Here is a 58,887-nt window from a genome sequence, read left to right as displayed (position 1 = left end):
GATGTGCTGACCTGGCTGCAGGAGAAGGCGGCGGCCTGCCTAGAGGCTGTCTGCAGTGCGATGAAGGCCGTCTGGGGACTGCTGACGGATTTCTGCTCCTCTGTGGGGCAGCTCTTCAGAAACCTCATCCAGGTCTAGGAGCCCCAGGTGGTTCTGGAGGAACTCCACCTCATCCAGAAGGCCCAGTGACATGTGGGGGCTCCCGTAGCCCTGACTTCCTCCCAACACCTAAACCACTGAACCCAGGCTCAGAACTTTCCCTTCCTGCTATGCCCAAGAAACACCTCCACTTTCCAAATCCAGTTTCCCTTTAAGGATATCAGAAGTCACACTGTGTCCCCAAATTCCCATGCTGAAGTCCTCTGAATGCCACTTCATCTGCAGGTGGTCTTTACAAGGAATCAAGGTAAACGAGGTCCTTGGGGTGGGCCCTAATCCATTATAACTGGTGACCTTATGAAAATGGGGATAGGAGACACATACATACTGGAGAGGGTGCCGTGTGGATGTGGAGATGGCTGCCTATAAGCCTAGGAGAGACCTGGAACACAGGCTTCCCTCAGGGCTCTCAGAGGAACCACAGCTCCTGACACCTTGACCTCAACTTCTGGGCTCCACTGGGAGAGAATAGGTGTGTGCTGTTGATACACGGGCCTGCGGTTCTTTGTTATGGTGGCCTGGAAGACATACGAGAAGGCCGTGGAGGTGCTGGGCTGAGAGAAGCTGTTGCCTCAGCAAGGAGGCTGGCCAGGCTGGGAGCGACAAGCCCTGTGGGCCAGCCCAGGGTAGGGAGACACCTGCCCCTTCGCTTTGGATTGAGGGGTCCCCAGAGGGCTTAGCGCCCAGACGGCCTTCATTCCCTGCTGAAGGCCCCAGTCTGTGTGTCAGGCAGCCCAGGCCCCTCCTATCAGCAACTGCGCCAAGCTGTTTGGGTCTTTAGGGACGGGCCCCACCGTCCACCCCGGGACGCTGAACCCCAGCCTGCCTCTCCAGGCCCACTGGGATGTTTGTCACCCTGTCCTGCTTCTGTGAAATCCCAAGCAACCCACATTGCTGGGGACCCCAAATCAGCCCTGAGACCACCCATGATCACTGTGCCCCAAGTCCTGGGTGACATCCCTGGTCACACATAGATGATGCTACACAGTCGGCCGGCATGCACCTTCTTTCCGGTCAGCACACCGGAACCAGAACTGCCCACTTTCAGGGGGAAACCCTCGTGCATCTGAAACACCTCTGTGCTCCTCCATACCTGAGCCTCTGCCGTCCTCCCAGGAACTGCTTGGCTGGTGGGAGACTGCGGACTGGCCCCTCTCAGTCTGGGCTCACTGCTTCCTCAGCGTTCTGGGTGATGAGTGGGTGGGACCTGGGCCACCTATTGACCGCCCCTCACCGCAGCTCATCACAGAATTCAGGATCTGAATCAGTGCCGGATTCTCTTCTTTTGCGGAGAAGGCGATGGCACCCCTCTCCAGTACTCTTGCCTGGAAAATCCCATGGACCGAGGACTCTGGTAGGCTGCAGTCCATGGGGTCCCAAAAAGTCGGACACGACTGAGCCACTTCACTTTCATTTTCCACTTTCATGCATTGGAGAAGGAAATGGCAACCACTCCAGTGGTCTTGCCTGGAGAATCCAAGGGACAGGGTAGCCTGGTGGGCTGCCGTGTATGGGTCGCGCAGAGTCGGACACGACTGAAGCGACTTAGCAGCAGTAGCAGGGGTGGCTAGCGCGGGGCATGCGCAGTTCGGATTACCCGCCCCGGCCCCGCCCGCAGGCCCGCAGTTCTGGTCGTTCCAGGACCGGCTGCTAGAGGGCGCCGCGTGCCCGCTCACCGAGCTGGCGCCGCCCCCCGGGGAGGACGTGGACGCGGTGTCTCCTGGCGGCTCAACCGGAAGACCTACTTGGTACGGGGGCGGCTGTACTGGCGGTAGGACCAGGCTGCGGCGCGCCAGGACCCCGGGTACCCGCGCGACCTGAGCCTCTGGGAGGGCGCGCCGCCGGCCCCCGACGATGTCACCGTCAGCACCACGGGTGGGAGAGCTCGCGCTCCTGGGGGTCCGGGCGATGGGGGCCCAGGGGCCGTGGGGTGGCGGGACCTGCAGAGCCCGGGGTTGGGGGGAGAAGCGGTGCGGAGAGAGGGGTTTGGAGGATGGGCAGGCGTGGACCAGCCCCTCAAACCTCTCCCTCCCCGCAGGTGACACCTAGTTCTTCAAGGACGTCCACTACTGGCGCTTCCACAAAGGCAGCATCAAAGCCGAGCCGGACTCCTCCCAACCCATGGGGCCCAAGTTCCTGGACTGCCCCGCCCCCAGTGTGGGCCCTCGGGCCCCCAGACCCCCCAGAGCGACCCTTAAGCCCGGAGACTGCGACTGTCAGTGCGGGATCAGTCAGGCTGCAGAGCGGCCTTCGGTGCGCCTCCTGCCTCTTCTGTCCCTGCTGGTGGGGGGCCTGTCCTCCCCCTGAGGGGGACCTGCGGCTGCGTGGAAGGAAACGGATCGCCCATCAGGCCCCCGCGGGTTGTGGCTGTGGGAAGTCTGTCCCAGGGGCGAGGCTCAGCCAGGATGCAGCAGGGATGCCCGAGGAGCTAAGTCCAGGAGGGCGGAGACACAGGGCTGGCCTTGGAACTGAATGCCCTGAGTGCGGCCTCCTGGGCCTTCCTCCCCTGCCCCTGGCCATGACCCCGCAGGACCCTCCTTTTCCCAGAACACTTGGCCTTTCCCAGAGCTCAGGGGGCTGAATTTCTGCAGCCGCACCCCACCTGCCAACAGCAGCTGTCTCAAGTGCTTGGCTCTTTACAGGACAGTCCCATCCCGCCTTACTGAGCCAGCTCTCCAGCTCTACTCTAATGTTTCTCTTCCTGTCCTGACTCCATGAAATGCCAATCGAAGCACATTGGTGGGGTCCCAAACCCAGCTCTGAGACCACCCCTGAGCATGTGTCCCAAGTCCAGGGAGACATCCGTGGTTCACAGGTGGGTGATGCTCCTGAGACGGCCCCTGTGGCCCATTCTTGGTTCTGGTCAGCACACTGGTACCAGAGTCGCTTACATTCAGTAGGACAGCCTCCTGCTCCTAAAACACCTCTCCCACCTCCACACCTGAGCCTCTGCCACCCCCTCCAGAACCCCTTGGCTCCCATCAGCTCGATGCTGGTGGGAAGACAGTGGACTGGTCCCCTCTCAGCCTGGGGTCACTGCCTCCTCAGTGCTCCTGGGTGACAAGTGGGTGGAACCTGGGCCACCTCAATGAGCCCCCTCCCCACTGAATTCAGGATCCAAATAAGTGCCTCTGTAACTCTGCTTCTGGAATAGTCCACACAGGATGACCCAGGAAAGGAGTTCCCTGGTGGTCCAGTGGTTAGAATCTGGTGCTCTCACGTCATGGCCTGAGTTAAATTTCGAGTCCCATAACTAGGATCCTTCAAGCCATTCGGTATGGTGCAAGAAAAGAGAGAATGACCTAGGGAACTTTAAAAATGCAGATTCCATGTCTTCACTGTGAATCCTCACTCTGGGTCTGGGGCCAGGAATCTGCCTTTATACAAACTGGGTGGTTGTTGTGGGGACGGCTGCGGGTGGCCCCGACCTGCAAGGGACCAGGGCCAGCAGCTGCTCTCTCTGGTCTCTGTCTTCTGACTCGTGTGTCCCCTCCATGTTCTCCACCCAGGGGCCAACCTCTTCCTGTGTTTACAGAGCCCACTCATGGCCTGGGTGAGAGAGGTTCACCCCCATGGCTGGAGTCACATACCCACCCTTTCTTAATGTGCCACCAGCCTCAGCGGGCCCACAGTGCTGCAAGAGCTGACCCAGGGGCACCGAGCCCAGCGAGATCACGACCAGAGGAGGACAGCCAGGTGTCTTTAACCAGCCAGGGACCTGGGAATTCAAAGGCACCAGAAGCCATGTGGGCCTCTGTCAGGACCCTTTCTAAGTATGAAGAGGAGGAAACTTGTCTTCAAAAAGCTTATCAGCCCTGAAGCAGGACAATAAAAATAACAGGAAAGAAAAGCCTTCATTTCCTCGGAGCAGTGATGGAGCCCCAAGGTGAAGTTTGGTGGCAGGAACGTGACAGACCGGAATCACTGTTTTACAGAAGAGGCTGCAGTCGAGTATTGAAGGGGGCCAGGGTGGCTGAGAATGAGCTGGGGGGCAACCAAAGATTGGTTGGAGGGTCCCAGAGAGGGACGTCCAATGTGACATCTGAGGCTCCTTTCACTGCGACAATGGACACTTCTCCGGCCTCTCAGACTTCATGACGTGCTTCACAAAATGCCATACTGCATTGAGTTATGTTATTTAAAGAATGGAAAATAAATGATACAAAATATTAAAATAGAAACACTTACAACTTTAGTATTTCTAAGGGCAACACCAGAAAAGTAAAAAGACAACCCACCCAATGGGGACAGAAAATTGCAAATGATACACGTGGTAAGAGCATAGAGCCAGAAAACTTACACCACCATTCTGCGTGTGCGTGCACACTCATGCTGCCTCCGTGGCCCCATAGACTGTACCCACCCAGGCTCCTCTGTCCATGGGGTTCTCCAGGCAAGAATATTGGAGTGGGTTGCCATGTCGTCCTTCCGGGGATCTTCCCTGACCCATGGATTGAACCTGGATCTCTCGCTTTGCAGGCAGATTGTCTACCCCTGAGCTACCGGGGAAGCCTCGGGAAATAGTCTAGTGCTACCTCAAAAAGTTAAAAACAGACTTAGCAATTACGTGGTGGTGGGCCCTGGAGGATGATGGCTCAGGGGTTCAGGATGGTTTCTTGGGATGATAAAAAGTATTCTGAAATTGTTGGAGGTGATGGTTGAGTAGTACTTTGCATTAAATCAGGCACTTTTCTGGGTGAATTGTATGATATGTGAATTACATCTCACCAAAACTCTATAAAGAGTTCAGCCCACAGTGAGACACGAAATGCCTTTCAGGAGGTGGCCTTCCTGAGACAGATGTGGAGGTCCCCAGTGTCACATCTCCGGAGATAAGACCTGGAAATGAGGCGTCGAGTGAAACAAGCAAGCCTCTCAGCCATGTCTGACTCTGTAACCCATGGCCGATGCAGTCTGTGGAATTCTCCGGACCATGATAGTGGAGTGGGTTCCTTTCTCCAGGGGGATCTTCCCGACCCAGGGATCGAACCCAGATCTCCTGCATTGCAGGCAGATTCTCTACCCTCTGAGCCACCAGGGAAGCCCGCACCTGAAGCAAGAGAGCCTCTGTTGTCTCCCTCCCGCCCTGGAGTTCTGAGCTGGCTCAGGGAAGGATCTGGACCTCCTGGGTGTGGGAAGGGAGTTTCAGACAACTGAAGGGCTCGTAAGGGGAAGGGGATGCAGCTGGGGTCTGGTGGACCCAAGAGAGACTTTCCCTGAGGAGCGGGATTCGTATGTGGTCCCCATGGGGTGCACAGCGGTGGCCCATCAGGAGGCCGGTTACCCTCAAGGATATTAGACACTGAATCGTGTTGCCCTAAATGCACCCAGTGAAGTCCTAACCACCAGCACCTGGAGGTGGGTCTTTCCAGGGAATCAAGTTAGCATGAGATCCTTAGGGTGGGCTCTAATCCTTTATGACTGGTGACCTCCAGGACCCCTTGGCTGCCATCAGCATGATGCTGGTGGGAAGACAGTGGACTGGTCCCCTCTCAGCCTGGGGTCACTGCCTCCTCAGTACTCCTGGGTGACAAGTGGGTGGAAACTGGCCCACCTCAATGACCCCCCTCCCCACTGAATTCAGGATCTAAATGAGTGCCTCTGCAAATCTGCTTCTGGAATAGTCCAACAGGATGACCCAGGTAGGGAGTTCCTTGGTGGTCCAGTGGTTAGAATCTGGTGCTCTCACTGTCATGGCCTGAGTGAAATTTCGAGTCCCAGAACTAAAATCCTTCAAGGCGATCGGTGTGGTCCAAGAAAAAGAGAGAATGACCTAGGGAACTTTAAAAATGCAGATTCCATGTCTTCACTGTGAATCCTCACTCTGGGTCTGGGGCCAGGATTCTGCATTTGAAGAAACCGGGTGGTTGATGTGGGGATGGCTGGGGGTGGCCGTGATCTGCAAGGGACCAGGGCCAGCACCTGCCATCTCTGGTCTTTGTCTTCTGACTTGTGTGTCCCCTCCATGTTCTCCACCCAGGGGCCAACCTCCTCCTCTGTTTACAGAGCCCAGCTGCTGGCCTGGGTGAGAGAGGTTCACCCCCCATGGCTGGTGTCACATACCCCCCCCTTTCTTAATGAGCCACCAGCCTCAGCGGGCCCACAGTGCTGCAAGAGCTGACCCAGGGGCATGGAGCCCAGCGTGGTCACGACCAGACCAGAAGATGATAGCCAGGTGTCTTCAACCAGCCAGGGACCTGGGAATTCAAAGGCACCCAAAGCCATGTGGGCCTCTGTCAGGACCCTTTCTAAGTATGAAGAGGAGGAAACTTGTATTCAAAAAGCTTATCAGCCCTGAAGCAGGACAATAAAATAACAGGAGAGAAAACCCTTTAATTTCTCAGAGCAGTGATGGAGCCAGGCTGAAGTTTGGTGGCAGGAACGTGACAGACCAGAATCACTGTTTTACAGAAGAGGCTGGAATCCAGCATTGTGGGTGCCAGGCTGGCTGAGAATGAGCTGGGGGAGCAACCAAAAGTTGGTTGGAGGGGCCCAGAAAGGGATGTCCCGTGTGACATCTGAGGCCCCTTTCGCTGCAACAATGGACACTTCTCCAGCCTCTCAGACTTCATGAAGTCTGCTTCACAAAAATGCCACATCACATTGAATTATATCAGTTAAAGAATTATAATCTTTCTGAATTATATCATTAAAGAATAGTACAGTTCCAGGAGTTGGTGATGGACAGGAAAGCCTGGCATGCTGAAGCCCTTGGGGTTGCAAAGAGTCGGAAATGACTGAGTGACTGAAATGAACAAAACAGTCCCAAGAAACAATGTAAACGCTTTTGTGTTTCAAAGTAATCCATCAGAAAAATGAAAAGACAACCACAGATGGGAACAAATATTTTGCAAACAATGTATCTGATAAGGGATTGGTATACAGAACATAAAACTCTTCTGACAACTTAAAAAGACAAATAACCCAGTTTTAAAAAGTGCTGAGGATCAGTGTATACATTTCTCCAAGAAATCTATAGATGTGGTCCACACACATATGAAGGGATGCTCAACATCATTTGTCTCTGGGGAAATGCAAATAAAAATCAGAGTGAGATACCTCTTCATGCCCACTAGGATGCCCAGAATCAAAAAGTTGTGATCATAAGGCTGATGAGGATCAGAGAAATTAGAACTGTGATATACTGGTGCTGGCAATGTGAAATGGTTTTATGACCTTGGGAAATAGTCCAGTGGTACCTCAAAATGCTGAAAGCAGACTTAGGGGTGGCCTGGTAGTGGGCCCTGGAGGATGATGGCTTAGGGGTGGAGAATGGCTGCTTGTGGTTGTTAGGCAGTTAGAATAGGAAAGAGGAGTCCAGAATGGCAGTGGCTAAAAGACAAGGAAGGGAGAAGCCAGCGAAAACAGCAAAGGAAGGTGGGAGGAGCGGAGTGAGGACCTCAGGTGGAGCAAACAGCACTCCTGGCTGCCCGCTTACACGGGGCAGGCCCGGGGGAGGAAAAGACATGTGAGGAGAGGGGCCAAAGGGCGGGGTCTCTCCCCTGCGCGCTGCTGCGCTCCCCCACTCTCTTCTCTTCGCGTCTTCGGGTCGGCATGCCCTCACGCCTCGGGGATGGATTTCCCTGCTATTTTCTAAATAAAAGAGAGCTGTCACGCTGATCTGTCTAAGAGCTATTACACGGTCTGTCCAAGAGCCGAGAGCTGTGCCGCGCCGAGGGCTTTAATGTCCGTCACTCCAAATCTCTGTTGTGACGAGACAGAACCGGGGAACATACATTCGCCTGACAAGGTGATCGAAAGTATTCTGAAATTAATTGTGGTGATGGTTGCATAGGTTTCTGCATTGAACTGGGCACTTTCCTGGGTGAATTGTCTGGTATGAGAATTATATGTCAACAAAAATTGTGAAGAAAAGGGCTGAGTCCGCAATGAAACATAAAATGCCTTCAGATGATTGTACTCTGGAGAAAGGCATGGAGGGACTGAGCATCCCGTCTTAGGGGCCAGGTTTCTGGAAAGGAGACCCGGAAATGTGACTTGCCGCTGAAACAGGATCAGCTCCCTGTCTCCCTCCTGGCCTGGAATTCATAGGAGGCTCAGGGAAGGATCTGGTTTTCCTGGGTGTGGAAAGGCAGTCTCAGACAATTGAATGGGCTCCGAAGGGGCAGAGGATGCCGGCTGGGGTCTGGTGAACCCAAGAGAGACTTTCCCCGAGGAGTGGGTTTTGTAGGTCTCTCCCTCTGGGGCCCACACTGATAGCCCCTTACAGAGCCTGGTTCCTGCACAAGGATATTAGAGGTTGACTTGTCTTTCCCCAAATTCCTATGCTGAAGTCCAAATCACCAGCACCTTGGAATGTCACCTTACCTGGAGGTGGGTCTTTATGGGGAATCAAGTTAAAATGAGGTCTTTAGGGTGGGCCCTAATCCATTATGACTGGTGACCTTATGAAAATGGGGCATTAGGAGACAGATACTTGTCTAAGGTTGGCGCCATGTAGACATAGAGACAGCTGTCTACACACCTAGGAGACAAGCCTGGAAATCATGCTTCCCTCAGGGCTCTCAGCGGAGCTGAACTTGCTGACACCTTGATTTCAACATCTAGGCTCCACTGCGCTGTGTGTACTTCGTCGCTCAGTCATGTCTGATTCTTCCTGACCCCAGGATTGTAGCCCACCAGCCTTCTCTATTCATGCGGATTCTCCAGGTAAAACTCCTGCAGTGGGTTGTCATCGCCTTCTCCAGAGGATCTGCCCAACCCAGGAATTGAACCCAAGTCTCCTGTATAGGCGGGAGCCACTGACTGCACCACCAGGGAAGCCCAAGAATACTGGAGCGGGTAGCTTATCCCTTCTCCAGGGGGTTTTCCCGACCCAGGAATCCAATCCAGGTCTCCTGCATTGCAGGCAGATTCTTTACCAGCTGAGCTACCAGGGACGCTCCTATGGGTTGTTAGGAATCCTCAATGGTCAACCCAACTTACCTGCAGGCAGGTTTAGTTTTTCAGTTTGAATTAATCAGCTGCTAGCATTTTCAATGTGAATTAGTTACCAATGTTCCACAAGAACAGGTTTCCTGTTTTACTCTAACATCTGGGATTTTAAGTTTTATTCAATTATAATTAAACAGGTGAATACGCTGGAGGATATTGTACTGATCACCGGGGTAGACTCGGGTAGACTCGAGAGGAGAAATCACTCCAGGGTGAGACTGGTTGGCCTTGCCCACAGTTGGCTCTAACAGCTGTCTTTCCCCCACAACACACACACACACACACACACACACACACAGTGAGCCTTGGCTGCACTGGGAGAGAACAAACGTGTTTGCTGAGACCCAGGTCTGTGGCTCTTTGTTATGGTGACCCCGAGTCTCTAAGACAGACACAAGGCCATAGCTGTGTTGGGCTGTGAGGGGCTGTGGTCTCAGGGGGAGGTGGGCCAGGCTGCGAGAGTCAAGCCCTGTGGGGATGGCCAGGGCCAGGGAGACTCCTGCCACTGTAGCTTGGGACTGAAGGGCCCCGCATGGGGCTCAGGAGATCCTGGTCATTGGGGTCAGTTGGTCAGCAAGGGTCCCTTAGACCGTCCTGGGCCCCATCCTGTGTGTCAGGCAATCAGGCCTGGCCCCTGCTCTGGATGCCGGGGCCCCGGGGAGAGTCTCCAGCCCAGGGCCCCTGCAGGTCCTGTGACTTCCTGAGGGCAGGGCGGCAGCAGAAGCTTCTCTGGATGTGGATGGGGTGCAGTCTGTTCGAGGGCCCTGGTCGGCTCCCCCCGAAGCTTCCTCAAACTATTGTCCCAAGTCTGGACTTTCCCTGGTCCCTCCCTGTGCTCGAACCAATGGTGGGGGCGTATGGCCCAAGCTGGGCTCAGAGACCCCAACCCAGCTCAGGGAGGAGAGACCCTGACCCCTGGACCCTGAGTGTAAGGGACACACCCTCTCCGCCCCAGGCCTTCGGACCTCTGGCTCCATGTCATCCCGTCCTTCTGACTCCCTCTAACCCCCTCGGTTTCTGCTTCTATTTCTGTCTCAGTTTCTGTCTCAAACACACACAACCGACCCTGCCCCCTCCCCCAGCAGGGCTCCACCCTTTCCGCCCCTCCCCGGAAGGCTCTTAAGTGGCTGGGGCTCAGCGGGCAGCCAGGCAGTGCTCAGCTGGAGCTCTGGCTACAGGATCTCAGGTGAGGGGCTCTGGGGAGCCCGGTGTGGGGGTGGGGGAGATCACAGGCAGAAGACCCTCCAGGGTGGTGGGCGAGCCCGCTTCACTGAAGCACGTTTCCTCCCACTCTTCCTGCACCAGGTCCCAGCGGGAGGACCCTAATCCACCATGGGCTTCGCTAAGGTGAGTGACAACGAGAGACCAGGGAGACTGGGCCTGTGGTCTCAGTTGCCGCCGGTCCCGGCTCCTACCGGCTCAGCCCCGGCCCTGCTGACTGCTCTGCACACAGCAGCCTAGTCCCACCTTCCCTGGGCGCAGGGGTGGCCACAGGGAAAGTGAAAGTTGAGTAGCTCAGTGGTGTCCGACTCTTTGTGAACCCGGGAACTGTAGCCCACCAGGCTCCCCTGTCCATGGGCTTCTCCAGGCAGGGATACTGGAGCAGGTTGCCATTTCCTTCCCAGTGGGGAAGCAGAGGGTCAAAACAAGGGACCCGTGCCATCAAAGTGCCCAGTCTCACAATGAAGCTGGTCGACCGCTCCGCTGCAGGGTCAGAGGCCGGGAAGGCTGGCCGCTGTCACCGTTAGTGCCTCAACAGGAGAGGACAGTGCCAGTTCCTCCCTGGTCAGCTTTCAGTGGGACCACAGAGGGCTAGGCATCTGGGAACCAGGTGGACCGCCTATTCCAGGGCAAGGGTCCTCCTTGGTCGGGGGGTGGTTCTGTAAAACAGGTCTCGGTGGTTACAAGACCAGAAACTGAGGTTCACTGTTACCTCCACAGGGAGTCCCATATGACCAGGCTTCTCTGAGGAGCAACCTGGTAAGAAGCTCATCCCTATGAATAGCTGGGGCTCGGGAGGCCTGGGTTCTGCTGGGTGACGCCGAGAATGATCTGGCCCACTTGGGGCCCCGCAGGGAGAAGAACCGAGCTTCTTTTACTCAAGTCCATCTCTGTTCACAGCACAGCTGTGTGGATGATTTCTGTGATAAGATGGGAAATGAACCAGAAGAAGCACAGGTGGGTCAGTGTGCCCCACCCCCGACCCTCCCCAGTGTGAGGGAGGTGGGGTGGGTTCACAGTCACGGTGATGATGAGGGTCACAGCTCAGCACCCAGTCCTTACACTGGACAAACGCACACCTGTGTGGCAGGTGAGTGTACAGGGAGGAGATACGGAGGCCCAGGGATGCTGAGGGCGGCGTGCAGACCACAGGGCAACAGGGCAGGGCAGGGATGCCAGAGCATGGTCCCCAGGTTGAGGGTTAGTTATTGGGGTGACTGAGCAGAGATGAGAAGTAGCTGGGGCTTGGGATTCAGGGTAAAAGTGAGAGAGGGTGGGGGTGTTTGAAACAGTGTTTTTTTCCCACCAGATGGAGACAGCCCTAGCAGAGACGGAGGTGAGTTTGGACCTTGCCCCCTGCTAAGGGTAGTCCTCAGAGTTGGATCAGCCAGCGTATGGGGTCTGGGGCCCTGGCTCCCTTCAGACTCACCTGGATGCATGGGAGGCCACAGTGGGGACCACTGACCTCAGCAGCGAGGCAGGAGTGCAGACTGCACACTTCCTCTCCCCAGGAGGAACTCAGCAAGGATGTCTGTGAATTCATAGAAGATCACATTCAAGAGAACCTTCCCGTGAGTTGGAGCCACTGTCTCGGCACCTTCCTTCCCCTCCCCACTGGTCTCTCTTGTCCTTGGGGCTGCTGCGTGTGCACAGAGCTCCCTGGAGTGGGGGATGAAGAGGGCGGTTCCTGAAATCTCAGGTGGTGCAGCCTTGAGGGCATCAGTCTCCTCACTCAGCCGACAGTGGCCAGAGCCCTGGACTCAGCTTCCTACTCTGAGCCCCGTGGGCCTGGTGCTGGGTTCAGAGGCCGACCACCTACAGGCAGGTACATCCAAGCACCAGGGTTCGTTCTTTGAGGGGGCCAAGGGGCCAGGCCCAGTGTCTGGGAGAAGTCCTCTTGTCTGTGGAGCTGTTGGGCTGAAGGCAGGCAGTTCGGGTTGGGCTGGGCTGGGCTTCTGAGTCCCAGCTTTTCCCAAGGTCTGGGAGGCCTCGGTCAGGTCAGGAAGGAATGGGGTCTTCCTCGCCCTGGGCGGGTCCCTGAAAGGCCCCCATCCCTGCGGGAATCCCTTCAGGAGTCCAGTCCCTTGCTTCAGGAAGCCCGGCAAGAATTACGCCACAGAATCCAGAGACGCTCAGTAACTGCCTGTCTGGAGGTCCAGAATCCAGAAGAGAGCATCTGGGCCAGAGCCCTGCGGCGGTTCCAAGGCATGCGGCGGAGTCTCCAGCAGCGGTGTTGGGATGTGCTGACCTGGCTGCAGGAGAAGGCGGCAGCCTGCCTAGAGGCCGTCTGCAGTGCGGTGAAGGCCGTCTGGGGAGTGCTGATGGATTTCTGCTCCTCTGTGGGGCAGCTCTTCAGAAACCTCATTCAGGTCTAGGAGCCCCAGGTGGTTCTGGAGGAACTCCACCTCATCCAGAAGGCACTGCACAATCCCCTTTCCAAAAACCATCTTCTGGAGCGACCTTTACCCTCCTGCTCAGCCTTGACCCATCCTTTAACTGCCCTCACCTCCTGTCCTGCAGGGACGACACCACAGCATCAGGCCGGGTTTCCCTTCTCCAGGTCTGACCTGTCTGTCAGGGACGGGATGTTCTGCTGACCCAGGGATGTGGGAGAGGCCTAGAAGCCCGGGGCCCCAAGGACCAAGGTGCCTTCCGTGGCTCAGCATGCCTCGGTGTCTCTGCCTGTCTCTCGGGACCCTGTCAGATGGGGCGCTGAGCTGATTCTCAGCGAGGGAGTCACCTGAGGGCCGGCTGTGGGTCTCACAGGAGGAGGCAGTGGTGAACCCTGACCCTGACGTCAGCATCTTAGTGCCCTCATCATCCTAGGGGACCCAGCTTGATGTCAGCTCAGGCCCCAGCGGGGCAGGAGACCTGGAGGAAGGCTCTCCCTGTCTCCTGGGCCTGAGCCTTCCTGTGTGAGGAGGACAGCAGCCTGTCTGGGAGTTCCTTGTGGCAGAGCCCCATTCCGGCCACACCCTCCCCCTCACTTCCAGGAGGTCCCTCTGACAGGCCTGACACTGGAAGGCCTACCTCTGGCCTGAGTTCCCTGCTGCCAGGAGCCGCCCACTGCCTGACCGTGAGCAGCCTTGGCTTCCTGGCCCTGTCCCTGCCTCACCTCCCCATCAGTATTCAGGTCTCTCAGAGTTGCCCCTTCATTCTCCGGTGACCCTGTGCTAAACCTCTGCTTGACTATTTCCTTTTTATCTTTTTACATAATGACCTTACATCTGATATACTACTTCCCTCAATGGTGAGGTTACTCAGTTGATAAAAGTAGTAAGGTTTTTTTTCTTTAAGGTTAAATTTCTTTCCCATTTCAATGTCAATATGCGTTTGTATTTTATTGTTCTTGTTGTTGGTTTTAGATTCAATCTTTTCTCCATTTCAATGTAAGTTACATGAAATACATTTTCTAATCATTTCCCTCCAAAGAAATGTTTCAGTTTTTGAGCAATGATATTTGATATGTGCATGTACAGTATAAACTCGGGAGGTAACAGAAGAAAATCCAATACAAATATGGAGGAAAGAGTCCTCCATGGTGCAGGAGGGAGTGATCTGAATGGAATAGGTGTAATTTCCAAGGATTCTAGGCGCAAGTTTCTTTCTTCCTATGGAGAATTCTGAAATAAGGAAATATTACTTATGTAAATATCAGTCATCTCACGTCTTTGAGCTTTTAACTAGTATACAAATTATAGACAGCAGTTTTTAGTGGGTTATTTGCTGTAAGGAAGATGTTTTGTACTCCTTTTTTTTAAAATATATTTTTATTTTTATTCTTTTTTAATTTTATTTTTACTTTATTTTACTTTACAATACTGTATTGGTTTGCCATATATTGACATGAATCCACCACGGGTGTATACAAGCTCCCAATCCTGATTCCCCCTCCAACCTCCCACACCATATCATCTCTCTGGATCATCCCCATGCACCAGCCCCAAGCATCCTGTATCCTGTATCGAACATAGACTGGCACTTCGTTTCTTACATGATAGTATACATGTTTCAATGCCATTCTCCCAATGTACTCCATTTAGCATAGGATTTCCATTTGAAACCGTTAGGTGATATTTCATGGGATCCGAGCAACTCTGGTCCTTTATGTCTAAGCTCAGAAAGAATTAAGTGAGAGGCTAAAGGAGCCTGGCAGCCTACACTCCATGGGGTGGCACAGAGTCGGACACAATTGAGTACCTAAGGCTCTCACTGACCTGTCAGACTCGGCTAATCCGCAGGACACTGCTCAGCATCTCCCCGCCTGCCCAATAGTGCCTGGGTGCTGGCCAAGTTCCTCTGTCTCCCGCCGGGCTCTCTGCACATGCTGCTCCTTCTGCCTGGGATGCCCTCCTTTTTCTTTGGGGCAGCCCTGGCCCTCTGTTTCACACCAGGTGCCCTCAAGGCCCCACCACATGGGTGGGGCTCAGGAAATGATCGCGCCTTGCTGTGCTGTGCTCTGTCGCTCTGTCGTGTTCGCCTCTGCAGCCCCGTGGACTGTGGCCCACCAGGCCCCTCTGTCCATGGGATTTCCCAGGCAAGGATACCTGAGTGGGGTGGCATTTCCTTCTGCAACGGATCTTATGAGCCCAGGCACTGAACCCAGGTCGCTCACATCTCCCTCATTAGCAGTCAGATCCCTTACTGCTAGCGCCCCCCACGCTGTGGGTTCTTCTAGTTCCTCAGTGTCTTAGCTGCCCTGTCCTCTCTCCTGGAAACGTTCTTCCCAGGAGTCTTGCAGGAGTCTTAAACCTAAACCTGTGACATGTGGGGGCTCCCTTAGCCCTGTCTTCCTCCCAACACCTAAACGACTGAACCTCCCATCCCCAGGCTCAGAGCTTTCCTTCCAGCTGTGCCCAAGAAACACCTCTACTTTCCAAATCCAGTTGGATTTCAGAAGTCGCACTGTGTCCCCAAATTCCTATGCTGAAGTCCTCTGAATGCCATGTCATCTGGAGGTGGTCTTTACAAGGAATCAAGGTAAACGAGGTCCTTGGGGTGGGCCCTAATCCATTATAACTGGTGATCTTATGAAAATGGGGGATTAGGAGACACATACGTTACTGGAGAGGGTGCCGTGTAGATGTGGAGATGGCTGTCTACAAGCCTAGGAGAGACCTGGAACACAGGCTTCCCTCAGCGCTCTCAGAAGAACCATACCTGCTGACACCTTGACTTCAACTTCTGGGCTCCACTGTGAGAGAATAGGTGTGTGCTGTTGATACACGGGCCTGTGGTTCTTTGTTATGGTGGCCCTGGGCCTGGAAGACATACGAGAAGGCCATGGAGGTGCTGGGCTGAGAGAGGCTGTTGCCTCAGCAAGGAGGCTGGCCAGGCTGGGAATGACAAGCCCTGTGGGGCAGGCCAGGGCAGGGAGATAGCCTCCACTTCGCTTTGGATCGAGGGGCCCCCAGAGGGCTCAGGGTCCAGACGGCCTTTATTCCGTCCTGAAGGCCCCAGTCTTTGTGCCAGGCAGCCCAGGCCCCTCCTGTCAGCAACTGTTCCAAGCTGTTTGGTTCTTTAAGGACGGGCCCCACCGTCCACCCCCGGGACACTGAACCCCAGCCTGCCTCTCCAGGCCCACTGGGATGTTTGTCACCCTGTCCTGCTTCTGTGAAATCCAATCAACCCACATTGCTAAGGACCCCACATCAGCCCTGAGAACACCCCTGATCACCGTGCCCCAAGTCCTGGGTGACATCACTGGTCACACATAGATGATGCTCCACAGTCAGCCCCCGTGCACCCTCTCTCTGGTCAGCACACTGGAGCCAGAACTGCCCACTTTCAGGGGGATACCCTCGTGCATCTGAAACACCTCTCCGTTCCTCCATACCTGAGCCTCTGCCGTCCTCTCAGGAACTGTTTGACTCCCATCAGTTCATGCTGCAGGAAGATTGTGGACTGGTCCCCGGACTTGTTCCGGCTCAATCTGGGGAACTGCTTCCTCAACGTTCCTGGGTGATGAGTGGGTGGGATGTGGGCCACCTACTGACTGCCCCCTACCCCAGCTCATCACAGAATTCAGGATCTAAATCAGTGCCGGAGTTTCTTCCTTGCGAAGAAGGCGATGGCACCGCACGCCAGTACTCTTGCCTGGAAAACCCCATGGACGGAGGACCCTAGTAGGTTGCAGTCCATGGGGTCGCAAAGAGTCGGACACGACTGAGCGACTTTACTTTCATTTTCCACTTTCAGTCATTGGAGAAGGAAATGGCAACCACTCCAGTGGTCTTGTCTGGAGAATCCCAGGGACAGGGGAGCCTGGTGGGCTGCCGTCTATGGGTCGCACAGAGTTGGACACGACTGAAGTGACTTAGCAGCAGTAGCAGGACCCAGTGGTGGGGGGCTATCGCCGGGCATGCGCAGCGCGGCCTACCCGCCTCCGCCCCGCCCGCAGGCGCGCAGTTCTGGTCGTTCCACGACCGGCTGCTAGAGGGCGCCAGCGCTGGATCACCGACCTGGGGTGCCCCCCGGGGCGGAGGTGGACGCTGTGTCTCCTGGCGGCTCAACCGGAAGACCTACCTGATCCGGGAAGGCAGTACTGGCGGTAGGACCAGGCTGCTGCGCGCCCAGACCCCGGCTACCCGCGCGATCTGAGCCTCTGGGAGGGCGCGCTGCCGCTCCCCAACGATGTCACCGTCAGCAACACGGGTGGGAGAGCTCGCGCACCCGGGGGGCCGGGCGATGCGGGGCCAGGGGCCGTGGGGTCGTGGGGCCTGCAGACCCTGGGATGGGGGGAGAAGCGGTGCAGAGAGAGGGGTTTGGAGCGTGGGCAGGCGTGGACCAGACCCCAAACCTCTCCCTCCGCGAAGGTCACACACAGGTACTTCTTCAAGCGCGTCCACTACAGGCGCTTCCCCAAGGGCAGCATCAAAGCAGAGCCAGACTCCCCCATCCCGTGGGTCCGAAGTTCCTGGACTTCCCCGCCCCCAATGTGGGCCCCTTGGCCCCCAGGCCCCCCAGAGCCACAGTTAAGCCCAGAGGCTGCACGGTCATTGCTGGATAAGTCAGGTTGCAGGGCTGCCTTCGGTGCCCCTCCTGCCTCTTCTGTCCCTGCTGGTGGGGGTCCTGGCTTCCCCCTGAGGGGGACCTGTGGCTGCGTGGAAGGGAGCGGATCGCCCAGGGGCGGGGCTCAACCAGGATGCAGCTGGGATGCCGGTGGAGCTAAGTCCAGGAGGGCGGAGACACAGGGCTGGCCTTGGCACTGAGTGCCCTGAGTGCGGCCTCCTGGGCCTTCCTCCCCTGCCCCTGGCCCTGACCCCGCAGGACTCTCCTTTTCCCGGAACACCTGGCCTTTCTCAGAGCTCAGGCAGCTAAGTCATGCAGCCCTGCGTCTCCTGCCAACAGCAGCTGTCCCAAGTGCTTGGCTCTTTACAGGAAAGCCCCACTGCCCACTGCCAGCTGAGCCGGCTCTCCAGCCTCTGCTCTAACGTTTCTCATCCTGTCCTGCCTCCATGAAGTGCCAATCGAAGCACATTGGTGGGGTCCCAAACCCAGCTCTGAGACCACCCCTGAGCATGTGTCTCAAGTCCAGGGTGACATCCGTGGTTCACACGTGAGTGATGCTCCTGAGATGGCCCCTGTGGCCCATCCTTGATTCTGGTCAGCACGCTGGTACCAGAGCCGCCCACATTCAGTAAGACACCCTCCTGCTCCTAAAACACCTCTCCCACCTCCATACCTGAGCCTCTGCCGCCCCCTCCAGGACCCCTTGGCTCCCATCAGCTCGATGCTGGTGGGAAGACAGTGGACTGGTCCTCTCTCGGCCTGGGGTCACTGCCTCCTCAGTGCTCCTGGGTGACAAGTGAGTGGAACCTGGGCCACCTCAATGACCCCCTCCCCACTGAATTCAGGATCTAAATGAGTGCCTCTGCAACTCTGCTTCTGGAATAGTCCACACAGGATGACCCAGGAAGGGAGTTGCCTGGTGGTCCCCTGGTTAGAATCTGGTGCTCTCACTGTCATGGCCTGAGTGAAATTTCGAGTCCCGGAACTAAGATCCTTCAAGGCAATCGGTGTGGTCCAAGACAAAGAGAGAATGACCTAGGGAACTTTAAAAATGCAGATTCCATGTCTTCACTGTGAATCCTCACTCTGGGTCTGGGGCCAGGAATCTGCCTTTATACAAACTGGGTGGTTGTTGTGGGGATGGCTGCGGGTGGCCCCGACCTGCAAGGGACCAGGGCCAGCAGCTGCTCTCTCTGGTCTCTGTCTTCTGACTCATGTGTCCCCTCCATGTTCTCCACCCAGGGGCCAACCTCTTCCTGTGTTTACAGAGCCCACTCATGGCCTGGGTGAGAGAGGTTCACCCCCATGGCTGGAGTCACATACCCACCCTTTCTTAATGTGCCACCAGCCTCAGCGGGCCCACAGTGCTTCAAGAGCTGACCCAGGGGCACCGAGCCCAGTGAGATCACGACCAGAGGAGGATGACAGCCAGGTGTCTTCAACCAGCCAGGGACCTGGGAATTCAAAGGCACCAGAAGCCATGTGGGCCTCTGTCAGGACCCTTTCTAAGTATGAAGAGGAGGAAACTTGTCTTCAAAAAGCTTATCAGCCCTGAAGCAGGACAATAAAAATAACAGGAAAGAAAAGCCTTCATTTCCTCGGAGCAGTGATGGAGCCCCAAGGTGAAGTTTGGTGGCAGGAACGTGACAGACCGGAATCACTGTTTTACAGAAGAGGCTGCAGTCGAGTATTGAAGGGGGACAGGGTGGCTGAGAATGAGCTGGGGGAGCAACCAAAGATTGGTTGGAGGGTCCCAGAGAGGGATGTCCAATGTGACATCTGAGGCTCCTTTCACTGCGACAATGGACACTTCTCCGGCCTCTCAGACTTCATGACGTCTGCTTCACAAAATGCCATACTGCATTGAGTTATGTTATTTAAAGAATGGAAAATAAATGATACAAAATATTAAAATAGAAACACTTACAACTTTAGTATTTCTAAGGGCAACACCAGAAAAGTAAAAAGACAACCCACCCAATGGGGACAGAAAATTGCAAATGATACACGTGGTAAGAGCATAGAGCCAGAAAACTTACACCACCATTCTGCGTGTGCGTGCACACTCATGCTGCCTCCGTGGCCCCATAGACTGTACCCACCCAGGCTCCTCTGTCCATGGGGTTCTCCAGGCAAGAATATTGGAGTGGGTTGCCATGTCGTCCTTCCGGGGATCTTCCCTGACCCATGGATTGAACCTGGATCTCTCGCTTTGCAGGCAGATTGTCTACCCCTGAGCTACCGGGGAAGCCTCGGGAAATAGTCTAGTGCTACCTCAAAAAGTTAAAAACAGACTTAGCAATTACGTGGTGGTGGGCCCTGGAGGATGATGGCTCAGGGGTTCAGGATGGTTTCTTGGGATGATAAAAAGTATTCTGAAATTGTTGGAGGTGATGGTTGAGTAGTACTGTGCATTAAATCAGGCACTTTCCTGGGTGAATTGTATGATATGTGAATTACATCTCACTAAAACTCTTTAAAGAAAAGGGTTCAGCCCACAGTGAGACACGAAATGCCTTTCAGGAGGTGGCCTTCCTGAGACAGATGTGGAGGTCCCCAGTGTCCCATCTCCGGAGATAAGACCTGGAAATGAGGCGTGCAGCTGAGCAAGTGAAAGGCGCTCAGCCGTGTCTGACTCTGTGACTCATGAACAAAGCAGTCAGTGGAATTCTCTGAGCCATGATAGTGGAGTGGGTTCCTTTCTCCAGGGGGATCTTCCTGACCCAGGGATCGAACCCAGATCTCCTGCATTGCAGGCAGATTCTCTACCTTCTGAGCCACCAGGGAATCCCGCACCTGAAGCAAGAGCGCCTCTGTTGTCTCCCTCCTGCCCTGGAGTTCTGAGCTGGCTCAGGGAAGGATCTGGACCTCTGGGTGTGGGAAGGGAATTTCAGAAAACTGAAGGGCTCCTAAAGGGCAGGGGATGCAGTTGGGGTCTGGTGGACCCAAGAGAGACTTTCCCTGAGGACCGGGATTCCTAGGTTCTTCCCCATGGGGTGCACATGGGTGGTCAATCAGGAGGCTGGTTCCTCTTCAAGGGTATTAGACACTGAATCCTGTTCCCCTAAATACACCCAGTGAAGTCCTAACCACCAGCACCTGGAGGTGGGTCTTTCCAGGGAATCAAGTTAGCATGAGGTCCTTAGGATGGGCTCTAATCCATTATGGCTGATGACCTCTGAAAATGGGGAATAAGGAGATAAATACTTGTCTAGGGAGGGCACCATGTAGACCTGGAGACAGCCGTCTACACGCCTAGGAGAGAAACCTGGAATACATGCTTCCGTCAGGGCTGGCAGAGCAACCGCTGTGTGCTGAGCCTGGATTTCAATTTCTAGGCTCCACTGTGAGTAAATGTGTGTTGCTGAGACCCGGGTGTGTGGCTCTTTGTTATGGCGGCCCTGGGTCTCTAAGACAGATGCCTGCCCATGGCTGTGAGGGGCTGTGGTCTCAGGGGAGGTGGGCCAGGCTGTGAGAGTCAAGCCCTGTGGGGATGGCCAGGGCCATGGAGGCCCCTGGCTTGGTGACTAGCAGGGCTCAGGAGACCCTGGTCAACGGGGCCCAGACGGTCAGTCAGGCTCCCTTCAGCCCCTTCTGAGGGACACATCCTGTGTGTAGGCACACAGGCCCGGCCCCTGCCGTGGATGCTGGCCCCGAGGGAGAATCTCCACCTCAGGGCCCCTGCAGGTCCTGTGACTTCCTGAGGGCAGGGCGGCTGCAGAAACTTCTCTGGATGTGAGGTGGGGTGCAGTCTGTTCGAGGGCCCTGGTCGGCTCCCCCCGAAGCTTCCTCAAACTATCGTCCCAAGTCTGGACTTTCCCCAGTCCCTCCCCGTTCTCCACCGATAGTGGCGGGGTACTGCCCAAGTTGGGCTCAGAGATCCCAACCCAGCTCAGGGAGGAGGGGCCCTGACCTTTGGGCCCTGAGTGTAAGGGACATGCCCTCCCCGCCCCGGCCCCTCAGACCTCTGGCTCCATGTCTTCCCCTCCTTCTGACCCCCCTCTCCTGGCTCTGTGTATGCCTCTATTTCTGTCTCAGTTTCTGTCTCTAATTTAACCAACCCGACCCTGCCCCCCTCCACCAGCAGGGCCCCACCCTCTCTGCCCCTCCCTGGCCAGCTCTTAAGTAGCTGGGGCTCAGTGGGCAGCCAGGCAGTGCTCAGCTGGAGCTCTGGGGAGCCCGGTGTGGGGGTGGGGAGACCTGCAGGCAGAGGACCCTCCAGGGTGGTGGGCGACCCTGCGTCACTGAAGCACTTCTCCTCCCACTCTTCCTGCACCAGATTCCAGCGGGAGGACCCTAATCCACCATGTGCTTCGCTAAGGTGAGTGACAACGAGGGACCAGGGGAGAGTGGGCCTGTGGTCTCAGTTGCCGCCTGTCCCGGCTCCCACCGGCTCAGCCCCAGCCCTGCTGACTGCTCCGCGCACAGCAGGCTCTGTCCCACCCTCCCTGGGTGCTGGGGTGGCCGCAGGGGAAAGTGAAGTGTGAGTCGCTCAGTGGTGACTCTTTGTGAACCCGGGAACTGTAGCCCACCAGGCTCCCCTGTCCATGGGCTTCTCCAGGCAGAGACACTGGAGTGGGTTGCCATTTCCTTCCCAGTGGGGAAGCAGAGGGTCAAAACATGGGACCCGTGCCATCAAAGTGCCCAGTCTCACAATGACCCTGGTCGAACACTCTGCTGTCACCAGCCTGAAATTCTGCATAATTGTTGACAAACACACTCCAGTTTCCTGGTGCTCTGAGCCCTTTCCTTAGGTAGCAGGTCCTGGCTGTGGGGCTGGGGCTTCTGCTGGGAGGTCGGTTGTGGGGGGCAGCTCAGTTTGGGGGCCTGTGTTGGGATGGAGGAAGGAGCAATGGCCCTTGGAGTCAGTGTAGGAATAAGAGTCGTCATGCTCGTGGGGGAGCCGACGTGGAGCGTCTGCAGAATCCCAGGAATCAGCCACCCTCGGGCTCCTTCTCGTGCTTCTTCCTATTTATTGAATTTCTTCTGTCTCTGAGGGATCTTGGTTGCAGCATGTGGGGTCTAGTTGGCTGGCCAGGATTTTCAGAGAAAAGCTGAAAGCATTTCTCTCAGGGCCTGGATCAACAGCTGAAGCCACCCTGAGCTCACAATCATTTCTTATTTTTGGGGGAGCCCTCTGCCCTCTGTCCCACTCAACTACCTAGTTCTGAGGGTGACCAGATGCTCAGGGGCTCTGGGCCATGGCACACCGGTGTCTGGGCGTGGTCATCGTGGGGTGAGCCAGGCTGAGCGGCCAGGCCCAGTGAGAGGAGGATGCGGGCAGCAGAGTGTCCCCATGGCCCCGCGAGGAGTATCCTTGCCCAGATATGTGTGATGCTGGGCTGACAGGATGGGCCCCCGGACACAGGGTGTGCAGACGGGAGCCCTGCACGTGCTGTGAGCTGCACTGACCTCCCAGAGCCAGGAGGGCAGTGGGGACAGCGCCAGATTCCTGCCCTTAGGTGGAGTCTCCCGAGGGGTCGCTGGGGTGCCTCCAACCTCTGAGATGGAGTCAAGTGCCTGGAGGGAAAGGGGCTGGGGGCCGGGGGTCTGCAGGGTCAGAGGTCGGGAAGAATGGCCACTGTCACCGTTAGTGCCTCAGACAGGAGAGGACAGCGCCAGTTCCTCCCTGGTCAGCTTTTAGCAGGACCACGGAGGGCTAGGTTCTGGGAACCAGGTGGACCGCCTATTCCAAGGCAAGGGTCCTCCTTGTGGGGAGTGGGGGCGGGCTGTAAAACAGGTCTCGGTGGTTACAAGACCAGAACCTGATTTTTACTGTTACCTCCACAGGGAGTCCCACTTAACCTGGCTTCTCTGAGGATCATACTGGTAAGAAGCTCATCGCCACGAATAGCTGGGGGCTCCGGAGGTCTGGGTTCTGCTGGGTGATGCCGAGAACGATCTGGCCCACCTGGGACCCAGCAGGGAGAAGAACCGAGCTTCTTTTACTCAAGTCCATCTCTGTTCACAGCACACCCGGGTGGAAAATTTCTGTGATAAGATGGGAAATGAACCAGAAGAAGCACAGGTGAGTCAGTGTGCCCCAACCCCGACCCTCCCCAGTGTGAGGGAGGTGGGGTGGGTTCATTTCACGGTGATGATGAGGGTCACAGCTCAGCACCCAGTCCTTACACTGGACAAACGCACACCTGTGTGGCAGGTGAGTGTACAGGGAGGAGATACGGAGGCCCAGGGATGCTGAGGGCGGCGTGCAGACCACAGGGCAACAGGGCAGGGCAGAGCATGGTCCCCAGGTTGAGGGTTAGTTATTGGGGTGACTGGGCAGAGATGAGAACTAGCTGGGGCTTGGGATTCAGGGTGAAAGTGAGAGAGGGTGGGGGTGTTTGAAACAGTGTTTTTTTCCCACCAGATGGAGGCAGCCCTAGCAGAGACGGAGGTGAGTTTGGACCTTGCCCCCTGCTAAGGGTAGTCCTCAGAGTTGGATCAGCCAGGGTATGGGGTCTGAGGCCCTGGCTCCCTTCAGACTCACCTGGATGCACGGGAGGCCACAGTGGGGACCACTGACCTCAGCAGCGAGGCAGGAGTGCAGACTGCACACTTCCTCTCCCCAGGAGGAACTCAGCAAGGATGTCTGTGAATTCATAGAAGATCGCATTCAAGAGAACCTTCCCGTGAGTTGGAGCCACTGTCTCGGCACCTTCTTTCCCCTCCCCACTGGTCTCTCTTGTCCTTGGGGCTGCTGCGTGTGCACAGAGCTACCTGGAGTCAGGGATGAAGAGGGGGTCCCTGAAATCTCAGGTGGTGCAGCCTTGAGGGCATCAGCCTCCCCACTCAGCGCACGGTGGCCAGAGCCCTGGACTCAGCTTCCTGCCTGATGAGCCCCATGGGCCTGGTGCTGGGTTCAGAGGCCGACCACCTGCAGGCAGGTACAACCAAGCACCGGGGTTCCTTCTTCGAGGGGAACCGAGGGGCCAGGCCCAGTCCCTGGGAGAAGTCCTCATGTCTGTGGAGCTGTTGGGCTCTTGGCAGGCAGTTTGGGTTGGGCTGGGCTGGGCTGGGCTTCTGAGTCCCAGCTTTTCCCAAGGTCTGGGAGGCCTTGGTCAGGTCAGGAAGGAATGGGGTCTGCCTCGTCCAGGGCGGGTCCCTGAAAGGCCCCCATCCCTGCAGGCATCCCTGCAGGCATCCCTGCAGGAATCCCTGCAGGAGTCCAGTCCCTTGCTTCAGCAAGCACGGCAAGAAGTACGCCGCAGAATCCAGAGACCCTCAGTAACTGCCTCTCTGGAGGTCCAGAACCCAGAAGAGAGCATCTGGGCCAGAGCCCTGCGGCGGTTCCAAGGCATGTTGCGGAGTCTCCAGCAGAGGTGTTGGGATGTGCTGACCTGGCTGTGGGAGAAGGCGGCGGCCTGCCTGGAGGCCGTCTGCAGTGCGGTGAAGGCCCTTTGGGGAGTCCTGACGGATTTCTGCTCCTCTGTGGGGCAGCTCTTCAGAAACCTCATCCAGTTCTAGGTGATCCAGGTGGTTCTGGAGGAACTCCACCTCATCCAGAAGGCCCTGCATGATCCCCTTCCCGGAAACCATCTTCTGAAGCGACCTTTACTCTCCTGCTTGCCCTTAACCAATCCTTTAACTGACCTCACCTCCTGTCTGCAGGGACGACACTGCAGCATCAGGCCAGGTTTCCCTTCTCCAGGTCTGACCTGTCTGTCAGGGACGGGATGTTCTGCTGACCCAGGGATATGGGAGTGGCTTGGAAGCCCGGAGGCCCCAAGGACCAAGGGGCCTTCTGTGGCTCAGCACGCCTCGGTGTCTCTGCCTGTCGCTCGGGACCCTGTCAGATGGGGCACTGAGCTGATTCTCAGCGAGGTGGTCCCGTGAGGGCCGGCTGTGGGTCTCACAGGAGGAGGCAGTTGTGGACCCTAACCCTGACATCACCACCTTAGTGCCCTGATCATCCTAGGGCACCCAGCTTGCTATCAGCTCAGGCCCCAGCAGGGCAGGAGACCTGGAGGAAGGCTCTCCCTGTCTCCTGGGCCTGCGCCTTCCTGTGTGAGGAGGACAGCAGCCTGTCTGGGAGTTCCTTGTGGCAGAGCCCCATTCCGGCCACACCCTTCCTCCTTCCCTTCCAGGGGGTCCCTCTGACAGGCCTGACACTGGAAGGCCTACCTCTGGCCTGAGTTCCCTGCTGCCAGGAGCCTCTCACTGCCAGGCCCTGAGCAGCCTTGGCTTCCTGGCCCTGTCCCTGCCTCACCTCCCCATCGGTATTCAAGTCTCTCACAGTTTCCCTTATGTTCTCTGGTGACCCTGTGCTAAACCTCCGCTTGACTATTTTCTTTTTTTCTTTTTAGGTAATGACCTTACAACTGATATATTACTTTTCACGATGGTGACCTTACTCAGTTGATATAAGTAAGGTTTTTTTGTTTAACATTAAATTTCTTCCCCATTTCAACATCCATGTGAGTTTGGTTTTTATTGTTGTTGTTGGTTTTAGATTAAATCTTTTCTCCATTTCAATGTAAGTTACATGAAATACATTTTCTGAACATTTCCCCTCCCAAAGAAATGTTTCAGTTTTTGACCAATGATATTTGATATGTGCTTGTACAGTATAAACTCGGGAGGTAACAGAACAAAATCCAATACAAATATGGAGGAGAGAGTCCTCCATGGTGCAGGAGGGAGTGATGGGAATGGAACAGGTCTAATTTCCAGGGATTCTAGGCACAGGTTTCTTTCTTCCTATGGAGAATTCTGAAAAAAGGAAATATTACTTTGTAAATATCAGTCATCTCACGTCTTTGACCTTTTAACTAGCACATGGAAATTATAGACAGCAGTTCTGGGTGGGTTATTTGCTGTAAGGAAGACGTTTTGTACTCCGTTTAGCATAGGATATCCATTTGAAACCATTAGGTGGTATTTCATGGGATCCGAAGAACTCTGGTCCTTTATGTCTCAACTGAGAAAGAATTCAGTGAGAGGTGAAAGGAGCCTGGCAGCGTATAGTCCATGGGGTGGCACAGAGTGGGACACACCTGAGCACCTAAGGTGCTCACTGACCTGTAGACCCGGTCTCACCCGCAGGACGCTGCTCAGCGTCTCCTCCCCTGGGCAATAGTCCCTGGCTGCTGGCCAAGTGGCCCTCTCTCCCGCCAGGGTCTCTGCACATGCTGCTCCTTCTGCCTGGGATGCCCTCCTTTTTCTTCGGGACAGCCCTGGCCCTCTATTTCACACCACGTGCCCTCAAGGCCCCACCACGTTCCCTGGCACATGGGTGGGGCTCAGGAAATGATCACGCCTTGCTATGCTGCGCTATGTCGCTCTGTCGTGTTCGACTCTGCAGCCCCACGGACTGTGGCCCACCAGGCCCCTCTGTCCATGGGATTTCCCAAGCAAGGATACACGAGTGGGGTGGCATTTCCTTCTCCAAGGGATCTTCCGAGCCCAGGCACTGAACCCAGGTTGCTCGCATCTCCCTCATTAGCAGTCAGATCCCTTACCATTAGCGCCCCCCACGCTGTGGGTTCTCCCAGTTCCTCAGTCTCTAAGCTGCCCTGTCCTCTCTCCTGGAAATGTCCTTCCCAGGAGTCTTGCAGGAGTCTTAAACCTAAACCTGTGACATGTGGGGGCTCCCATAGCCCTGACTTCCTCCCAACACCTAAACGACTGAACCTCCCAGCCCCAGGCTCAGAGCTTTCCCTTCCAGCTGTGCCCAAGAAACACCTCTACTTTCCAAATCCAGTTGCCCCTTCAAGGATATCAGAAGTTGCACTGTGTCCCCAAATTCCTATGCTGAAGTCCTCTGAATGCCACATCATCTGGAGGTGGTCTTTACAAGGAATCAAGGTAAATGAGGTCCTTGGGGTGAGCGCTAATCCATTATGAGTGGTGACCTTATGAAAATGGGGATTAGGAGACACATACACGTCTGAAGAGGATGCTGTGTGGATGTGGAGATGGCTGCCTACAAGCCTAGGAGAGACCTGGAACACAGGCTTCCCTCGGGGCTCTCAGAGGATCCATACCTGCTGACGCCTTGACCTCAAGTTCTGGGCTCCACTGTGAGAGAATAAGTGTGTGTTGTTGATACACGGGCCTGTGGTTCTTTGTTATGGTGGCCCTGGGCCTGGGAGACATACGAGAAGGCCATGGAGGTGCTGGGCTGAGAGAGGCTGTTTCCGCAGGCCAGAGCAGGGAGACAGCTGCCTCTTCACTTTGGATCGAGGGGCCCCCGGAGGGCTCAGCGCCCAGACGGCCTTCATTCCCTGCTGAAGGCCCCAGTCTGTGTCTCAGGCAGCCCAGGCCTCTCCTGTCAACAACTGTGCCATGCTGTTTGGGTCTCTAGGGACGGGCCACACCATCCACCCTGGGACGCTGAACCCCAGCCTGCCTCTCCATGCCCTCTGGGATGTTTGTCACCCTGTCTTGCTTCTGTGAAATCTCAAGCAACCCACATTGCTGGAGACTCCAAATCAGCCCTGAGACCACCCCTGATCACTGTGCCCCAGGTCCTGGTGACATCACTGGTCACACATAGATCATGCTCCACAGTCGGCCCCTGTGCATCTTCTCTCCGGTCAGCACACTGGAGACAGAACTGCCCACTTTTGGGGACACCCTCCTACACCTGAAACACCTCTCCATTCCTCCACACCTGAGCCTCTGCCGTCCTCTCGGGAACTGCTGGCTCCCACCAGCTCCTGCTGCGGGAAGATTGTGGACTGGTCCCCATACTGGTCCCCTCTCATTCTGGAGTCACTGCTTCCTCAAGGTTCCTGGGTGATGAGTGAGTGGGACCTGGGCCACCTTTTGACCGCCCCCCGCCCCAGCTCATCACAGAATTCAGAATCTAATCACTGCCGGATTGTCTTCTTTTGCGGAGAAGGCGATGGCACCCCACTCCAGTACTCTTGCCTGGAAAATCCCATGGACGGAGGACCCTGGTAGGCTGCAGTCCATGGGGTCGCAAAGAGTCGGACATGACTGAGCGACTTCACTTTCACTTTCCACTTTCATGCATTGGAGAAGGAAATGGCAACCCACTGCAGTGTTCTTGCCTGGAGAATCCCAGGGACAGAGGAGCCTGCTGGGCTGCCGTCTATGGGGTCGCATAGAGTCAGACACGACTGAAGCGACTTAGCAGCAGTAGCAGGGTCCTGGTGGTGGGGGTCTAGCACGGGGCATGTGCAGCATGGCTCACCCGGCCCCCGCTCTGCCCACAGGCCCGCAGTTCTGGTCGTTCCAGGACGGGCTGCTTAGGGCGCTGCATGCCCGCTCACCGAGCTGGGGCTGCCCCCCGGGGAGGAGGTGGATGCCCTGTCTCCTGGTGGCTCAATCGGAAGACCTACCTGATCCGGGGGCGGCAGTACTGGAGGTAGGACCAGGCTGCGGCGTGCCAGAAACCCAGGTACCCACACGATATGAGCCTCTGGGAGGGCGCGCTGCCAGCCTGCAAATTGTCACCGTTCACAACACGGGTGGGAGAGCTCACGCACCCGGGGGGCCGGGCTTTGGGGGCACAGTAGCCGTGGCGCGGTGGGGTCTGCAGACCCCGGGGTGGCGGGAGAAGCATTGAGGAGAGAGGGGTTTGTAGTGTGGGCAGGCATGGACCAGCCCCTCAAACCTCTCGTTTCCCGCAGGTGACACCTAGTTCTTCAAGGGCGTCCACTACTGGTGTTTCCCCAAGGTCAGCATCAATGCCGAGCCGGACTCCCCCCAACCGATGGGTCCCAAGTACCTGGACTGCCTCACCCCTAGTGTGGGCCCTCGGGCACCCAGACCCCGCAGAGAGACCCTTAAGCCCGGAGAGTGCGTCTATCAGTGTGCGTCAGTGCGGGATCAGTCAGGCTGCAGGGCAGCCTTCGGTGCCCCTCCTGCCTCTTCTGTCCCTGCTGGTGGGGGGCCTGGCCTCCCGGTGAGGGGATCTGCAGCTGTGTGGAAGGGAGCGGATCGCAACGGGGCCCCCGCTGGATGTGGCTGTGGGAAGTCTGTCCCAGGGGCAGGGCTCAGCCACGATGCAGGTGGGGATGCCCGTGCAGCTAAGTCCAGGAGGGCAGAGACACGGGCCGGCCCTGGCACTGAACGCCCCCTGTGTGCGGCCTCCTGGGCCTTCCTCCCCTGCCCTTGGCCATGACCCCGCAGGACTTTCCTTTTCCCGGAACGCCTGGCCTTTCTCAGAGCTCAGACGGCTAAATCATGCAGCCCTGCGTCGCCTGCCAACAGCAGCTGTCCCAAGTGCTTGGCTCTTTACAGGACAGCCCCACTGCCCACTGCCAGCTGAGCCGGCTCTCCAGCCTCTGCTCTAACGTTTCTCATCCTGTCCTGCCTCCACGAGTGCCAATCAAAGCACATTGGTGGGGCCCCAAACCCAGCTCTGAGACCACCCCTGAGCATGTGTCCCAAGTCCAGGGTGACATCCGTGGTTCACACGTGAGTGATGCTCCTGAGACGGCCCCGGTGGCCCATTCTTGGTTCTGGTCAGCACGCTGGTACCAGAGCCGCCCCACAGTCAGTAGGACACCCTTCTGCTCCTAAAACACCTCTCCCATCTCCACACATGAGCCTCTGCCGCCCCGTCCAGAACCCCTTGGCTCCCATCAGCTCGATGCTGGTGGGAAGACACTGGACTGGTCCCCTGTCAGTTGGGGTCACTGCCCCCGCAGTGCTCTTTGGTGACAAGTGGGTGGAACCTGGGCCACCTCAACGAGCCCCCTCCCCACTGAATTCAGGATCTAAATGAGTGCCTCTGCAACTCTGCTTCTGGAATAGTCCACACAGGATGACCCAGGAAGGGAGTTGCCTGGTGGTCCCCTGGTTAGAACCTGGTGCTCTCACTGTCGTGGCCTGAGTGAAATTTCGAGTCCCAGAACTAAGATCCTTCAAGGCGATCGGTGTGGTCCAAGAAAAAGAGAGAATGACCTAGGGAACTTTAAAAATGCAGATTCCATGTCTTCACTGTGAATCCTCACTCTGGGTCTGGGGCCAGGAATCTGCATTTGAAGAAACCGGGTGGTTGATGTGGGGATGGCTGGGGGTGGCCGTGATCTGCAAAGGACCAGGGCCAGCAGCTGCCGTCCCTGGTCTCTGTCTTCTGACTCGTGTGTCCCCTCCATGTTCTCCACCCAGGGGCCACCCTCTTCCTGTGTTTACAGAGCCCACTCATGGCCTGGGTGAGAGAGGGTCACCCCCATGGCTGGAGGCACATACCCACCCTTTCTTAATGTGCCACCAGCCTCAGCGGGCCCACAGTGCTGCCCAGAGCTGACCCAGGGGCACGGAGCCCAGCGTGGTCATGACCAGAAGGAGGATGACAGCCAGGTGTCTTCAACCAGCCAGGGACCTGGGAATTCGAAGGCACCAGAAGCCATGTGGGCCTCTGTCAGGACCCTTTCTAAGTATGAGGAGGAGGAAACTTGTCTTCAAAAAGCTTGTAAGCCCTGAAGCAGGACAATAAAAATAACAGGAGAGAAAACCTTTCCTTTCCTCGGAGCAGTGATGGAGCCCCAAGGTGAAGTTTGGTGGCAGGAACGTGACAGACCGGAATCACTGTTTTACAGAAGAGGCTGCAATCGAGTATTGAAGGGGGACAGGGTGGGTGAGAATGAGCTGGGGGAGCAACCAAAGGCTGGTTGGAGGGGCCCAGAGAGGGATGTTTCCTGTGACATCTGAGGCTCCTTTCACTGCAACAATGGACACTTCTCCGGCCTCTCAGACTTCATGAAGTCTGCTTCACAAAAATGCCACATCGCATTGAATTATGTTATTTAAAGAATGGGAAATAAGTGAGACAAATTATTAAAATAGAAACACTTAAAACTTTAGTATTTCAAAGGGCAACACCGGAAAAGTAAAAAGACACTCGGAGAATGGGGACAAACAATTGCAAATGATACATCTGGTAAGGGCATGGAGCAGGAAAACTTCTACCACCCTTGTGTGTGGTCGTGCACGCTCAATGCTGTGTCCGTGGCCCCATAGATGTAGCCCGCCAGGCTCCTCTGTCCATGGGGTTTTCCAGGCAAGAATATTGGGGTGGGTTGCCATGTCGTCCTCCCAGGGATTTTCCCTGACCCACGGATTGAACCTGGATCTCTCGCTCTGCAGGCAGATTCTTTACCACTGACCTCCCTGCAAAACCTCGGGAAATAGGCTAGTGGTACCTCGAAAAGTTAAAAACAGGCTTAGCAATGGCCTCATGGTGGCCCTAGAGGATGATGGCTTAGATGTGCTGGATGGTTTCTGGAGATGATAAAAGTGTTCTGAAATTGTTGGTGGTGATGGTTGAGTAGTACTGTGCATTAAATGAGGCACTTTCCTGGGTGAATTGTATGATATGTGAATTACATCTCACTAAAACTCTATAAAGAAAAGGGTTCAGTCCACAGTGAGACACAGAAAGCCTTTCAGGAGGTGGCCCTCCTGAGACAGATGTGGAAGTCCCCAGTGTGGCGTCTCAGGAAGCCAGATCACCCGAGATACTACCTGGATATGAGGCGTGCAGCTGAAGCAAGTGAAAGCTGCTCAGCCTTGTGACTCTTTGCGACCCCATGGACTATGCAGTCCGTGGAATTCTCTGGGCCATGAGAGTGGAGTGGGTTCCTTTCTCCAGGGGGATCTTCCCGACCCAGGGATCGAACCCAGGTCTCCCACACTGCTGGCAGATTCTCTACCCTCTGAGCCACCAGGGAATCCCGCACCTGAAGCAAGAGCGCCTCTGTTGTCTCCCTCCCACCCTGGAGTTCTGAGCTGGCTCAGGGAAGGATCTGGACCTCCTGGGTGTGGGAAGGGAGTTTCAGAAAACTGAAGGGCTCCTAAGGGGCAGGGGATGCAGCTGGGGTCTGGTGGACCCAAGAGAGACTTTCCCTGAGGAGCAGGATTCGTAGGTTGTCCCCATGGCGTGCACACGGGTGGCCCATCAGGAGGCTGGTTACTCTTCAAGGATATTAGACACTGAATCATGTCTCCCTAACTGCACCCAGTGAAGTCCTAACCACCAGCACCTGGAGGTGGGTCTTTCCAGGGAATCAAGTTAGCATGAGGTCCTCAGGGTGGGTTCTAATCCTTTATGACTGGTGACCTCTGAAAATGGGGAATTAGGAGACAGTTACTTGTCTAGGGATGGCGCCATGTAGACCTGGAGACAGCCGTGTACACGCCTAGGAGAGAAGCCTGGAACAAACGCCTTCCTCAGGACTCTCAGAGCAACCGCTGTCTGCGGATGACTTGATTTGAACTTCTAGACTTCACTGTGAGAGTAAATGTGTGTTGCTGAGTCCCGGGTCTGTGGCTCTTTGTTATGGCGGCCCTGGGTCTCTAAGACAGATGCCAGGCCATGGCTGTGAGGGGCTGTGGTCTCAGGGGAGGTGGGCCAGGCTGTGAGAGTCAAGCGCTGTGGGCTGGGCAGGGCATGGAGACCCCTGGCACAGTGACTGAGGACCGGGGGCCCGAGCAGGGCTCAGGGGACCCTGGTCTCGGGGCCCAGACGTTCAGCAAGGCTCCCTTCAGCTCCTTCTGAGGGACACATCCTGTGGGTACGGCACACAGGGGCCCTGGATGCCGGGCCCCGTGGGAGAGTCTCCACCTCAGGGACCCTGCAGGTGTTGTGACTTCCTGAGGGCAGGGCAGCTACAGAAGCTTCTCTGGATGTGGAGTGGAGTGCAGTCTGTTCCAGGGCCCTGGTCCGCTCCCCCGGAAGCTTCCTCAAACTATCGTCCCAAGTCGGGACTTTCCCTGTTCCCTCCCTGTGCTTGAACCAACGGGGGCGTGGGGCGGGGGGGGGGGGGGGGTGGGGTGGGGGGTGGGGTGGGGTGCCAGGGGGAGGGTGTCTGGCCCAAGCTGGGCTCAGAGATCCCAACCCAGCTCAGGGAGGAGGGCCCTGACCCCTGGACTCAGAGCATAAGGGACACGCCCTCCCCGCCCTGGCCCCTCAGACCTCTGGCTCCATGTCATCCCCTCCTTCTGACTCCCCTCCTCCCCTCTCTGTTTCTGCTTCTATTTCTGTCTCAGTTTCTGTCTCAAATTTAACCAACCCGACCCTGCCCCCGCCCCCAGCAGGGCTCCACCCTCTCCGCCCCTCCCTGGCCAGCTCTTAAGTGGCTGGGGCTCAGTGGGCAGCCAGGCAGTGCTCAGCTGGAGCTCTGGCTGCAGGATCTCAGGTGAGGGGCTCTGGGGAGCCCAGTGTGGAGGTGGGGTGACCTGCAGGCAGAGGACCCTTCAGGGTGGTGGGCGAGCCCGCTTCACTGAAGCACTTTTCCTCCCACTCTTCCTCCACCAGGTCCCAGCGGGAAGACCCTAATCCACCATGTGTTTTGCTAAGGTGGTGACAAGGAGAGATGAGGGGAGAGTGGACCTGACTTCTCAGTTGCCGCCTGTGCCGGCCCCCCCTGGCTCAGCCCCAGCCCTGCTGACTGCTCCGCGCACAGCAGCCTCTGTCCCACCCTCCCTGGGCACTGGGGTGACCGCAGGGGAAAGTGAAAGTGTGAGTCCCTCAGTGGTGTCCGACTCTTTGGAACCCGGGAACTGCACCCCAGGCTCCCTTGTCCATGGGCTTCTCCAGGCAAAGACATTGGAGCGGGTTGCCATTTCCTTCCCACTGGGGAAGCAGAGGGTCAAAAGATGGCACCCGTGCCATCAAAGTGCCCAGTCTCACAATGACCCTGGTCGAACACTCTGCTGTCACCATCCTGAAATTCTGCATAATTGTTGACAAACACACTCCAGTTTCCTGGTGCTCTGAGCCCTTTCCTTAGATAGCAGGTCCTGGCTGTGGGGCTGGGGCTTCTGCTGGGAGGTCGGTTGTGGGGGGCAGCTCAGTGTGGGGGCCTGTGTTGGGACCGAGGAAGGAGCAATGGCCCTTGGAGTGAGTGTAGGAATTAGAGTCTTCATGCTCGTGGGGGAGCCGGACCTGGAATCAGCCATCCTCGTGCTCCTTCTAATGCTTCTTCCTATTTATTGAATTTCTTCTGTCTCTGAGGGATCTTGGTTGCAGCGTGTGGGGTCTAGTTGGCTGGCCAGGATTTTCAGAGAAAAGCTGAAAGCATTTCTCTCAGGGCCTGGATCAACAGCTGAAGCCACGCTGAGCTCAGAATCATTTCTTATTTTGGGGGGTGCCCTCCACCCTCTGTCTCACTCAACTACCTAGTTCTGAGGCTGACCAGATGCTCAGGGGCTCTGGGCCATGGCACACCGGTGTCTGGGCGTGGTCATCGCGGGGTGAGCCAGGCTGAGCGGCCTGGCCCAGTGAGAGGAGGATGCGGGCAGCAGAGTGTCCCCATGGCCCTGCGAGGTGTTTCCTTGCCCAGTCATGTGTGATGCTGGGCTGACAGGATGGGCCCCCGGACACAGGGTGTGCAGACGGGAGCCCTGCACGTGCTGTGAGCCCCACTGACCTCGCAGGGCCAGGAGGGCAGCAGGGACAGCGCCAGATTCTCGTCCTTAGGTGGAGTCTCCCGAGGGGTCGGTGGGGTGCCTCCCACCTCCGAGATGGAGTCAAGTGCCTGGAGGGAAAGGGGCTGGGGTCAGGGGCTCTGCAGGGTCAGATGTCGGGAAGACTTGCCGCTGTCACCGTTAGTGCCTCAGACAGGAGAGGACAGCGCCAGTTCCTCCCTGGTCAGCTTTCAGCGGCACTACGGAGGGCTAGGCATCTGGGAACCAGGTTGACTGCCTATTCCAGGGCAAGGGTCCTCCTTCGGGGAGAGGGGCGGTCGTGTAAAACAGGTCTCACTGGTTACAAGACCAGAACCTTTGCTTCACGATTACCTCCACAGGAAGTCCCACATGACCAGGCTTCTCTGAGGAGCATGCTGGTAAGAAGCTCATCCCCACAAATAGCTGGGGGCTCGGGAGGTCTGGGTTCTACTGGGTGACGCCGACAATAAGGCCCACCTGGGACCCAGCAGGGAGAAGAACCGAGCTTCTTTTACTCAAGTCCATCTCTGTTCACAGTACAACTGTGTGGATGATTTCTGTGATAAGATGGGAAATGAACCAGAAGAAGCACAGGTGGGTCAGTGTGCCCCACCCCCGACCCTCCCCAGTGTGAGGGAGGAGGGGTGGGATCACAGTCACGGTGATGATGAGGGTCACAGCTCAGCACCCAGTCCGTACACTGGACAAACGCACACCTGTGTGGCAGGTGAATGTACAGGGAGGAGATACGGAGGCCCAGGGATGCTGAGGGCGGCGTGCAGACCACAGGGCAACAGGGCAGGGCAGGGATGCCAGAGCATGGTCTCCAGGTTGAGGGTTAGTTATTGGTGTGACTGAGCAGAGATGAGAAGTAGCTGGGGCTTGGGATTCAGGGTGAAAGTGAGAGAGGATGGAGGTGTTTTAAACAGTGTTTTTTTCCCACCAGATGGAGGCAGCCCTAGCAGAGACGGAGGTGAGTTTGGACCTTGCCCCCTGCTAAGGGTAGTCCTCAGAGTTGGATCAGCCAGGGTATGGGGTCTGGGGCCCTGGCTCCCTTCAGACTCACCTGGATGCATGGGAGGCCACAGTGGGGACCACTGACCTCAACAGCGAGGCAGGAGTGCAGACTGCACACTTCCTCTCCCCAGGAGGAACTCAGCAAGGATGTCTGTGAATTCATAGAAGATCACATTCAAGAGAACCTTCCCGTGAGTTGGAGCCACTGTCTCGGCACCTTCTTTCCCCTCCCCACTGGTCTCTCTTGTCCTTGGGGCTGCTGCGTGTGCACAGAGCTCCCTGGAGTGGGGGATGAAGAGGGCAGTTCCTGAAATCTCAGGTGGTGCAGCCTTGAGGGCATCAGCCTCCCCACTCAGCGCACAGTGGCCAGAGCCCTGGACTCAGCTTCCTGCCTGATGAGCCCCATGGGCCTGGTGCTGGGTTCAGAGGCCGACCACCTACAGGCAGGTAGAACCAAGCACCAGTGTTCGTTCTTCGAGGGGAACCGAGGGGCCAGGCACACTCCCTGGGAGAAGTCCTCGTGTCTGTGCAGCTGTTGGGCTGAAGGCAGGCAGTTCAGGTTGGGCGGGGCTTCTGAGTCCCAGCTTTTCCCAAGGTCTGGGAGGCCTTGGTCAGGTCAGGACCAAGGTCTGCCTCGGCTGGGGCGGGTCCCTGAAAGGCCCCCGTCCCTGCAGGAATCCCTGCAGGAGTCCAGTCCCTTGCTTCAGCAAGCACGGCAAGAAGTACGCCGCAGAATCCAGAGACGCTCAGTCTCTACCTCTCTGGAGATCCAGAATCCTGAAGAACCCTCAGTCTCTACCTCTCTGGAGGTCCAGAATCCGGAAGAAAGCATATGGGCCAGAGCCCTGCGGCGGTTCCAAGGCATTCTGCGGAGTCTCCAGCAGAGGTGTTGGGATGTGCTGACCTGGCTGGGGGAGATGGCGGCGGCCTGCCTACAGGCCATTTCCAGTGCAGTGATAGCCATCTTGGGAGCGCTGATGAATTTCTGCTTCCCTGTGGGGCACCTCTTCAGATTCTCCATCCAGGTTTAGGTGCCCCAGGTGGTTCTGGAGGAACTCCACCTCATCCAGAAGGCCCTGCACGATCCCCTTCCCGGAATCCATCTTCTGAAGCGACCTTTACCCTCCTGCTCACCCTCGACCCATCCTTTAACTGCCCTCACCTCCTGTCCTGTCCTGCAGGGACGACACCACAGCATCAGGCCAGGTTTCCCTTCTCCAGGTCTGATCTGTCTGTCAGGCCCAAGGATGTGGGAATGGCTTGAAAGCCCAGAGGCCCCAAGGACCGAGGTGCCTTCCGTGGCTCAGCACGCCTCGGTGTCTCTGCCTGTCTCTCGGGACCCTGTCAGATGGGGCGCTGAGCTGATTCTCAGCAAGGGGGACCCCTGAGGGCCGGCTGTGGGTCTCACAGGAGGAGGCAGTGGTGGACCTTGACCCTGACGTCAGCATCTTAGTGCCCTGATCATCCTAGGGCACCCAGCTTGATGTCAGCTCAGGCCCCAGCAGGGCAGGAGACCTGGAGGAAGGCTCTCCCTGTCTCCTGGGCCTGAGCCTTCCTGTGTGAGGAGGACAGCAGCCTGTCAGGGAGTTCCTTGTGGCAGAGCCCCATTCCGGCCACACCCTTCCTCCTTCCCTTCCAGGGGGTCCCTCTGACAGGCCTGACACTGGAAGGCCTTCCTCTGGCCTGAGTTCCCTGCTGCCAGGAGCCGCCCACTGCCAGGCCCTGAGCAGCTTTGGCTTCCTGGCCCTGTCCCTGCCTCACCTCCCCATCAGTATTCAAGTCTCTCACACTTGCCCCTGCGTTCTCCGGTGACCCTGTGCTAAACCTCCGCTTGACTATTTTCTTTTTTTCTTTTTACATAATGACCTTACAACTGATATATTACTTCTCACGATGGTGATGTTACTCCGTTGATATAAGTAGTCAGGTATTTTTTGTTTAACACTAAATCTCTTCCCCATTTCAACATCCATATGAGTTTGTTTTTTATTGTTGTTGTTGTTGGTTTTAGATTAAATCTTTTCTCCATTTCAATGTAAGTTACATGAAATACATTTTCTAAACATTTCCCTCCCAAAGAAATGTTTCCATTTTTGCCAATGATATTTGATATGTGTATGTACAGTATAAACTCGGGAGGTAACAGAACAAAATCCCATAAAAATTTGGAGGGAAGAGTCCTCCATGGTGCAGGAGAGAGTGATGCGAATGGAATAGGTGTAATTTCCAGGGATTCTAGGCACAGGTTTCTGGCTTCCCATGGAGAATTCTGAAACAAGGAAATATTACTCATGTAAATATCAGTCATCTCACGTCTTTGACCTTTTAACTAGCATATGCAAATTATAGACAGCAGTTTTCAGTGGGTTATTTGCTGTAAAGAAGATGTTTTGTACTCCCTTTAGCATAGGCTGTCCATTTGAAACCATTAGGTGGTATTTCATGGGATCCGAAGAACTCTAGTCCTTTATGTCTCAGCTCAGAAAGAATTCAATGAGAAGCGAAAGGAGCTTGGCAGCCTACAGTCCACAGGGTGGCACAGAGTCGGACACAACTGAGTGTCTAAGGCTCTCATTGTTCTGTCTGACCCCATTCTCACCCGCAGGATGCTGTTCTAAATCTCCTTGCCTGTGCAATAGTCCCTGGCTGCTGGCCAAGCAGCCCTCTCTCCTGCCGTGGTTTCTGCACATGCTGCTCCTTCTGCCTGGGATGCCCTCCTTTTTCTTCGGGGCAGCCATGGCCCTCTATTTCACACCAGGTCCCCTCAAGGCCCCACCACGTTCCCTGGCACATGGGTGGGGCTCAGGAAATGATCGCGCCTTGCCATGCTGCTCTCCGTCGCTCTGTCGTGTTCGCCTCTGCAGCCCCGTGGACTGTGGCCCACCAGGCCCCTCTGTCCATGGGATTTCCCAGGCAACGATACACGGGTGGGGTGGCATTTCCTTCTCCAAGGGATCTTCCGAGCCCAGGCACTGAACCCAGGTCGCTCGTATCTCCCTCATTAGCAGTCAGATCCCTTACCGTTAGCGCCCCCCACGCTGTGGGTTCTCCTAGTTCCTCAGTGTCTTAGCTGCCCTGTCCTCTCTCCTGGGAACGTCCTTCCCAGGAGTCTTGCAGGAGTCTTAAACCTAAACCTGTGACATGTGGGGGCTCCCGTAGCCCTGACTTACTCCCAACACCTTAACGACTGAACCTCCTAGCCCTAGGCTCAGAGCTTTCCCTTCCAGCTGTGCCCAAGAAACACCTCTACTTTCCAAATCCAGTTGCCCTTCAAGGATATCAGAAGTCGCACTGTGTCCCCAAATTCCTATGCTGAAGTCCTCTGAATGTCATGTCATCTGGAGGTGGTCTTTACAAGGAATCAAGGTAATGAGGTCCTTGGGGTGAGCGCTAATCCATTATGACTGGTGACCTTATGAAAATGGGGGATTAGGAGACACATACATACTGGTGAGGGTGCTGTGTGGATGTGGAGATGGCTGCCTACAAGCCTAGGAGAGACCTGGAACACAGGCTTCCCTCGGGGCTCTCAGAGGATCCATACCTGCTGACGCCTTGACCTCAACTTCTGGGCTCCACTGTGACAGAATAGGTGTGTGCTGTTGATACACGGGCCTGCGGTTCTTTGTTATGGTGGCCCTGGGCCTGGGAGACATACGAGAAGGCCATGGAGGTGCTGGGCTGAGAGAGGCTGTTGCCTCAGCAAGGAGGCTGGCCAGGCTGGGAGCGACAAGCCCTGTGGGCCAGCCCAGGGCAGGGAGACACCTGCCCCTTCGCTTTGGATTGAGGGGTCCCCAGAGGGCTTAGCGCCCAGACGGCCTTCATTCCCTGCTGAAGGCCCCAGTCTGTGTGTCAGGCAGCCCAGGCCCCTCCTATCAGCAACTGTGCCAAGCTGTTTGGGCCTTTAGGGACGGGCCCCACCGTCCACCCCCGGCACGCTGAACCCCAGCCTGCCTCTCCGGGCCCTCTGGGATGTTTGTCACCCTGTCCTGCTTCTGTGAAATCCCAAGCAACCCACATTGCTGGGGACCCCAAATCAGCTCTGAGACCACCCCTGATCGCCGTGCCCCAAGTTGGGTGACATCCCTGGTCACACATAGATGATGCTCCACAGTCGGCCCCCGTGCACCTTCTCTCCGGTCAGCACACTGGAGCCAGAACTGCCCACTTTCAGGGGGACACCCTCGTGCATCTGAAACACCTCTCCGCTCCTCCACACCTGAGCCTCTGCAGTCCTCTCAGGAACTGTTTGGCTCCCATCAGCTCCTGCTGCGGGAAGATTGTGGACTGGTCCCCGGACTGGTTCCTGCACAATCTGGGGTAACTGCTTCCTCAAGGTTCCTGGGTGATGAGTGGGTGGGACCTGGGCCACCTATTGACCGCCCCCCACCCCAGCTCATCACAGAATTCAGGATCTAAATCAGTGCTGGATTCTCTTCTTTTGGGGAGAAGGCGATGGCACTCCACTCCAATACTCTTGCCTGGAAAATCCCATGGACCGAGGACTCTGGTAGGCTGCAGTCCATGGGGTCGCAAAGAATCGGACACGACTGAGGCACTTCAGTTTCATTTTCCACTTTCATGCATTGGAGAAGGAAATGGCAACCACTCCAGCGGTCTTGCCTGGAGAATCCCAAGGACAGGGGAGCCTGGTGGGCTGCCGTCTATGGGTCGCATAGAGTCGGACACGACTGAAGCGACTTAGCAGCAGTAGCAGGGTCCCGGTGGTGGGAGGTACCGCGGGGAACGCGCAGCGCCGCTCACCCACCCCCGCCCCGCCCGCAGAGCCGCAGTTCTGGTCGTTCCAGGACCGGCTGCTAGAGGGCGCCATGCGCCCGCTCACCGAGCCGTGTCTCCTGGCGGCTCAACCGGAAGACCTAGCTGATCCCGGGGCTGCAGTACTGGCGGTAGGACCAGGCTGATGCGCGCCGGGACCCCGGCTACCCGCACGATCTTAGCCTGTGGGAGGGCCCGCTGCCTGCCCCCGACGATGTCACCGTCAGCAACATGGGCGGGAGAGCTCGCGCACTCGGGGGGGCCGGGCGATGGGGACCCAGGGGAGGTGGGGTGGCGGGACCTGCAGAGCACGGGGTGGGGGAGAGAAGCGGTGCGGAGAGAGGGGTTTGGAGGATGGGCAGGCGTGGACCAGCCCCTCAAACCTCTCCCTCCCCGCAGGTTACACCTAGTTCTTCAAGGGCGTCCACTTCTGGCGCTTCCTCAGTGGCAGCATCAAAGCCGAGCCAGACTCCCCCAACCCATGCGTCCCAAGTTCCTGGACTGCCCCGCCCCCAGGGTGGGCCTTCCGGCCCCCAGACCCCCCAGAGCGACCCTTAAGCCCGGAGACTGCGACTGTCAGTGCGTGTCAGTGCGGGATCAGTCAGGCTGCAGGACAGCCTTAGGTGCGCCTCCTGCCTCTCCTGTCCCTGCTTGTGGGGGGCCTGGCCTCCCCCTGAGGGGGACCGGCGGCTGCGTGGAAGGAAACGGATCGCCCACGGGGCCCCCGCGGGTTGTGGCTGTGGGAAGTCTGTCCCAGGGGCGGGGCTCAGCCAGGTTGCAGCTGGGGATGCCCGTGGAGCTAAGTTCAGGAGGCAAGAAACACAGGGCCGGGTTTGGCACTGAATGCCCTGAGTGCGGCCTCCTGGGCCTTCCTTCCTCCCCTGCCCGTGGCCATGACCGCGCAGAACTCTCCTTTTTCCGGAACACCTGGCCTTTCCCAGAGCTCAGGGGGCTGAATTCCTGCAGCCCCGCCCCACCTGCCAACAGCAGCTGTCCCAAGTGCTTGGCTCTTTATAGGACAGCCCCATCTCCCCTTACTGAGCCGGCTCTCCAGCTCTGCTCTAACGTTTCTCATACTGTACTGCCTCCAGAAAGTGCCATTTGAAGCACATTGGTGGGGTCCCAAACCCAGCTCTGAGACCACCCCTGAGCATGTGTCCCAAGTCCAGGGTGACATCCATGGTTCACAGGTGGGTCATGCTCCTGAGACGGCCCCTGTGGGCTCTCCTTGATTCTGGCCAGCATGCTGGTACCAGAGCCGCCCACATTCAGTAGGACAGCCTCCTGCTCCTAAAAGACCTCTCGCACCTCCACACCTGAGCCTCTGCCGTCCCCTCCAGAACCCCTTGGCTGTCATTGGCTCGATGCTGGTGGGAAGACAGTGGACTGCTCCCCTCTCAGCCTGGGGTCACTGCCTCCTCAGTGCTCCTGGGTAACAAGTGGGTGGAACCTGCTTGATTTCAACATCTAGGCTCCACTGCATTGTGCGTACTTAGTCGCTCAGTCATGTCTGACTCTTGGGGACCCCATGATTGTAGCCCACCAGGCTCCTCTATTCATGGGAATTCTCCAGACTCCTGGAGGGGGTTGCCATTCCCTTCTCCAGAGGAACTTCCCAACCCCGGAATTGAACTGAAGTCTCCTGTATAGGCCGGAGCCACTGACTGCACCACCAGGGAAGCCCAAGAATACTGGAGGAGGTAGCCTATCCCTTCTCCAGGGGGTCTTCCCGACCCAGGAAACCAACCCGGGTCTCCTGCATTGCAGGCAGATTCTTTACCAGCTGAGCTACCAGGGAAGCTCATATGGGTTTTTAGGGATCCTTAACGGTCAACGCAACTTACCTGAAGGCACATTTAATTTTTCAGTTTGAATTAATAATCAGCTGCTAGCATTTTCACTGTGAATTAGTTACCAACGTTCCACAAGAACAGGTTTCCTGTTTTACTCTAACATCTGGGATTTTAAGTTTTATTCAATTTTAATTAAACAAGCCAATACGCTGGAGGATATTGCACTGATCACGGGGGTAGACTCGAGAGGAGAAATCACTCCAGGGTGAGACTGGTTGGCCTTGCCCACAGTTGGCTTTAATAGCTGTCTTTCCCCGACAACACACACACACATACACTCACACACACACCCCGACAGACAGACAGACACACACCCCGACAGACACACACACAGTGAGCCTTGGCTGCAGTGGGAGAGAACAAACGTGTGTTGCTGAGACCCGGGTCTATGGCTCTTTGTTATGGTGGCCCTGGGTCTCTAAGACAGACACAAGGCCATGGCTGTGTTGGGCTGTGAGGGGCTGTGGTCTCAGGGGGAGGTGGGCCAGGCTGCGAGAGTCAAACACTGTGGGGATGGCCAGGGCCAGGGAGACTCCTGCCACTGTAGCTTGGGACTGAAGGGCCCCCCATGGGGCTCAGTAGACCCTGGTCATTGGGGTCAGTTGGTCAGCAAGGCTCCCTTCAGACCGTCCTGGGCCCCATCCTGTGTGTCAGGCAATCAGGCCTGGCCCCTGCCCTGGATGCCGGGGCCCTGGGGAGAGTCTCCACCTCAGTGCCCTTGCAGGTCCTGTGACTTCCTGAGGGCAGGGCGGCTACAGAAGCTTCTCTGGATGTGGAGTGGGGTGCAGTCTGTTCCAGGGCCCTCGGCGCCTTCCCCTGTATCTTAACCCCCAGCTGGGTGACATCCTTTTCTGGAGCTCCTCAAGCTTCCTCAAGGTCCTGTCCCAAGTCTGGATTTTACCCCAGCCCTCCCTGCCCCCAGGTTGATGGGTTGGGGGTGGGGGGTGAGGCCCTAGCTGGGCTCAGAGACCCGGTCCCAGCTCAGGGAGGAGGGGCCTGACCAGGGACCCTGAGTGTCGGGTCACGCCCTCCCTGCCCGGGCCCCGCCCCAGCCCGCTTCCTCTGCTCTGCGGTGGCTCCACCCCCCCCTCCACCCCCCCGCCCCCCCAGCCTGCTGTGCCCTTAAGTCACCGACTCTCAGGGACGCTGAGTCTGGACTGCTCAGCAGTGGCCTGCTAGCTGGGGCTCTGCCGCAGGGTCTCAGGTGAGGGGCTCCGGGGCGCCTGGGGAGAGGGAAGAGGGGAGGCCTGCAGGCAGAAGGAGCTCCAGGGTGGTGGGCAAGCCTGCTTCTCCAGAGCACTTTTCCTCACACCCTTCCTCCCACCGCGTTACAGAGGCAGAACCAGAGCCGTGGAGCAGCATGGCTTCCGCTAGGGTGAGTGACAGCAAGAGATGGGGGAAGGCTGGGCCCTGGAGATTCCTATCTCCCCTGTCCCGTCTCCCATCAGCCCATCCTCCACCCCTGCTGACTGGCCACTTGCACGTGCCTCTGTCCCACCCTCCCTGGGCCGAAGTGGGGGACCCTCCGGGGAGATTGGCCTTGAAGGCCTGTGACCCCTGCAGTCGACAGGGTCCCCTCTCACCTGGATCCGGGGCGGCGGCAGGGAGTGCTCTGCTCTCTCTACCCGGACATTCGGAACAGTTCCTGACACAGACCCTCTACCCGCCTGTTGCTCTGAGCCCTCTCCTTTATTTCTTTTGGAAAGTTCTCAGCTGGACTTCAACTCTTTATTTTCTCTCCATTTCTAAAAGAGTTTGTGCACAAAGATTTCTCTCTCTCTTTCTGTCTCGTTCTCTCTCGCTCTCTTTATTTTAAGTTTTAATTTTGTGTGGGAATAGAGACGAGTAACAACGTTGTGATAGTTTCAGGTGAGGAGCGAAGGGACTCAGCCATGCATATACCCATATCCATTCTCCCCCAGAGTCCCCTGCCCTAGAGCCCCATCCTTAGGCAGCAGGTCCTGGCTCTGGGGCGGCATTCCTGCTGGAGGACAGGTATGGCAGCAGCTCTGTGGAGGTCCTAGTGGGCCGGTCTGGGCTGCAGAGGACTGAGGAACCAGAGTCATGGGACATGGAGTCATTTTAGGAACTAGAGTCCACATTCTGGTGAGAGAGCTGCAAATGGAGGGTCTCCAGGGTCAGAGGAATCAGTCGTCTCTCGGGACCCTTTCCACAGCCTGGAAACCCGGGAGCAAAGGCATGTGGTTTTTCTCTGGAAACTGAAAGCATCCCTCTCAGGGCCTGGATCAGCAGTTGAAGGCACGCTAAGCTTTTCCCCCGCACTTTGCACCACTCCCCCACCTCAATTCAAGCATGATAGATGCTCAGGGGCTCTGGGCCATGGCACACCGGTGTCTGGGCGTGGTCATCTGGACTGACCCAGGCTGAGCGGCCATGCCCTGTGAGAGCAGGATGCGGGCTGCAGAGTGTTCCCACGGACCAGCGAGGTGTTTCCTTGCCCGGTCGTGTGTGATGCTGGGCTGACAGGATGGGCCCCCCGGACACAGGGTGTTCAGACAGGAGCCCTGCACTTGCTGTGAGCCGCACTGACCACCTCGGGCCAGGAGGGCAGAGGGGACATCGCCAGATTCCCCACCGTTAGGTGGAGTCTTTGGGAGGGGTCTGTGGGGCGCCTCCCACCTCCATAATGGAGTCAAGTGTCTGGAGGGGAAGGCGCTGGGGGCCGGGGTTCTGTAGGTTCAGAGGTTGGGAAGACTGACCACTGACTTCAACCAGGAGTGCAGACTGCACACTTCCTTTCCCCAGGAGGAACTCAGCGGAGACCCTTTTGAATTCCTGGATAATACCCTCAACACAACCTTTTGGTGAGTTGGAGCCACTGTCTCAGCGCCTTCCTTCCCCTCCCCACTGGTCTCTCTTGTCCTTGAGGCTGCTGGGTGTGCACAGAGCTCCCTGGAGTGGGGGATGAAGGGGGGGGGGTCCCTGAAGTTTCAGGTGGTGCAGCCTTGCTGGCATCAGCCTCCCCACTCAGCGCACAGTGGCCAGAGCCCTGGACTCACCTTCCTGCTATGAGTCCCGTGGGCCTGGTGCTGGGTTCAGAGGCCAACCACCTACAGGCAGGTACAACCAAGCACCGGGATTCGTTCTTCGAGGGGAACCGAGGGGCCACGCCCAGTCTCTGGGAGAAGTCTTTGGGTCTGCAGAGCTGTTGACTGGAAGGCAGGCAGTTTGCATTCATGGGCTTCTGAATCCCAGCGTCTCCCAAGGACTGGGAGGCGTCAGTCAGGTCAGGGCCAGGGTCTGCCTCTCCCAGGGCGGGTCCTGGACAGCCCCCCATTCCAGCAGGAATCCTGCAGGGTCCAGTCCCTTGCTTAAGGAAGCGCCGCAAGGACTGTGCCCCAGATTCCAGAGATGCTTGCTCTCTGTCTGTCTGGATTCTAGAATCCGGAAGAGAGCATCTGGGTCAGAGCCCTGCGGTGGTTCCAAGGCATTCTGCAGAGTCTCCAGCAGCGGTGTTGGGATGTGCTGACCTTGCTGCGGGAGAAGGCGGTGGCCCTCCTAGAGGCCATCTGCAGTGCGGTAAGCACCGTCCACAGAGTGCTGAGGGGTTTCTGCTCCTCTGTGGGGCAGCTGTTCTCAGAAGCCTCATCCAAGTCTAGGAACCCATGCTGTGGGTTCTCCCAAGTCTGCTGTTGCTTATTTGACATATGCTTTCTCCTGGAAACGTTCTTCCCAGGAGTCTTGCAGGAGTCTTATACCTAAACCTGTGACGTGTGGGGGCTCCTGTAGCCCTGTCTTCCTCCCCACCTAAACGACTGAACCTCCTAGCCCCAGGCTCAGAGCTTTCCCTTCCAGCTGTGCCCAAGAAACACCTCTACTTTCCAAATCCAGTTGCCCTTCAAGGATCTCAGAAGTCCCACTGTGTCCCCAAATTCCTATGCTGAAGTCCTCTGAATGCCACGTCATCTGGAGGTGGTCTTTACAAGGAATCAAGGTAAATGAGGTCCTTGGGTGGGCCCTAATCCATTATGACTGGTGACCTTATGAAAATGGGGGATTAGGAGACACATGCTCGTCTGGAGAGGGGCTGTGTGGATGTGGAGATGGCTGCCTACAAGCCTAGGAGAGACCTGGAACACAGGCTTCCCTCGGGGCTCTCAGAGGAACCATAGCTCCTGACACCTTGACCTCAACTTCTAGGCTCCACTGTGAGAGAATAAATGTGTGTTGTTGATACACGGCCCTGTGGTTCTTTGTTATGGTGGCCCTGGGCCTGGAAGACATACGAGAAGGCCATGGAGGTGCTGGGCTGAGAGAGGCTGTTGCCTCAGCAAGGAGGCTGGCCAGGCTGGGAGCGACAAGCCCTGTGGGCCAGCCCAGGGCAGGGAGACACCTGCCCCTTCGCTTTGGATTGAGGGGTCCCCAGAGGGCTTAGCGCCCAGACGGCCTTCATTCCCTGCTGAAGGCCCCTGTCTGTGTGTCAGGCAGCCCAGGCCCCTCCTGTCAGCAACTGTGCCAAGCTGTTTGGGTCTTTAGGGACGGGCCCCACCGTCCACCCCGGGACGCTGAACCCCAGCCTGCCTCTCCAGGCCCTCTGGGATGTTTGTCACCCTGTCCTGCTTCTGTGAAATCCCAAGCAACCCACATTGCTGGGGACCCCAAATCAGCCCTGAGACCACCCATGATCACCGGGCCCCAAGTCCTGGGTGACATCCCTGGTCACACATAGATGATGCTACACAGTCGGCCGGCATGCACCTTCTTTCCGGTCAGCACACCGGAACCAGAACTGCCCACTTTCAGGGGGAAACCCTCGTGCATCTGAAACACCTCTGTGCTCCTCCATACCTGAGCCTCTGCCGTCCTCTCAGGAACTGCTTGGCTGGTGGGAGACTGCGGACTGGCCCCTCTCAGCCTGGGCTCACTGCTTCCTCAAGGTTCCTGGGTGATGAGTGGGTGGGACCTGGGCCACCTATTGACCGCCCCCCACCCCAGACTCATCACAGAATCCAGGATCTAAATCAGTGCCGGACTCTCTTCTTTTGCGGAGAAGGCGATGGCACCCCTCTCCAGTACTCTTGCCTGGAAAATCCCATGGACCGAGGACTCTGGTAGGCTGCAGTCCATGGGGTCGCAAAGAGTCGGACACTACTGAGCCACTTCATTTTCATTTTCCACTTTCAGTCATTGGAGAAGGAAATGGCAACCACTCCAGTGGTCTTGCCTGGAGAATCCAAGGGACAGGGGAACCTGGTGGGCTGTCGTCTATAGGTTGCAGAGAGTCGGACACGACTGAAACGACTTAGCAGCAGTAGCAGGGTCCCAGTGGTGGGAGGTAGCGCGGGGCATGCGCAGCTCGCCTTACCCGCCCCCGCCCCGCCCGCAGGCCCGCAGTTCTGGTCGTTCCAGGACCGGCTGCTAGAGGGCGCCGCGTGCCCGCTCACCGAGCTGGCGCTGCCCCCCGGGGAGAAGGTGGACGCTGTGTCTCCTGGCGGCTCAACCGGAAGACCTACCTGATCCCGGGGCGGCACTACTGGCGGTAGGACCAGGCTGCGGCGCTCCAGGACCCCGGGTACCCGCGCGACCTGAGCCTCTGGGAGGGCGCGCCGCCGGCCCCCGACGATGTCACCGTCAGCACCACGGGTGGGAGAGCTCGCGCTCCTGGGGGTCCGGGCGATGGGGGCCCAGGGGCCGTGGGGTGGCGGGACCTGCAGAGCCCGGGGTTGGGGGGAGAAGCGGTGCGGAGAGAGGGGTTTGGAGGATCGGCAGGCGTGGACCAGCCCCTCAAACCTCTCCCTCCCCGCAGGTGACACCTAGTTCTTCAAGGGCGTCCACTACTGGCGCTTCCACAAAGGCAGCATCAAAGCCGAGCCAGACTCCCCCAACCCAAGGGGCCCAAGTTCCTGGACTGCCCCGCCCCCAGTGTGGGCCCTCGGGCCCCCAGACCCCCCAGAGCGACCCATAAGCCCGGAGACTGCGACTGTCAGTGCGGGATCAGTCAGGCTGCAGAGCGGCCTTCGGTGCCCCTCCTGCCTCTTCTGTCCCTGCTGGTGGGGGGCCTGTCCTCCCCCTGAGGGGGACCTGCGGCTGCGTGGAAGGAAACGGATCGCCCACGGGGCCCCCGCGGGTTGTGGCTGTGGGAAGTCTGTCCCAGGGGCGGGGCTCAGCCAGGATGCAGCGGGGGTGCCCATGGAGGAAAGTCAGGAGGGCGGAGACAACAGGGCTGGCCTTGGAACTGAATGCCCTGAGTGCGGCCTCCTGGGCCTTCCTCCCCTGCCCCTGGCCATGACCCCGCAGGACTCTCCGTTTCGGGGAACACCTGGCCTTTTCCGGAGCTCAGGCGGCTGAATTCCTGCAGCCCCGCCCCACCTGCCAACAGCAGCTGTCCCAAGTGCTTGGCTCTTTACAGGACAGCCCCATCCCGCCTTAATGAGCCAGCTCTCCAGCTCTACTCTAATGTTTCTCTTCCTGTCCTGACTCCATGAAATGCCAATCGAAGCACATTGGTGGGGTCCCAAACCCAGCTCTGAGACCACCCCTGAGCATGTGTCCCAAGTCCAGGGTGACATCCGTGGTTCACACGTGGGTGATGCTCCTGAGACGGCTCCTGTGGCCCATCCTTGGTTGGTCAGCACGCTGGTACCAGAGCTCCCCACATTCAGTAGGATACACTCCTGCTCCTAAAACACCTCTCCCACCTCCACACCTGAGCCTCTACGCCCCCTCCAGAACCCCTTGGCTCCCATCAGCTCGATGCTGGTGGGAAGACAGTGGACTGGTCCCCTCTCGGCCTGGGGTCACTGCCTCCTCAGTGCTCCTGGGTGACAAGTGGGTGGAATCTGGGCCACCTCAATGACTCCCGTCCGCACTGAATTCAGGATCCAAATACATGCCTCTGCAACTCTGCTTCTGGAATAGTCCACACAGGATGACCCAGGAAGGGAGTTGCCTGGTGGTCCCCTGGTTAGAATCTGGTGCTCTCACTGTCATGGCCTGAGTGAAATTTTGAGTCCCAGAACTAAGATCCTTCAAGCCATTCGGTATGGTGCAAGAAAAGAGAGAATGACCTAGGGAACTGTAAAAATGCAGATTCCATGTCTTCACTATGAATCCTCACTCTGGGTCTGGGGCCAGGAATCTGCATTTGAACAAACTGGGTGGTTGATGTGGGGACGGCTGCGGGTGGCCCCGACCTGCAAGGGACCAGGGCCAGCAGCTGCTCTCTCTGGTCTCTGTCTTCTGACTCGTGTGTCCCCTCCATGTTCTCCACCCAGGGGCCACCCTCTTCCTGTGTTTACAGAGCCCACTCATGGCCTGGGTGAGAGAGGTTCACCCCCATGGCTGGAGTCACATACCCACCCTTTCTTAATGTGTCACCAGCCTCAGCGGGCCCACAGTGCTGCAAGAGCTGACCCAGGGGCATGGAGCCCAGCGTGGTCTCGACCAGGCCCGAAAGAGGATGATAGCCAGGTGTCTTCAACCAGCCAGGGTCCTGGGAATTCAAAGGCACCAGAAGCCATGTGGGCCTCTGTCAGGACCCTTTCTAAGTATGAGGAGGAAGAAACTTGTATTCAAAAAGCATATCAGTCCTGAAGCAGGACAATAAAAATAACAGGAGAGAAAACCCTTCATTTCCTCGGAGCAGTGATGGAGCCCCAAGGTTAAGTTTGGAAGCAGGAACGTGACAGACCCGAATCACTGTTTTACAGAAGAGGCTGCAGTCGAGTATTGAACGGGGACAGGGTGGCTGAGAATGAGCTGGGGGGCAACCAAAAGTTGGTTGGAGGGGCCCAGAGAGGGATGTCCCCTGTGACATCTGAGGCCCGTTTCGGTGCAACAATGGACACTTCTCCAGCCTCTCAGACTTCATGAAGTCTGCTTCACAAAATTGCCACATCACATTGAATTATATCAGTTAAAGATTTATAATCTTTCTGAATTATATCATTAAAGAATAGAACAGTTCCAGGAGTTGGTGATGGACAGGAAAGCCTAGCATGCTGAAGCCCTTGGGGTCGCAAAGAGTCGGAAATGACTGAGTGACTGAAATGAACAAAACAGTCCCAAGAAACAATGTAAACGCTTTTGTGTTTCAAAGTAATCTATCAGAAAAATGAAAAGACAACCACAGATGGGAACAAATATTTTGCAAACAATGTATCTGATAAGGGATTGGTATACAGAACATAAAACTCTTCTGACAACTTAAAAAGACAAATAACCCAGTTTTAAAAAGTGCTGAGGATCAGTGTATACATTTCTCCAAGAAATCTATAAATGTGGTCCACACACATATGAAGGGATGCTCAACATCATTTGTCTCTGGGGAAATGCAAATAAAAATCAGAGTGAGATACCTCTTCATGCCCACTAGGATGCCCAGAATCAAAAAGTTGTGATCATAAGGCTGATGAGGATCAGAGAAATTAGAACTGTGATATACTGGTGCTGGCAATGTGAAATGGTTTTATGACCTTGGGAAATAGTCCAGTGGTACCTCAAAATGCTGAAAGCAGACTTAGGGGTGGCCTGGTAGTGGGCCCTGGAGGATGATGGCTTAGGGGTGGAGAATGGCTGCTTGTGGTTGTTAGGCAGTTAGAATAGGAAAGAGGAGTCCAGAATGGCAGTGGCTAAAAGACAAGGAAGGGAGAAGCCAGCGAAAACAGCAAAGGAAGGTGGGAGGAGCGGAGTGAGGACCTCAGGTGGAGCAAACAGCACTCCTGGCTGCCCGCTTACACGGGGCAGGCCCGGGGGAGGAAAAGACATGTGAGGAGAGGGGCCAAAGGGCGGGGTCTCTCCCCTGCGCGCTGCTGCGCTCCCCCACTCTCTTCTCTTCGCGTCTTCGGGTCGGCATGCCCTCACGCCTCGGGGATGGATTTCCCTGCTATTTTCTAAATAAAAGAGAGCTGTCACGCTGATCTGTCTAAGAGCTATTACACGGTCTGTCCAAGAGCCGAGAGCTGTGCCGCGCCGAGGGCTTTAATGTCCGTCACTCCAAATCTCTGTTGTGACGAGACAGAACCGGGGAACATACACTCGCCTGACAAGGTGATCGAAAGTATTCTGAAATTAATTGTGGTGATGGTTGCATAGGTTTCTGCATTGAACTGGGCACTTTCCTGGGTGAATTGTCTGGTATGAGAATTATATGTCAACAAAAATTGTGAAGAAAAGGGCTGAGTCCGCAATGAAACATAAAATGCCTTCAGATGATTGTACTCTGGAGAAAGGCATGGAGGGACTGAGCATCCCGTCTTAGGGGCCAGGTTTCTGGAAAGGAGACCCGGAAATGTGACTTGCCGCTGAAACAGGATCAGCTCCCTGTCTCCCTCCTGGCCTGGAATTCATAGGAGGCTCAGGGAAGGATCTGGTTTTCCTGGGTGTGGAAAGGCAGTCTCAGACAATTGAATGGGCTCCGAAGGGGCAGAGGATGCCGGCTGGGGTCTGGTGAACCCAAGAGAGACTTTCCCCGAGGAGTGGGTTTTGTAGGTCTCTCCCTCTGGGGCCCACACTGATAGCCCCTTACAGAGCCTGGTTCCTGCACAAGGATATTAGAGGTTGACTTGTCTTTCCCCAAATTCCTATGCTGAAGTCCAAATCACCAGCACCTTGGAATGTCACCTTACCTGGAGGTGGGTCTTTATGGGGAATCAAGTTAAAATGAGATCTTTAGGGTGGGCCCTAATCCATTACGACTGGTGACGCTATGAAAATGGGGAATTAGGAGACAAATACTTGTCTAAGGTTGGTGCCATGTAGACATAGAGACAGCTGTCTACACACCTAGGAGACAAGCCTGGAAATCATGCTTCCCTCAGGGCTCTCAGCGGAGCTGAACTTGCTGACACCTTGATTTCAACATCTAGGCTCCACTGCGCTGTGTGTACTTCGTCGCTCAGTCATGTCTGATTCTTCCTGACCCCATGATTGTAGCCCACCAGCCTTCTCTATTCATGCGGATTCTCCAGGTAAAACTCCTGCAGTGGGTTGTCATCGCCTTCTCCAGAGGATCTGCCCAACCCAGAAATTGAACCCAAGTCTCCTGTATAGGCGGGAGCCACCGACTGCACCACCAGGGAAGCCCAAGAATACTGGAGGGGGTAGCTTATCCAGGGGGTAAGCTTACCCCCTTCTCCAGGGGGTTTTCCCGACCCAGGATCCAATCCAGGTCTCCTGCATTGCAGGCAGATTCTTTACCAGCTGAGCTACCAGGGACGCTCCTATGGGTTGTTAGGAATCCTCAATGGTCAACCCAACTTACCTGCAGGCAGGTTTAGTTTTTCAGTTTGAATTAATCAGCTGCTAGCATTTTCAATGTGAATTAGTTACCAACGTTCCACAAGAACAGGTTTCCTGTTTTACTCTAACATCTGGGATTTTAAGTTTTATTCAATTATAATTAAACAGGTGAATACGCTGGAGGATATTGTACTGATCACCGGGGTAGACTCGAGAGGAGAAATCACTCCAGGGTGAGACTGGTTGGCCTTGCCCACAGTTGGCTCTAACAGCTGTCTTTCCCCCACAACACACACACACACACACACACACACACACACACACACACACACACACACAGGCTCACTGCACTGGGAGAGAACAAACGTGTGTTGCTGAGACCCGGGTGTGTGGCTCTTTGTTATGGCAGCCCTGGGTCTCTAAGACAGACACAAGGCCATGGCTGTGTTGGGCTGTGAGGGGCTGTGGTCTCAGGGGGAGGTGGGCCAGGCTGCGAGAGTCAAGCCCTGTGGGGATGGCCAGGGCCAGGGAGACTCCTGCCACTGTAGCTTGGGACTGAAGGGCTCCCCATGTGGCTAGGAGATCCTGATCATTGGGGTCAGTTGGTCAGCAAGGCTCCCTTCAGACCGTCCTGGGCCCCATCCTGTGTGTCAGGCAATCAGGCCTGGCCCCTGCCCTGGATGCCGGGGCCCTAGGGAGAGTCTCCACCCCAGGGCCCTGCAGGTCCTGTGACTTCCTGAGGGCAAGGCGGCTACAGAAGCTTCTCTGGATGTGGAGTGGGGTGCAGTCTGTTCGAGGGCCCTGGTCGGCTCCCCCCGAAGCTTCCTCAAACTATTGTCCCAAGTCTGGACTTTCCCTGGTCCCTCGCTGTGCTCGAACCAATGGTGTGGGGGTATGGCCCAAGCTGGGCTCAGAGATCCCAACCCAGCTCAGGGAGGAGAGACACTGACCCCTGGACCCTGGGTGTAAGGGACACGCCCTCCCCGCCCCAGCCCTTCGGACCTCTGGCTCCATGTCATCCCGTCCTTCTGACTCCCCCCGACCCCCCTCGGTTTCTGCTTCTATTTCTGTCTCAGTTTCTGTCTCAAACACACACAACCGACCCTGCCCCCTCCCCCAGCAGGGCTCCACCCTCTCCGCCCCTCCCTGGCCGGCTGTTAAGTGGCTGGGGCTCAGCGGGCAGCCAGGCAGTGCTCAGCTGGAGCTCTGGCTACAGGATCTCAGGTGAGGGGCTCTGGGGAGCCCGGTGTGGGGGTGGGGGAGATCACAGGCAGAGGACCCTCCAGGGTGGTGGGCGAGCCCGCTTCACTGAAGCACGTTTCCTCCCACTCTTCCTGCACCAGGTCCCAGCGGGAGGACCCTAATCCACCATGGGCTTCGCTAAGGTGAGTGACAACGAGAGACCAGGGAGACTGGGCCTGTGGTCTCAGTTGCCGCCGGTCCCGGCTCCTACCGGCTCAGCCCCGGCCCTGCTGACTGCTCTGCACACAGCAGCCTAGTCCCACCCTCCCTGGGCGCAGGGGTGGCCACAGGGAAAGTGAAAGTTGAGTAGCTCAGTGGTGTCCGACTCTTTGCGAACCCGGGAACTGTAGCCCACCAGGCTCCCCTGTCCATGGGCTTCTCCAGGCAGGGATACTGGAGCAGGTTGCCATTTCCTTCCCAGTGGGGAAGCAGAGGGTCAAAACAAGGGACCCGTGCCATCAAAGTGCCCAGTCTCACAATGAAGCTGGTCGACCGCTCCGCTGCAGGGTCAGAGGCCGGGAAGGCTGGCCGCTGTCACCGTTAGTGCCTCAACAGGAGAGGACAGTGCCAGTTCCTCCCTGGTCAGCTTTCAGTGGGACCACAGAGGGCTAGGCATCTGGGAACCAGGTGGACCGCCTATTCCAGGGCAAGGGTCCTCCTTGGTCGGGGGGTGGTTCTGTAAAACAGGTCTCGGTGGTTACAAGACCAGAAACTGAGGTTCAATGTTACCTCCACAAGGAGTCCCATATGACCAGGCTTCTCTGAGGAGCAACCTGGTAAGAAGCTCATCCCCATGAATAGCTGGGGGCTCGGGAGGCCTGGGTTCTGCTGGGTGACGCCGACAATAAGGCCCACCTGGGACCCAGCAGGGAGAAGAACCGAGCTTCTTTTACTCAAGTCCATCTCTGTTCACAGTACAACTGTGTGGATGATTTCTGGGATAAGATGGGAAATGAACCAGAAGAAGCACAGGTGGGTCAGTGTGCCCCACCCCCGACCCTCCCCAGTGTGAGGGAGGAGGGGTGGGATCACAGTCACGGTGATGATGAGGGTCACAGCTCAGCCCCCAGTCCGTACACTGGACAAACGCACACCTGTGTGGCAGGTGAGTGTACAGGGAGGAGATACGGAGGCCCAGGGATGCTGAGGGCGGCATGTAGACCACAGGGCAACAGGGCAGGGCAGGGATGCCAGAGCATGGTCCCCAGGTTGAGGGTAGGCTATTGGTGTGACTGAGCAGAGATGAGAACTAGCTGGGGCTTGGGATTCAGGGTGAAAGTGAGAGAGGGTGGGGGTGTTTGAAACAGTGTTTTTTTCCCACCAGATGGAGGCAGCCCTAGCAGAGACAGAGGTGAGTTTGGACCTTGCCCCCTGCTAAGGGTAGTCCTCAGAGTTGGATCAGCCAGGGTATGGGGTCTGAGGCCCTGGCTCCCTTCAGACTCACCTGGATGCATGGGAGGCCACAGTGGGGACCACTGACCTCAGCAGCGAGGCAGGAGTGCAGACTGCACACTTCCTCTCCCCAGGAGGAACTCAGCAAGGATGTCTGTGAATTCATAGAAGATCACATTCAAGAGAACCTTCCCGTGAGTTGGAGCCACTGTCTCGGCACCTTCTTTCCCCTCCCCACTGGTCTCTCTTGTCCTTGGGGCTGCTGCGTGTGCACAGAGCTGCCTGGAGTCAGGGATGAAGAGGGGGGTCCCTGAAATCTCAGGTGGTGCAGCCTTGAGGGCATCATCCTCCCCACTCAGCGCACGGTGGCCAGAGACCTGGACTCAGCTTCCTGCCTCAAGAGCACCATGGCCCTGTTGCTGGGTTCAGAGGCCGACCACCTGCAGGCAGGTACAACCAAGCACCGGGGTTCCTTCTTCGAGGGGAACCGAGGGGCCAGGCCCAGTCCCTGGGAGAAGTCCTCATGTCTGTGGAGCTGTTGGGCTCTTGGCAGGCAGTTTGGGTTGGGCTGGGCTGGGCTGGGCTTCTGAGTCCCAGCTTTTCCCAAGGTCTGGGAGGCCTTGGTCAGGTCAGGAAGGAATGGGGTCTGCCTCGTCCAGGGCGGGTCCCTGAAAGGCCCCCATCCCTGCAGGCATCCCTGCAGGCATCCCTGCAGGAATCCCTGCAGGAGTCCAGTCCCTTGCTTCAGCAAGCACGGCAAGAAGTACGCCGCAGAATCCAGAGACCCTCAGTAACTGCCTCTCTGGAGGTCCAGAACCCAGAAGAGAGCATCTGGGCCAGAGCCCTGCGGCGGTTCCAAGGCATGCTGCGGAGTCTCCAGCAGAGGTGTTGGGATGTGCTGACCTGGCTGTGGGAGAAGGCGGCGGCCTGCCTGGAGGCCGTCTGCAGTGCGGTGAAGGCCCTTTGGGGAGTCCTGACGGATTTCTGCTCCTCTGTGGGGCAGCTCTTCAGAAACCTCATCCAGTTCTAGGTGATCCAGGTGGTTCTGGAGGAACTCCACCTCATCCAGAAGGCCCTGCATGATCCCCTTCCCGGAAACCATCTTCTGAAGCGACCTTTACTCTCCTGCTTGCCCTTAACCAATCCTTTAACTGACCTCACCTCCTGTCTGCAGGGACGACACTGCAGCATCAGGCCAGGTTTCCCTTCTCCAGGTCTGACCTGTCTGTCAGGGACGGGATGTTCTGCTGACCCAGGGATATGGGAGTGGCTTGGAAGCCCGGAGGCCCCAAGGACCAAGGGGCCTTCTGTGGCTCAGCACGCCTCGGTGTCTCTGCCTGTCGCTCGGGACCCTGTCAGATGGGGCACTGAGCTGATTCTCAGCGAGGTGGTCCCGTGAGGGCCGGCTGTGGGTCTCACAGGAGGAGGCAGTTGTGGACCCTAACCCTGACATCACCACCTTAGTGCCCTGATCATCCTAGGGCACCCAGCTTGCTATCAGCTCAGGCCCCAGCAGGGCAGGAGACCTGGAGGAAGGCTCTCCCTGTCTCCTGGGCCTGCGCCTTCCTGTGTGAGGAGGACAGCAGCCTGTCTGGGAGTTCCTTGTGGCAGAGCCCCATTCCGGCCACACCCTTCCTCCTTCCCTTCCAGGGGGTCCCTCTGACAGGCCTGACACTGGAAGGCCTACCTCTGGCCTGAGTTCCCTGCTGCCAGGAGCCTCTCACTGCCAGGCCCTGAGCAGCCTTGGCTTCCTGGCCCTGTCCCTGCCTCACCTCCCCATCAGTATTCAAGTCACTCAAACTTTCCCTTGTGTTCTCCGGTGACCCTGTGCTAAACATCCACTTGACTATTTTCTTTTTTTCTTTTTAGGTAATGACCTTACAACTGATATATTACTTTTCACGATGGTGACCTTACTCAGTTGATATAAGTAGTAAGGTTTTTTTGTTTAATGTTATATTTCTTCCCCATTTCAACATCCATGTGAGTTTGGTTTTTATTGTTGTTGTTGGTTTTAGATTAAATCTTTTCTCCATTTCAATGTAAGTTACATGAAATACATTTTCTAAACATTTCCCCTCCCAAAGAAATGTTTCAGTTTTGGGGCAATGATATGTGATATGTGCATGTACCGTATAAACTCGGGAGGTAACAGAACAAAATCCCATAAAAATATGGAGGAGAGAGTCCCCCATGGTGCAGGAGGGAGTGATGGGAATGGAACAGGTCTAATTTCCAGGGATTCTAGGCACAGGTTTCTTTCTTCCTATGGAGAATTCTGGAAAAAGGAAATATTACTTTGTAAATATCAGTCATCTCAAGTCTTTGACCTTTTAACTAGCACATGGAAATTATAGACAGCAGTTCTGGGTGGGTTATTTGCTGTAAGGAAGACGTTTTGTACTCCGTTTAGCATAGGATATCCATATGAAACGGTTAGGTGGTATTTCATGGGATCCTAGGAACTCTGGTCCTTTATGTCTCAGGTCAGAAAGAATTCAGTGAGAGGCGAAAGGAGCCTGGCAGCCTACAGTCCACGGGATGGCACAGAGTCGGACACAACTGAATACCTAAGGCTCTCACTGACCTGTAGACCCTGTCTCGTCTGTAGGATGCTGCTCAGCATCTCCTCGCCTGTGCAATAGTGACTGGCTGCTGCCCAAGCGGCCCTCCCTCCCTCCGGGGTCTCTGCACATGCTGCTCCTTCTGCCTGGGATGCCCTCCTTTTTCTTCGGGGCAGCCCTGGCCCTCTATTTCACACCACGTGCCCTCAAGGCCCCACCACGTTCCCTGGCACATGGGTGGGGCTCAGGAAATGATCGCGCCTTGCTGTGCTGTGCTCTGTCGCTCTGTCGTGTTCGCCTCTGCAGCCCTGTGGACTGTGGCCCACCAGGCCCCTCTGTCCATGGGATTTCCCAGGCAAGGATACACGAGTGGGGTGGCATTTCCTCCTCCAACGGATCTTCCGAGCCCAGGCACTGAACCCAGGTCGCTCGCATCTCCCTCATTAGCAGTCAGATCCCTTACCATTAGCGCCCCCCACGCTGTGGGTTCTCCCAGTTCCTCAGTGTCTTAGCTGCCCTGTCCTCTCTCCTGGAAATGTCCTTCCCAGGAGTCTTGCAGGAGTCTTATACCTTAACCTGTGACATGTGGGGGCTCCTATAGCCCTGACTTCCTCCCAACACCTAAACCACTGAACCTCCCAGCCCCAGGCTCAGAGCTTTCCCTTCCAGCTGTGCCCAAGAAACACCTCTACTTTCCAAATCCAGTTGCCCTTCAAGGATCTCAGAAGTCCCACTGTGTCCCCAAATTCCTATGCTGACGTCCTCTGAATGCCACGTCATCTGGAGGTGGTCTTTACAAGGAATCAAGGTAAATGAGGTCCTTCGGGTGAGCGCTAATCCATTATGAGTGGTGACCTTATGAAAATGGGGATTAGGAGACACATACACGTCTGAAGAGGATGCTGTGTGGATGTGGAGATGGCTGCCTACAAGCCTAGGAGAGACCTGGAACACAGGCTTCCCTCGGGGCTCTCAGAGGAACCATAGCTCCTGACACCTTGACCTCAACTTCTAGGCTCCACTGTGAGAGAATAAATGTGTGTTGTTGATACACGGGCCTGTGGTTCTTTGTTATGGTGGCCCTGGGCCTGGGAGACATACGAGAAGGCCATGGAGGTGCTGGGCTGAGA

At 56.6% G+C, this 58,887-nt stretch overlaps 2 protein-coding genes and 1 pseudogene across 3 annotated transcripts; all 3 read left to right on the top strand.

The window, feature by feature from the left end:
- The first annotated feature begins 21,512 nt into the window (after positions 1-21,512).
- LOC128043248 (uncharacterized) lies at positions 21,513-25,754 on the top strand (annotated as a pseudogene).
- Positions 25,755-33,407: 7,653 nt separating this feature from the next.
- Positions 33,408-37,764, top strand: LOC128043247 (uncharacterized). Of its 2 annotated transcripts, XM_052635552.1 has the most exons (7): positions 33,408-33,461; positions 33,581-33,784; positions 35,073-35,111; positions 35,251-35,307; positions 35,660-35,686; positions 35,862-35,921; positions 36,405-37,764. In XM_052635552.1, the coding sequence occupies exons 2-7, from the start codon at positions 33,608-33,610 to the stop codon at positions 36,759-36,761; spliced, it is 717 nt and encodes a 238-aa protein (XP_052491512.1). In that variant the 5' UTR covers positions 33,408-33,461; positions 33,581-33,607; the 3' UTR covers positions 36,762-37,764. The 2 variants fall into 2 exon arrangements, with proteins under 2 accessions (XP_052491512.1, XP_052491514.1); XM_052635554.1 differs by lacking the exon at positions 35,073-35,111.
- Positions 37,765-53,929: 16,165 nt separating this feature from the next.
- Positions 53,930-56,965, top strand: IL32 (interleukin 32). The gene is given in 7 exon segments (XM_052652350.1): positions 53,930-53,944; positions 54,308-54,393; positions 54,571-54,604; positions 54,606-54,773; positions 55,126-55,152; positions 55,328-55,387; positions 55,909-56,965. Coding segments are annotated over 7 exon segments (705 nt in total). The 3' UTR covers positions 56,224-56,965.
- The last annotated feature ends 1,922 nt before the right edge of the window (positions 56,966-58,887 follow it).

Source organism: Budorcas taxicolor, chromosome 2, assembly GCF_023091745.1.
Source record: "Budorcas taxicolor isolate Tak-1 chromosome 2, Takin1.1, whole genome shotgun sequence".
Taxonomy (NCBI): Eukaryota; Metazoa; Chordata; class Mammalia; order Artiodactyla; family Bovidae; genus Budorcas; species Budorcas taxicolor.
This window is presented reverse-complemented; position numbering and strand designations above follow the sequence as displayed.

What these genes read in the sequence shown, in the direction of transcription:
- LOC128043247 (XM_052635552.1), top strand. Translation starts at nt 33,608, where the DNA reads ATGTGTTTTGCTAAGGTGGTGACAAGGAGAGATGAGGGGAGAGTGGAC. An exon ending in ATGAACCAGAAGAAGCACAG is followed by an intron (nt 35,308 to 35,659) that starts GTGGGTCAGTGT and finishes TTTTCCCACCAG; the next exon opens with ATGGAGGCAGCCCTAGCAGA. An exon ending in CAGCCCTAGCAGAGACGGAG is followed by an intron (nt 35,687 to 35,861) that starts GTGAGTTTGGAC and finishes TCCTCTCCCCAG; the next exon opens with GAGGAACTCAGCAAGGATGT.